Genomic DNA, 72089 nt, shown 5'->3' on the forward strand with positions numbered 1-72089 from the left:
ACATGCCATATTGAATAACAATGATACAACCTGGGCTGGAATGTTTCCAATACATTACAAAAAGGTGAAAAACAATAACAAGGAAGGGAGAAGGAGGAGAAAAAGGGGGGCGGGAGGGAAAAGATATGACATTTATCATGACCTGCGGTTAGACGAAAAAGAAGATCCCCGCCACCCTGATCAATCAAATAAATGGTATTCCGACATGAGTGCCACGGCGAAGCAAGCAACAAATGAAAGCTGCTACGTCTGTTCACTCATTCCGCCTGCATGAGGAACACCGAAAATGTAAGTACCGCAGGAAGTGTCCTTGTCGGAGGCCCAATGTTTAATTCATCTGGCTTTGTGCAGAATAAAGAGCACGTTCCAAGCACACACCGTCACATTGAAAAAACTGGAAAATGAGAGAACATGCACAAGCAGACGCAAAGGAGTAATTTGCCTTAAGGAACCATTTCTTGTCATCAAGGGGACGCAATATGCAGAAAATAAGTGGCACGAAGAAACTATCGAATGCAAAGCAGAAGCACTTCGAGGCCTATCCAATGACACTTTCCAATGGATAAAGGAGGTATGTGACCCCATCTGGTCGCAGCATGTCACAAAGCTAACGTGGGTCACACCATTAGAAAAACCTATCAAAATACAGAAAGAAGTGCCACATGAACTGTGTTTCCATGGGGAAGGAAGAGTGAATATGGGGGAAACAAAGAAATGTAACAAGACGGTAATCATACCTGACATGAAGAAAGGCACTGCTGCACTAATGGATATGTACTGGATTTGCGGCAAACAAGCTTACCTGCACCTCCCCGCATCGTGGAAAGGAACTTGTGCTCTAGCCACCCTCCACACAGCCCCGATGGTAATACCAGAGAGCCATATCCAAGGGACAGCAGGGCAATCGACTGGCATATCGGCAGCAGGGCAATCAGCTGGCATATCGGCAGCAGGGCAATCGGCTGAACCATCGACAGTGCCCCAACTAATGATAACAGAAGCTCCAGCGTATGAACTATTATCAGAATATGAACTAAAGAGAAAATTGACACGAGGTAAAAGGTCCTCCAATTTTATCTCGTCCGAATCATCGAAGCTCCGTGCTCAGATCCCGCAGAAATACAAGCTCTTTTCGTCTGCAGAGACATTTTTCGCATCACTCCTTGCTCCTGGACTCCAAGCATGAGCAAACGCCAAATGGTTGCAGATAGTGCGCTGGGAGCTCATCCAACTGGCTAACGACACTGAAGAAGGGTTCAACGTGATAAAAATAGAGCTCCGCCCCTGTGCCTAATGACAATGCAAAACAGATATGTCCTAGATCTCCTCACGGCGATGGATGGTGGTGTTTGCCGAAAAATTAGGGGGGCGTGTTGTACATTCGTGCCAACTGAAGATGTGGATAATGGGACACTCTCACATGTGATAACAGCAGTACACAATCTAGGAGAGAGGATGAGAACAGAAGGAGGCGCAGAAGAAAGCATGTGGTTCGACAACCTGTTCAGTTGGATACCATCATGGGTAAATGTGGCAATGAAAATACTGGTCCCCATCATCGTCTTTGTGCTCCTGTTCTTCTGTGTGTGCCAACTGGGACTCCGGTGTTGTGAGAAAAGTATGCCAACCTCAGCTATGATGATGGTAACAATGGGCCGACCGACAACGGTAGCTACTATGATAGATGCAGAAATACAAACAGGGGAGTACACTACACCACAATACAGGATGACAGCAATTTACAGACAATATGGGATATAGTTGATAATTTACACCACACAACAATAAAGAAACCAACTGAGTTGCAATGGTACAGAGACGTATGGGTGGACTTAGATGGAGATGGTGGGATTTACTTAATGTGTACACAAGACGAATATGCCAGAAGAGGAAATAGCTTAAGAAGTGTATGCAGAGCGCGAATGCCAATAAAAGGCACCCCTGCGTGGGACGAGGCTGTGGCGGAGGCTGAGTACTACCGAAGGGAGAATGAAAAGAATAAAAAATAAAAAATATTTGTTACTTTAGATGTAACGAAAGGGGGGAATGTGTGGGAGCGAGGGGCCAATCGGCCCCTCCCTGCCATTACTTCTCAGTACAAAACTCGGACCAAGTGCCTCCAGTGGTGGGTATGCCCCTCGCCGTTATGCGATGTTAACTTTGGGTTACATTCGCGTAGATGGGACCACTGAGCAGGACACAGGGCATCCATTTTTGTACCCCCTTTCGACTCCATCTTGGTGACCAGGCCTCACTGCAAAAGTACAAAATGCCTCTCTCCCTTTCTCCGCCACAGCAGCTCGGAGCACATGGCCCCCACCCTCATTCCCACTCTGACTGGAAAACTCTGCAGCTCCATTCTCACGCTGAAGCCGGAGATGCTTGCAACAAATAATAAATGTAACACATCTCTTTTCCTCTGAGATCACTGTCCTGCATGTGAACCAACATGAGCTAAGCACATAGCTTGTCCATCTCCACAAAAGTGTCCTTGCCCTCTGACCCTAACCAGTTGAAACTTATTGTCTTTCTAACCCTGTGTCCCTGCAAGATATTCTTTTCATGTGCCAGTCCGCTGACCATGCTATGAAGCCCACCAAACATACCCCCAATTAACATTAGACCCCTGCTGCAGTATATCGTGCCCAATACTAACAAATGCCACATACCTGAGATTCTTGTGAGACTAACCCCACAGTTCAATGAGAGTATTATAGTGGTCAAGACCTGTAAACCTGTGACCTGTATAACCCAAATGTTATAGATGATATAGATACCTGTGTGATTTGTATAATGACATGATAAACTACTGAGAGTCTTTTTGATCAACCATTATTTAGTACATGCATTATTTAGAATGTATTTTCTTAGATTAGATAGTGACCGCCATGTTTCACAGCGACCTTACCTTCATCCATCCGGAGCACAGATGTCTGATGTCAATCCTCCCGCCAACCAAGCAACCAACCCGGAGGAAGAGATGATGCCCACACCTAAGACACCACCCTGGCTGACCAATCCGGGTCCAACGTAGCATCATATGTTAGATATGGCAATGTGCTTATATAATGTGTTGTAACCTTGATGTGGTCAGAGCGCTCTCAGAGATCTAGATAAACTTTTCCTTGAACTCTTGCAGCCTGCTCTTTTGTGCCTTATTCCCTGTTTAGGGAGTGTCTGTTATATTCATTTTACACTTGTAAGTCAGGGAGGGAACAAACATTTGGTGACCCCCTGTGACGTGATCGGAGAAGTGCCTCGAGGCCGGCGCTGTGCGGCGAGATCCGGGACGCCCCCCAGCAAAACCATCGCCTCCACGGCCGACCAGCCTTTGCGCACTACGAAGAAGGGTCAAGGGTTCCCGGGTGACGAATACCCGACTGAAAAGCTGCTGGCCGAGGCGGGCCACGGCTTGGTTGGGGTGCGGACCTAACTGGGGTCGGACTGCAAGCGGCGACCCTCGGGTCACCTGACTGAACACGTGAGTGCCGGTTGAGAAGGAAGGGTAAGGGGGAAACAAGAGGGAACAGGTGGTAATGGGTTATAGGGAAGAGTAGGGCCTGTGTGAGTGATGATGAGGCTTTTCTGATCTGTCCTTTATATGGCCATTAGGTTTTTGTGAGAAGTAAAGAGAAGAAGAGAAGAGGTTTCCTAGCCCGAACGGGGTAGAAGGCGGCGCCACGTAGCATTGTCTCGTCCAGTGCAGTCTAGAGAGTGTCTGTTTTATTCATTTTACACATGTAAGTCAGGGAGGGCACAAACAGTATGTAGGTGCACTCAATGTGTTCTATAAACGCTGTCAGGGGCGCGCTGTCACTCAAGCACTGGAAGTCTATCGAGCTAAGGCCGAATCTGCTGTATTTAATGGTGCTCACATCTGGATGCATGATGATTTGGCATCCCTCGAGAGAAGATAGCATAGGCTTTTAAAAAAGAAAAAAACTTCATCTTCCAATGAGCAAAGCGAACCTGCCTCTCTTGCTTGAACGAGAGGTGGATGGAATCGTTTATGAAGCCAAATGAAGGCCCCTATTTTACTGGAGAGAATGATGGGCCAGAGATGAGCGGCGGCCATAAAGAAATGCATGGTTCCATTTACCATCTCTGCAGGGTCCGGGCAGGGTTAAAACAATCTCCCTTGCTCCATATAGCTCTGCAAACTGGCAAAAGAAGTAGCTATAGGCCATCTCTGGGATTATCAAAACCTATACCATCCTTAAAGAGAGCAGTAAAGCAAGTATTTCAAGAACCGTTTCAAGCATGCAAACATGTAAACTAGCAGCAGTGCCTCGGTCATGTATAATGAATGGGTACCTACAGAGGAAACTCAGTTTGGGCTTAGATCAGTATTAATCTCCGATAGAGGACATTGAGACTAGACTGCTCTTTCTAAAACTATGCATAGGGATTTAACCCTGCCAAGCTCATGAAGAAATGACCCACATTTTGTCTTCTTTTCCCCACTTTACGCTTCACTGAGGGTCAAATATATTTTCCCAATGCTCAGAAACAATAATATTCGAACAGTGGGGCAGGCAATGTGGTTTTGCTATCAATCCCAATCAGTGTTGTCAGTGTGGAGGGCATTCAAATAATTGAGGGGAGCTAGAACTAGAACAAGAATGCCCCTCAACAAATAACCCCATGATACTAAGGCAGAACACATTGAGTATTATTTTACCTAAAAAGAATTTGATGTTTTATCTTTTTTAACTAGATTGCACTTAATCTTGGATTTTCATATTTTTCATTTTTCAATATTGCCCTTGTTGTACTTCTACACGTGATGAATTGAATGTATGAGATTGCATGGCATTTATTTTTACAGCAATAAATTAATGTAATGGGGATGATGATGATATGATACTGGTACAGAGAAGAGGAACGTGGAGCTAATGGAGCAAACAGGATCTGTCACAATCCCTTTACAAAATTTGCTTTCATGTTATACAGAAAACATTGTAAATAATGCATCATACTTCATTTTTGCTATAGTGCAATCATTTTTAGGTAATATGGATTGGGTCTGGACCTGGTTGCTCCATTTGGTATCATCTAAGCAGCACAATTGGTTCTAAAATCACGTGTCTCATTTTTATACAAGTGTTGACAATCTGCCCCAGTTTGGACATACGTACATTATTCGTACATAGTATATGCCTCAATGTGACACCATACTTGCCAACATTCTGTGACCAAAAAGATGTATGATTTTTCAAGTTAATTATTCCCATAACGATGACATCACAGGAAAATACAAAACATACATTGTTGGCACCATTTAACCATTCTAAAATACACAACCCGTCAAACAGCACAACATGGAAAGATGTTGAACTGTTAAAAATGTATAATTGTGAATGGTAACTTTACACCAAATTCAATTACCTAACTTCACAGAAGGTAATCACACAGAGCTGGTAGGCAGTGTTGGCCACTGCCCTGTAGCAGTAGCCCAGGCAGTACATATTTATTGCAAATTGAACACTGAAGGACATGGTGACTGATACCCCCCTCAGTCTGATATGCAGATGCTGTGTGATGGTGTGTTACACCTTCCCTGGTGGTTCATCTAAGGGTTGTCTCGGCAAGAGTGCAGGACAGAGTCACGCAGCTGTCAGTTCAGTGAATTGGTCTGAGCCCAATCAAAGTATTCACCTACCAGCCCACTGTACAGACACGCTAATTAATGTGTTGCATGCTTTGTCCTGCAGCCTGCCTTAGAGTCACATACATTACCTGTCACTGTAAAAAGCAGTAGGATATGTCACTGAAATCTGGAGGCAGTAGGACTGCTTAAAAAGCAGTAGCCTACTGCCCAAATCTTTAGGGTTGGCAAGTATGTGCTTCCATTGCTTTCCCTCTTGTGTATCTACTCATGTATCCTCTTGGAAGCAAGACAACACTGAGTAACCATACCTGCCTAACCTCTGGAATTTTTCCAGAGACTCTGGAATTTCAGGCATTTCTCCGGGTCTCCCGAAAAGTTCCTTGAATCTTAGGAATTTTGAGATTCTTTCCAGTGCCATCATATTCTCCACCTGATTGGCTGCTGCCGTTAGCCAATCAGGTGGAGAATATGACGGGACCCGGAAATGGCGCGAAAAGTTCGTGCCCACTGGCTGCACCACTAGAATAATAGTGTTTTCAATCCATATCATTGGATTGAAAGCACTATTATTACGGCGGCGGTGCCACTTTCATTTTGCTTACCATAGCACTGAAAATAATTCATTCAATGCTATATTAAGCAAAATGGAGTCGGCGCCGCAGCCGAAATAATGCTGCTTTCAATCCATGTCATTGGATTGAAAGCAGCATTATTTCTGCTGCGGTGCCGCCTTCATTTTGCTTACTATAGCATTGAATTATTTATTTTCAATGCTATAGTAAGCAAACTGAAGGCTACAACAACCGAGTTTACCTTTTTGACAGGTGCGCGGCACGTGTGGGCGGAGCCGTGTGCAAATGGACGTAATCTTGTGTGGCTGTGGGCGGGGCATACATCTCGGGGATTTTTATTTTCAAATGTAGTGGGTAGCAGGTATGGGAGTAACACAGGTTCGATCCCCGGGTCCGTGCTTAGAAACCTCTGGGTATTTAGCGTGTTATAAATAACCAATAATTTCATCAATAGAAGTTTAAGTCCCTTCTGTTTGCAATGCAGGGAGCACATCTGCCCGTCCCATAAATCCGCGCAAGCAGTTTTGCATAATTCTGCGCGAGCAGGTTTGCCTAAGTCTGCATGAGAAGTTTTGCATAACTCTGCGCGAGCAGTTTTGCGCGGACATTATCAGCTCTCTGCCGTGGCCTCGGCACTGGCCTTCGAACTAAATCTGCCCAGGCCTGGCATTAAAGGGCAGCCCAGATTTAGTGTGTAGAGAAAGCTCACGTCTTAATACATCACCATCTATTTGAGTAGAGCCATTGCACATAATTGGTCACAATTGAACTCCGTTGTTAACCTTTCCTGTGATTTATGTGATTAGGTCATGGCGGAAAACGGTTTCCCAAAGTATGATTGAAAACACTTAAAGAAAATAATTCCGGTCTTCCGGCGCCTTTTGCAGCCACAGCTCTCGAAGTTAGTCCTTCATCATTGGAAAGAATGAGGTGGCGCTCGCTCTTAACGCTTCGATTGCAGGTTTTTCCATTTCCTTGTATATTATGATGAAACAATCCCGGGGCTGGAGTGGTCTCGAGCTACATGCCGCAGCAGAAGGACCCCCAGGATTGGTCATCCCATTTGTCTGCCGACTCCCTTCAGCTTTTTCAGTTCTATTGCAGATTGTCTTGGCCCACTTCACAATGGATGCCAGCAGGCGCCTTCACTAAGGCATGCCACCACGGAACTCCTGTACATCATCCAGGTTACCATTTCAGGCTAAGGTCGTGAACACACAGAAACAGAAATAAAGAAATAAAATGCCGTGTTTTGGTTTCACTGACTAATGACACACAGGGTCGTTTTGGAGGGATACATTTCATGTTCTTAAAGTCATTTCTGAAAGTAACCCGGATGGCCAATCAAGTAACAGAACTAAAGGCTCGCCCAAGGCTGATCCCTTTTACTGAAGGGAATCAGTTTGCTGTGCAATAGGGCTGAAAGGATAGCAATCATAGACCAGCATTTGCTGAAAGGACGTTAGCCTGACCCACAGTGCTAGTCTTCTTGGGTCTGAAAATATGTGCTCGCATTGCAGATGGGTGCAATCAAATCAGAGCAAACCTACTAGCCAGGCCATAATGTGTTGAATACCCAGGGCTGAATGTCTGCACAATGTAGTATTGAGTTGATCACGTGGGAGAAAGGGCGTAACAGATGTTGCCAATCTGGTAACCCTGGGTGCTAAGACAAATGTATTTTCTTTCAATGAACGGGTCGCATTGCAGCGTCCCGTTTATTGGAAGTAAATACTTACACAAGATGGCCGCCAAGGAGCTGGAAGACGGGGCTCCAAGTAAACAGTAAACAGCTTAGTGTGCCAGGAGGTTTGGAGGGACAGGAAAATTAATAGGAAGAGAGGGTGGGGGGAAGATGGTGGAGCGGGTGGGGGAAGCAGCCGTCAGGTGGCTTGGAATGCAGTCTTGGATCCTGCGATTCAGCCCACGATCCCAGCAACCTGATTGGTTGTTCCTTACATCCCGAATACTAATGTCAGTTAACATTTTCGTCACCCACATAACATACGCATATCGTGCTGCTTACTAATCACAACAGAAATCTCAACGTGGGTGCTGTTCAGCCCTAACTTGTAAATACAAGGGGAAAGAGAACCCAATGGAGGAAGCAACGTTTGGTGCCGGGGGTCAGAGGGTATGTGTAGCTTGTGAAGGGGCACCTCTATTCTGAATGATTCCAGGTCAAGTGGTTTGTGATATTTTTCAGTGGAGATGCCTTAATATTTTCCCTGAATTACTGCAAGCAACTGACTAAGCATTGTGAGGAAACTGGGAAGAACATGGAAGGATTTAGTGTGTGTGGTTCTCCCCTAGGAAAAGTTTTCAAAATAATGGGTTTTAATGTTACGTCTTGCAGTGCAATCTTTGATTTTAAGCCAGAATTTCCACTATAAATACATTTCCATGGTTACTCTGGCCACAGTATAGGTCATCATTTCTTTGTAAAACACTTCCATAATACTCTGCTAACAATATGTGAAAGCACTGCCACTGTAAGAACGATTTCCTGCTGGTAATGCCCAATAAATCTCAGTATTGTCTCTGTAAGAACACATGTTCATGCTGGATGTGCCCAAGGTTTGTCAGTGTGCCACTGTACGAACATTTTCATGATGGATGTGCCCAATTTGTGAGAACACTGCCCTGTAAAAAACATCTTGAAGCTTCTCCAATTCATTGCATTCGATGGATGCCATATTGCCACTGTATAACACATTCATGACTTCCGTATGTCCAACTCTTCCACCAAACACACGCACATGCATTCTTTACACCCGTACACCTCTCCCTATGCTGGACTTCTATCACCACTGAGGTGCAAAGGGACCCCCTCACAACTCCACTGAAAGTTGCAAGGACGTACTCAACCCTATGTTGATACTCTGTCACAAGTTTGCAATTGTAGGGGAAGACGTTTGAGCTGCTCCCCCAGCACATTGTGGGTGGACAATCCATTCAAATCGAGTAGGATCCAGGGAAATTTCTTAATCAGAAAGATCAGAACTGTTGCACATCGAACGTGGCATTCATTCTCCCATAAGGTTGTCTAGGAAGAGTCACACTACAAAGATCATCAGATAAAGAACCAGTGATTTACAACTTGTGCTAGCTGTCAGTGTTGACGTGTGATGCAATAACAAATGTCAATTACATGCTACTGTCATCAAACTCAGCAGTCCTCGTTCTGTCGATGGAGGCAGACGAAAAGGCTGAATCTACAGGGAGTGGAACCTTTGGTGTGCAGGTTATTTGCATATGTTTTCAGAGGATTATTGCAGTAACCTCCAGACTTGGAAGCTGTGATAGGAGTGGGCACAGGGTTGAAGCATTTTTTGTACTCAGGGAGGTGAGGTTTTAAGATGAATTCTAAACCTTCCAGCCATCAACTCTTTCTTTTGCTTTTTCACCCCTAGTGGGACGGATATGCCCTGGCATTGGCCCCTGTGCCTGCTGGGCCAAGAGACCCAAGCTACACCTCACTGATGATGCCCAGTGAGGCTGACGCATGTCTGGGGGTGCTTGTGGTGTTGTGCAGAATAGATGTGACCTAACAGTACATTTTGTCAGGTTAGTGTATTCTGTGATTTTTTTTTTTGATTTTTTTTATTTATTGCTTTTAACCTAAAGAGGTCTTTGCAAAAGAAGCTGAGAGTGATGAAAGAACAAAGGAGGCAAGTTCCTCTATGGTCTCTGTCATTCGGAGACGTTCAAAGATACAGTCCAAGATTTTTGCTGTGGCCGTTACCCAAGGTGTTTTCTTTCTTCCTATCAGACGAGACCACCAAAGATCTTCGTCATGTATGTACGATGAGGCGAAGATTTTTTCCAAGTAAGGTCTTCTGATATGATGAGGCGAAGATTTTTTCCAAGTAAGGTCTTCTGATATGAATGAGGCGAAGATTTTTTCCAAGTAAGGTCTTCTGATATGATGAGGCGAAGATTTTTTCCATGTAAGGTCTTCTGATATGATCTGTGATTTTTGAATTTTCTAAGTCATGCCTGTAAAGCAGAATATTGTTTTTGCCTTGGGGAGCCAACTAGAGCTGGAAAGATGTGTTGTCAAGTTCCTAAACTCCAGACCTAAATCTTGATTTTACCTGGAGGGTAAATCATTTAATTTCACTATTCGTCATCTGCCAAAATTGGGTGTCACTAGAAATGATTCAGGTTGCAGTGTACATTGCTAAAAGAGCCCCATACATGATTTATCAGACTATAGTGTAGCACTGACACAGCCAACAAATGTGGCTAGTGGATAGTGATCATGTTTTCCTTGTTGCAACATATTATGCAGTAGCAGTGCATGCTTTTGCGAAAGCAAACAACTTGTTGAGTGCGCAATAGAAAATGAACAAATACGTAACATAAACACAATACTTATAATAAGTATTTTAATTATAAGTTAATAAAACCAACTTTGGTTTATATTGCAATCATTGTATATTGTTGGGGCATGGTTGCAGTGTACAATATGCGGCATGGCAATGCATTTGAGCCTTTTGCCCTGGAAGCTATGTTGTCTACGCAGTGCAAAGGAACCGAGACGCAGGCTTTGGCCTCACCAAGGGAGAGAGAGAGGGCTGCATCATGGAAGAATGTATAAAGCGTTTAAGGGAGTCCCCAAAAAACATATGCTCTGAAAACCTAGGGCCAGCTGAAAAGTTGCAAAAGTCTCTAAACAAGCATCGTGAACATCCTTGCCCTTAGTGGCACTGAGGACGAACAGCATTTGATCAGCCGGTATATGATCAAGTATCCTAGTTTGATCATTGTTGGCTGGCGAAATCAAACTGGCCTGTCTTTAATTTGGATGGCATACATTATTGCCGGCGAAGTTGAATTGGCATCATTACATAGAAGGCTTTTTTATTTCAAGAGACTGGCTTACCTATATCCTTCATTAGCACCAGGCTAGCCTGTTACAGCAAATCAGAAAGCTCGTAAATGGGGCTTTATGTGGTGATGCAAGCCTGCTTTATGACCTCTCTTTTGGCTACACTACCAGGCCCGGCAGAATATTTGAGGGAACACGTTTTGGAAAAGAAGTTTTTGAGGCTCTCATGCCAGGAGCTGGGAAAGCCTGCCTCCATTTGTTGACAGCAAACATGCATTGAGCTGGTCTAGTTTGAAGTTTTCGAATGTAAAAAGGCAGTATCCAAATGCAAACAGGTTTTTAGGGCACTTTTGTTGCAGCTTTGCATCCCAGGAGCACATATAGTATCACACACTCAATATATAATATTTGGAATGGGAAGAATGAATTCAGTGCAACATAGGTAAAGGACTTCTGTTGGGGAGGAAGCTGTGTAGTGCATACATTCTATGACAAGACCGGAGGCGATCATTATGCTTATTCTTCTTTAATACTGCTTAAACACAGCCTTTCAAATCATGTTCATTTTCTTATTTTTTTTTTAAACTTAAAGAAACTCGAAACTTTATCCAACATGGATCTTCTAACCAGATCAAGCTCTGTCTCTACTACATGTCCCATGAGGCTCCAGGTAAACTGTAGTCCCAGCCTCAGTGTGAACCACCAATAGGGCTCCCCCTCACAGTATAAGTCCTCCTTTGCCTAGGTGGTTTCCTCTTCTTTTTGCTGCTCACAGAGCTAAGTGGATTTTCAGCTATTTTAACGTTTTTCTCGTTAGAAATGTAACTTTTGTGGTGTGTTTCTGTCAGAGCTTCATGCTAATGGTCAGCCGCACGCATACCTAGTTTAAATCTAATAACTTTTATCGCAAGCGTATTCACATTAGTACCACATTAGTATTACTTTAGCAGCGCTCACAATATGCGCGTCTTTGAGAGAGTTTGCGTTCATTGAAAGTTAGCGGGAGGAAGGAGGAGCCCGCGAGCGTTCTCGCTCGCCCTAGGGGCCCACCCGCCTCCTCATCGATCGATTATCTCGCACTCTCCTGGAAGGCCGCGGAAGCCCGGGCCCTGAATACGGCAGTGGCGCCGTAAGCTTGCCAGTGCGTTGGAGTCACGCATGCGCGTTGAGGAGTTTCGATCATCAACGGTCGAATTTCTTTGCGAGCGTTCGCCGGCAACATTCCTCCCTCCTAGAATCTCTGCGTCCGCGGAAATCCCGCGCCGCTTAATACCTCAGCCACGTTCCAGAGGCACACTTTATAATCAGTTTTACCGGTGGCTATATTTATACAGGAGATACACTCCTGCAGACTCCCAGACCACGAGAAGATTCCAGACACCCTTTTTTGCCCTGCAAGACTCCAGCTATGGCAAGTGATAAAGGGGAAGTATATTGGGTGGAATTCTATGACCAGGAGGAGGAAGTGCAAGAAGAAGAGAGAGATCTCTCACTTAGTTTCAAAAGAGTGCTGGGAGACTCTTTGGTCAGAGCAGTAGCTCAAGGGGTACAACCGATACAGGACAGACTCCAGGTCCTGGAGAGTCTATTAGGCACTAAAGCTGGCGGGCATGAAGATCCAGGGGAAGGTACCTCCACAAGACCTCTGGAAGATATTAATAGGGGGTGTAAGGGGGCCCGGAAGAGGAAACACTCTTCTACCCCCCCGGCTCTATCAGGGGACTAGATGAACAGCCCCAGGAGGCATCTGATGCTTTTTATAGACTTAAAGAGGCTTTCTTAGCCAAATCAGCAGTGCCATGCCTCGTACCCCCGACCCCAGGGGCAGATAATGTGGGGATCGAAGGCTCCTTGTCTGAGGAAAGTGAAGATGAAGTGGAAGATGACAAGAACCTTCTAGGTGCAGAAAGACCTCTGAAACGCCCAAAGCAGACAAAAGTAAAGCCAGCGCAGTGGAGGCTACCCCTGACGAATACATATCTGATATGTTCGAGCCGGAGTCTATAAGGCACCCACGCTCCACCGAATGGACCCCCTCACCAAGAGTGGCGGTTTACATGGCTCAGAAGATATGTAAACCACTAGAAAAAGACACAAGGTTCATACTCAGAGCAGAATGCCCAAGACCAGACTTGAGCGGGAAAGTCGCAGAGACCCCGGAATTAGACCAGAAAATGCTCACATTCATTTCCAAAGCGAATAAGGATATAAGAAAGGGCATGGACCAGGCCTGGCATTCATGCCAGGATAAAGTGCTAGCTAGACCTGACTGGGCCCTTAGCGAACATCATGGACCTCGCTGAGAGGGCCAAAGACACTGGGGAGCCAGTGGATCCTTATATCCTGGCTAATTGGGCACAATGCACCGTTTGCCTGTTAGGAAACGCACATTCGGCAATCTCTGTGGAAAGAAGGAGATCTACATTACTCAAGATAGACAACAAATTGGGCGATTTAGCCTCATACGAAGCTAGCGAGGGAGCGCAAGGTCTACTCTTTGGGGAGACCTTCGTTAAAGAAATGAGCAGGGTCGTTGGGACATATACTGCACTCGAGAAGGCTCAGTCAGCTATCAAGATGGTTTTCCCAGGGCGAGTTTTTGCCGGGGCCGGTCGATTCAGGGGCCGCTCGACCGGCCGGTTTAACTCCAACAGAAGGCCACAGGGGCCGAGAGCCCAATACTGGGAATCGCGGCAGCAAGACGCCTTCTTCCCTAATAGAGGTTGAGGATTTAGAGGAAGAAGAGGAAGATGTTACTCCAGATACCAGTCGAACAACGCAGGTAAGAGTGCGCGCAGCAAACTACCCTCCAGTAGGGGGCAGAACCGCGCTTTTTATGCACAATTGGCGAAAGCTTTCCACAGATGCCTGGGTGCTTCAGGCTGCGCAGGGATACAGGTTAGACTTTGTGAGTTACCCCAAACAGAGAAGACCCCCTCTGCGCTTGCATTGTTCAGCGACGGAAGCGTCATTGCTAGACAAGGAGTTGCGAGAGTTAGCACAGGAACAAGCCATAGAGAGAGCACAACCGCATTCCTCAGGTTTCTTGAACAACATGTTTTTAGTGCACAGGAAGGGCAAAGTTCAACCTGTCATAAATTTGAAGGAGCTCAACTGCTGGCTAGTCTACAAGCACTTCAAGATGGAAGGGGTCCATCTGCTGGCAGATCTGCTCAGGAAAGGCGACTGGTTAGCGCGGCTAGATCTGAAGGATGCATACCTGACAGTACCGGTAGCCATCCAGGATCGCAAGTTCCTCCAATTTCTCTGGAAGGGCCAGAAGTGGCAGTTCAAGACACTACCTTTCGGGCTAGCGTCAGCCCCGTGGGCCTTTACGAAACTAATGAGACCTCTGGCAGCAGCCCTCAGGGACGAAGGCATACGAATGATCATCTATTTGGACGACATTCTTTTTATGTCAGAGGACAGAGAGAGACTAATAAGTCAAATCAAATGGGCAAGCAACCTGATTCAAGAGTTAGGGTTTCTCATCAATATAGAAAAGTCGGAACTAGTACCCAGCAGGAGAATAGAATTTCTGGGTTTTGTGATAGACACAAGGAAAGCTTCTCTAGAGCTTCCTGTCACCAAGATCAGATCAATAAAGAAGGATCTGATAACGGCTCTGAAGAAGCCGATTATATCGCTTTGCAATCTAGCCAGGATAGTGGGTCTCCTAGCAGCTTCGATACAAGTGATATTTCCAGGGCCCTTGCACTACCAGGCCCTTCAAAGGCTCAAGATTCAATTCCTGCAGAAAGGATGGAGGTACTATCACCTAGTTCCTTTAGACGTAGACAGCAAGTTCGAAATTCAATGGTGGCTAAGCAACATGGAGGCCTGGAATGGCAGAGCCATCTTCGGAGACACTCCAGGGATGGTCATAGAATCCAACGCCAGCAGAACAGGCTGGGGGGCGAGATGCGGTCTTGTCGAGACCGGCGGGAAATGGTCAAAAGAAGAGTTAGATATGCACATAAATTGCCTAGAACTATTGGCAGGGTCGTTCGCAGTCAAAGCATTCACCAAGGAGCAGGCGAGATGCTGTATCCTCCTGCGCATGGACAATATCTCCGCAGTGAGGTACATCAACAAGCTGGGAGGCACGAAATCCAAGATGCTAGCCGAATTAGCGAAGGATTTCTGGCATGCTTGCTTGGAAAAGGAGATAGCAGTGAAAGCAGAGTATCTTCCGGAAGCAAAGAATACAGTCGCAGACTGGAACTCCCGTTACCTGACAGACTCCAGCGACTGGAAGCAGCACGAATCATTCTTCGAGAAATTGCAGCAGAGATGGGGCCCTTTCGTTATAGATCTGTTTGCATCGAGACTGAATGCCCACCTGCCAAAATATTTCAGCTGAAGGCTGGACCCGGGAGCATCCGGGACAGACGCGTTCATGCACAGCTGGAGGGGACCCATTCACTATGCCTTTCCCCCGTTCGTGATGCTGGCGAGGGTCCTAGCAAAGACTCGCAGAGAAGGAGCAGAGCTAGTGATAGTGACGCCAGAATGGAAATCGCAAGCATGGTTTCCAGTTCTGATGGAACTTTCTATGGATTTCCCGCAGAGGATTGCCCACAGGATGGATCTCCTAGTCAGTCCGAGGGGCGAAGCACACCCGTTGATTCAGAACGAGACGCTGCACCTCTTGGCGTGCAATATTTCAGGCGTAGATGGTGCCTGCCAGGCCTTTCACAACAAGCTACAGAGCTTATCAAGGTATCGTGGGCTCCATCCACGATCAGGAGCTATGATTCCGCTTGGCAGGCCTGGGACAGATGGTGCAGGGGGAGGGGTGTTTCTCCCGTTTCAGCTCCTATAGAGCATATTCTAAACTTCTTAGCAGAATTGACATTCAGCGGTACAGCTTTCAGAACCGTAAATGTTTACAGGTCAGCCATTTCAGCAGGGCAAGACCATATAGACGGAAAACCACTGGGGGAACACCCAACAATAACTAGACTCATTAAGGGAGTGAAGCTTACCAAACCACCTTTACCTAGATATTCAACACTATGGGACATTAACAAAGTTTTGCAATTATTTGAACAATGGCCTCGCAATGACCAGTTATCGAATCGGCAGCTGTCAGGCAAGCTCGCCACATTACTCTGTTTGATTTCCTGCAGGAGAGTTTCTGATGTTAAAGCTCTAGAGATAGATAGAAAGATCTTTTATCCAGAGGGCATAGCGTTTAACCTGGCGCAGCGTACCAAGACTAATTCTAAGGTAATTAATTACCCTTATTTCCCAGACAACAGTAAACTTTGCGTAGCGAGATGCATTAAATGCTATGAAGCAGCAACAGCGGCAGTTAGACCCCACGGAGTCACTCAGCTCCTTATTGCGCGAAGAAAGCTTTATAAAGCCGTGGCTCCAGCTACCATTGCTAGATGGGTGAAAGAAATTATGGAACTCGCTAGCATTGACATTTCTGTATTTGGGGCTCATTCGACCAGGGGATCCTTGGCTTCCGCAGCTTTCGCAGCCGGAGTTCCGCTGCAGGAGATCCTGAAGGCTGCAGACTGGTCTAGTGACTCGGTTTTCAGAGCTTTCTATTTTAAGCCGCTAGCGAACATTGCATCTGCGGTGATTGAAAGCTTTGAACACGCATAATGATCGCCTCCGGTCTTGTCATAGAATGAAGATTGCCAAAGCGCATAGCGCAGGAAGTCTTGATTCTATTAAAGACACAGAGACGATCATTATCCCTCCCAAAGGGAATGTCGCTCTGTAAAGTATAGAAGTCTGTTCGTTAACATGAGGTTTTTTCCTTTGGAATAGGGAGCGAATTCCCCACCCGAATATATGTATTTTTGATTTTCCTTTAAGGAGAGGAGATGAAGAATTCAAGAGAGTGATGCAATGTTCTTCCCGAGTCAGGAGAACCCCGTTAAGGAAAGACAGGAAGAAAGTTACCGTTCATTAAGGAGCAGTTTTAAGACAAGATCAGGCTGAGCAACAGAAAAGAAGAGGAAAGCACCTAGGCAGAGGAGGACCTATACTGTGAGGGGGAGCCCTATTGGTGGTTCACACTGAGGCTGGGACTAAAGGTTACCTGGAGCCTCATGGGACATGTAGTAGAGACAGAGTTTGATCTGGTTAGAAGATCCATGTTGGATAAAGTTTCGAGTTTGTTTAAGTTTAAAAAAAAAAGAAAAAAAAAGAAAATGAACATGATTTGAAAGGCTGTGTTTAAGCAGTATTAAAGAAGAATAAGCATAATGATCGCCTCCGTGTCTTTAATAGATTCAAGACTTCCTGCGCTATGCGCTTTGGCAATCTTCATTATAATGGAGGACAGGATTCCTAAAGCAAATTCCAATGGGTGAGTTGCTTGGTTTTATCATTAAGGTTGCCTAACACGAATCTCACCTTACATTTCATTCACTTCCTCACCCCCAAGAGCTGAAAACCGGGTACAACAAATCTGTGATCATTGAATGGCTTTCAGAGGGAACTGTCTTTGGGCAGCAAATGCACGTTTAAAGCAACACAGCCTTCAGTTTGTGAAGACTGATGCCTCCTTATAAAATATGTGCATACGAACTGCCTCAGTGGCTTAATTCTACAGCAAAATCCTATATAAACTAATATAGGGAGAGGGAGGGGGCTGCTACAGATTATCACAGGACAGGTGCCAGTCCGCGGGGAAGTCAAACCCCTGGATGACCACAGAGTCAAAGAGCCTCCCATGTATTTATTTTTTTATTTATTTATGGCATTTGTTATACGCCCAAACCCTTGGGTATCACGGCGTAGGTTACAGTGAGATTTACATTTCTGGTTGGATTGGAGGCAAATTTACACGCATAAAGTCAAACTACAGATATGGATATTCAACATCAGTTTACAAAACTAGGCAGGGATGCATGTGCACTAATCAAGAGCCGTGATCTACCCATGGTGTGGGGGTGCCATTTATATTGCAAGGGATGAAAGGTGCCTTTCCCTTTATTTAAAAAATAAAATAAACATACTTTCATGCAGTCTCCTCTCCCGCTGCACCCTGGCTGAGTGACAACTGGAAAAGGGGCCTCTTTCTATTGCAAAGCGCTTTCTATTTTTCTTGATGCCAACACTGTTTTTCACATTTGTGGAGAACTGTCTGTGCTCCGTGCATGGAATTATTAGAGTGATTTAAATAATGAAGTGGCCCATTGCCATTAGCACAGTGGTTCTCGCTTCAACAGGCTGTTTGACTTCTGTCATCAAATAATTCTAACCCTTTACCTGGGGGTTAGGATACTCCATAGTGAGTGTTCCTCACCTGCGCCAAAAGGTGTGCTTTATTCACCTGCTAGTGGTTGCAAGTTACCTGCCTGGACTTCATTTGTAGGCCTCTTGCTCATGCCGTTCCTTGGACGAGTTGGCCTGCATGGTATTTCACAATCACGGACAGCCACCCCAATGCTCAGGTTTGGGACCAGACTGTGCTCATGTCACCACATTGCTAGGGCCTATTAGGCGCTACCTGCGCCTTGGATGAATATTGAAACCAGGACGTTGCACTAATGCTCCCAGTCTCAGAAAGTTGAAGAGAAACAGCAGCTAGCGATTGCCACAGTGCAGTCATATAATGTATGTAATGTATGTTTTCTGAGCAACCCGGCTCTTACAATGACAGCATTAACTTGTGAAACCGACTATTCAACAGCAGATTAACCTTTGTTGCCAATAGACCTTTGAAATGAGTCCCTGGTTTAGTAACTGTATGGAGAATCTGCCATTTAATGTATTGAGCCATTTATTTTTATTTAATGAACATTACAATCAAAACAATGCATTTTGGCACAAAAATGCCTACAAAACGCTTTAACATTGATTTACAGAGCAGAGGACCAGTGTCCTTATCAATGGGCGAGAGGATGTGGGAATAAGAACAGATGATGCAAGTGGTGGGTAGAAACATGAACCACGGACAAGAACAGAAGAGCATGATATAGGAATGGGATAGTGGCAGAAGTGCTAAGTTTTAGGATTTAGGATGAAGGTGTGAGGGATAATTGCTGAGGGGTAGTCGTAGAGAGGTAGGGGAGAAGATAACAGGGACATGTGGTGAGGTAGAATGCTATGCAAGTGGTTCTTCAGAAAGGAGGAGAGCTAAGAGGTTGGATTTAAATAGAGCTAGATTTGGAGTAGTGCAGAGAGGAAGAGGTGCAAAGAGGGAGAGGCAGAGCATTCCAGAGTAAGGGAGCAAAGAGAAGAAGAAAGCTGAAATGAGAGGGAGCGCATGGGACATCAGAGGTGAGAAGGATCTGAGCAGAGGATGATAGTAGGGAGCAAGGGGGAGAGTAGGGCATGAGATGGGCCAATACGCAGGGTGAGGAAAGTCCAAACACAACTGTCCGCAACCATCTCCCAAAATACACATGTAACAAGTTAATGTTAAAGTGAGACCCTGCTGACCATGTGACAATATCATGTCACAAATCCCCAGGTACAAATAGTCCTACAATGACAGAATAAAAAGCAGCCTCAATGTGTGCCACATGAACATACACTGGCCAGGCGTCTCACAGCCTGAGCCTCAATGAGCTGCTATTTCTAGAATAGATTTCCTAATAAACACATCACTGTTCCTCTCATGTGTGAAGGATATGATATGAAATCATATGAAATTATATGGCAATTATAACGTGCCTATGCACAGTGTTTGAAGGCGCAACGAGGCATGGGAGGGGGCACAGATGGAAGACAGAGACAACTATCTCACTAGGCCAGGTGACATTAAGATGGCACAAGTGCAGGGGAAGTGGGGAAGGGGAAAAGCGCAGGGGGAAGGGCGAAGGGGCAGGGCAGTACACAGGAAGGACATTAAAATAAATACTATAACAAAGCAATTAATTAAAGTGCGGCCAGCTGGTGGCAAGTGCAAGGGTAAGTGCAGACATCAGGTGTCAAATGCTGGTAAGGGGCTGTAGGAATACAGAAAAACAGCTGGTGAAGGGAAAAGCACTACATGTGTCTTACACAGCATCGCTCAAATCATGTGCCAATATCCTGAGCATGTAAATCTCCCACAGTTATCCCCACCTCCCTCACAAACACAGTGAGGGCTAATACACAGTAATGCTGCACATGTGAAAGCAAATGCCATTTTACCATGCACAGCCAAACTCCCACTTTACACTCCACCACCGGTCAACCACATTTGTATACTCACCCCGCAAATGGAACCAAAATATGGCGCATGCATGCAAGTAACCACACACATGACCAACGATGGTCAGAACCAGGCCCACTAAATGGACTACCAAACTGGTACACTGCAAAAATAACTGTGAGAAACAATGACTGTGAGATAAGAAAATAAATTATATTAAACAGTTGTATTGTGTTCAAAATCTGTCCATGGAAAAAAATTATTTACAATACCACCAAAAAGAAAAAGATTACCACATGGTGAACACTAAAACACACACTAATAAAACTATGTACAAAATAAGCATGGAGTAATGTCCAAAGTCCATCCAAATAATAAAATCAATAAAAGGAAAACCACACATGAAGAACTATGTACAAAAAATGGACTAATGTCCAAAAGCTCCAAATAATAAATAAAATCAAGGGAAACTTATATCTAAAAATCTATGTACAAAGGCAGCGGGCTAGTCCTCCTCACCAATGTCGCTCAATGTTTGGGCCAGGGTATCATCGAGCACTGCGTCCACTTCCACAATGCAAGCCTCCTCGAGGTCCTCGAGGTCTTGCAGGTCCACCAGCATGGCCCTCTCCCTCACCTCAAAGTCCCTGCAAGCCTCCTCGAGGATGAGGCGATGCTGCCTTGCCCAATGCAGTTCAATCTCTGCCCTGGCCATGGTGAGTCTCACCACCAGAGCCCTCGGCCTCGCTGCCGTGGAGTTGCCACTTGCCTCCAGAGGTGTTTGCTCAGACATGGCAGCCCCCAGGCAGGTGTGGGTGGGAAGGGTGGTCCTGGGGCTGGGTTGTGGAGCGGTGGTGATGGTCTGGCACGTTAAGAGTCTTCTGAATCAGCTGAGGTGGTCACAGGGCTGAGGACAGGAGCACTGGCGATGGCTTAACAGAAAGCACTCAAATTGAAGGGCAGGTGGGCAGCAGGCACACAAAGTGGGAAGGCAGCAGCAGATGGCTCGTTGGAGGCAGCTTAGGGCAGCAGGAGGCAGGTAAAACGGCTCGTAGGCAGGAGCATGTGGGTCTTCCGTGTTACTCGTGTGGGCAGCCAGAAACAGAGTGACGGTTACTTTGCGCGTGCAAAATGAGCATATACACGTGATATCAGAGGAAAGGGCCTAATTGCGTAAGTTATGTGACATGTGCTGGCAGTTGGGCGATGGTACGCCGTGGCTGTTGGGCATTGGCGCTCAGATTCTGGATAAAGGAGTGCGTAGGATAACATCACACAGCTTGTGCGAGTTGGAGCGGACAGACGTGTAGACTTCTGAGATTTTTGGGGTGCCATGCATTTTGTTCACTACTGTGACAGTGCGAACTTCTTATTTTGGTGGAGGATTTGCCTCCATGCACACGTGTGTGTTTTTTTCTTTTTATGAGGCTAATGGTGAGTCACGTACACAGTATTCATACTCTGGGTGCCCCTGTGTATCACATACTCCCATTGTTAACATCAAAGTGGCTTTCGTGAGTTTTGCGTATGCATTTTATGTGTTGCTGGGTGCCACAGCATACTGCGTAATACTTTTTCTTTCGTGAGCTACCGAGGGGGCGCGTAAATGCTTTGTTGATATTTGGGGTGCCTGTGCTTTACATGCCCCATTCATTTTTTCACCAGGGGTAATATTGAACCTTGCTGAACTACACAAGTATGTTTTACATCATGTCCCATGCCCCCTCACTCCTATTGCCGAGGACAATTTCTTGTTGGGCCTCCCATTGTACAAATCCATCTGTACCATGATTGGGAAGGCCCCAAGAGGAAAAGGTGGTAGAGGTGGCTGAGGTGGCCAGGGTCAGGGTCGTGCAGCGAGAGCTGTGCACCACCCCCAACTGGGTCAGGGGGCTACAGGTGATGCTGATGTCCCCACCAACCAGGGTTAGGGGGGTTTAGGTGATGCTGATATCCCCACCAACCAGGGTCAGGGAGCTACAGCAGTATCTGTTGTGGTCCCCCACACAGGTACACAAAGACGCAGGGGCAGATGCTGTCTCTGCCTCCAAGGTGAAGAGATGTTCAGGCAAAAACCCTGTCCCCAAAACCCAGCCTCAGGGATCTGTAGCGACGCCTGTAGTGGTCACTGCCCAAGTACACAGAGGCGCAGGGGCAGCTGATGGCTGTGCATACAACGTGAAGGGCTGTCCATGCCAAAGACCTGGCACCAGCTCCCTGGGTCAGGGATCAGCAGGGTCATCTGCTCTCCCAAGCACCCAGGTGGAGGCACCTGCAGAGGTAGCTTCTGTCCATAGCCGGCAGGGCCAGGGAGCTACAGCAGTTTCTGTTGCCCCTGCCCAGGTACACAGACACGCAGGGCAGATGCTGTCTGTGCGTCCAAGGGGAAGGGACATCCATGCAAAACAACTGGCGGCAACTCCCTGGGTCAGGGATCTGCAGGGTCATCTGCTCTCCCAAGCAACCAGGGTGAGGCACCTGCAGAGGCAGCTGCTGCCCACAGCCACCTGGGTCAGGGAGCTAGAACAGGATCTGTCGCCCCGCATCCCTCGGTTCACGTACACGCAGGGGCAGTTGCTGCCTGTGCATCCAAGGGGAAGGGACGTGCAGTCAAAGCACCCTGGCTGCAGCTCCCAGGTTGAGGGACCTGGAGGGCCAGATACTGACCCAACATCAGTGGGTAATGGTATGTCCCAGGCCACTATTGGTCCAGCCCCTACTGCCCTGAGTGGTCACAGCCACACAGGGTCTGCACCACCTTCCAAGAGGCAAAAGCGTGCAGAACAGGGAAAGGCTCAATTGCAAAGCATGGCAAAAGAGGCTGCCATGTCAAGGAAGAGGAACTTCAATAAAGATGAACTCAACATCTTCGTGGACTACGTGCGCAAACACTACCGTGACATGTGCACACATGCCAGGGAGCACACATACGCCTGCTCAGTGAATGGTCCACTGGCAGCAAGTCACAGAACGCATCAACGCCTTGGGGAATGAGAGGCACACCACTTGTGAGGTCATTACCTCCACCGCCGAACCAAAGGGAAGCTGGGTGCCAACCTCGCTTCTGCTCTGGTGAATGGAGGTGGGTCACCACAGGAGCAGGATTTTGCACCACATGAAGAGTCCATGAGCGAGTTTATTGGTGTGGATCAGTTGCAAGGTGTGGGAGGACTGGAAAATTACGAGGAAACATCCGATGAGTGATTAAGTGGGTGCATCCTAATTATGTGTATGTAGATTAAATAAATGTGTATGATTATGTACCACTTCTTCCTGCATGTGTATGACGGACATGGGTGAACCATGTCATGGTGCATGGACCCGTGCTTAGTGTACTTACTGCAGAGTGCATACAACCCATGTGCTGCACATCAGTCGTAGATGTCTTTGGGACAGGAGTCATACACAACCGTCAGATATTGAAAGACATTCCCGACATGCCAACACAATGTGACATCTGCTATGTACATCAGTGTTGTCGGTGACTCAGCTATGCCAGTCATGTGCGTGTCTCTGAAACACGTGCTACGCATCATGCACTGCATGTTGTCCAACTTCCACCCACACGTCTCCATAGGTGGTTTCATGCTACCCATACCTTCCAAGCACACGGGAGGCGGGCGTGACATTGTGCCATGAGTGACATAGCATTTACTACACTGTGTAAATCCCTGCCGCAGCTATGGCACTGACCCCATTGTAAGAAATGTGTCTGGCATCATCCATGTTGACCTGCCACACTCAGCACACCCCCAATGGGTGCATGGTCCTGTCCCTCTTGTGTGTCACTGCCCCCACTTCCTATCTCCCAGCACATGTCATCACTCTCTCCACATCACACATGTAGGACACCACACATGTCTGTTGGCAAAGTCTGCAGTGCTTACATGTTCAGGGACATGGGATGTGGTGGCAAGTCTGCAGACGCCATGATTTCAGGGATTTTTGTACATAGTGTATGAATTCAAATTATGTCATGTTAACATGCATGTAAATGGGTTGCAGGACAGCATTGTGATGACATGATACTTCATGTCTTTGTGTGTCCATGTGCAGGTGATGAGACACAAGATTCAGGGGAGGAGGTAGAGGAGGAACGGGAAGCTGAGCCCCAACAGAGCACCAGTGGAGGATGTGTTGTGGCAGCCCATGAGAATCCACTGGTGCTACAGTGCATCCGGGGCATGACTCAGTATGAGTCCACCTCCAATGATACCAGTGGCTCTGGTGGTGAGCCGGACGTCCATTCCTCTATGCTGTTGGAGGTGAATGCATCAAGTGATGGTGCTGATGTAGCCCGTGCATCTGCAGGGGGTAACGTCCCCTCACAGGGCCAGTCATTGTTGTCACATCCATCTGTGGTGGTTACGGCTGCAAGGCCACTATTGGCTTCTGGTACTGGGACAGATGACCAAGGGAGGGATGCAGTCCTGCAGCCACAGACAGTGGCTTCATGTCAAGGGCCATGCTCCCTTGGGTCCGGCAGGGGTGGGGAACCAAACGTGGTGGACGTGTCACGGCTGGGGAGACAGTGTGGGAGCAGTCAATGTTGCATACTGCACAGCAACAGGGTGCTTCCCATTAGATGTTGGCTCAGGGCATGGATAGGGTGGCCAATTCCATGCTCTCCTGACAAACACAGGTAGAGCACCAGCTGCAGGCATCGCGGTCCAAATGCCGCTCACACAGGCTGCGCAGGGAGGCCAGCAACAGGAGCCGACGGGCCGACCTCTGTTCTCTGCAGGCATCCATGCTTGCAGAGGGTCAGACCCACAGAGCAGCCCTGAGACAAGAGTTACTGGCCCTCAGAGCTTCAATGGAAGTGTGAGAGGCAGCCCGCAGTACACACTGCCAACAGCAGATGGAACTGTTGACTCATACCATCTCGGAGGAACTATCTGCATCCCATGAGATGTTGCATGCGGACCTCTGAGGCTTCATGTTCCAGATGCATTCATCTGGGTCCCGTCTGGCTGCTGCCATGGAGTTCCAGGCCAGGGCCATGCGTGCTGAACCTCCCTTACCATTACCACTTTCCCATTCTACACGGGAAGGTAATGACAACAGCGACAGCCCTCCCAATCCATGATAGCCGTGCAGTCCATGTACCCATGGAAGGGGTTGTTTTTTCAACTTTCATACATGTGGGTGTTGACGTGCACCCTGTCCCTCCCCCCTCCTGGTTCGACCCCCTCTCTCCCAGTCCAAGATGGACATTTATTTTCTTTTTTTTCACCATCCCCTGACCAGATGTTGGCATGTCATATTTTGTTTTGCCCTTTCCTGGTTGTGGTCTTGGTTATTATTTGCATTGATTGCCCATGAGTTGTGCCATTAACTCCTTAGGGACTATGCAAATGCAGTTGTCTATGTGCAGGCATACCTAGTAAACCCATCTAGCATGTTTGCATGGGGGTGCACCGGGTGGAATGTGCAGCTAATCATAGCTTTGTTTTTCCATGGCACGTGTGTGCTGTGTCAATTATACTGCACAATGTCTTTTTTAATATGTTCGCACATGTTGTTCCAGTAATCCATGATGTGGCACTGACTGCTGTCCCAGCTAGGGCATCCTGCACCATTCTAAGTCCACACTCCTCATGCCCTCCACCAGACAATGTTGTTCCTTTAACAAATTAGGAAACACACTTACTGGTGAAAGTCATGTGGGATTGACAGCATTCAGACACAGTTATTCGGTAAGCATTTACACTGTCTTGCATGATGTGCATGCTTCATTGTTGGTCATCTTTCCTGCATGTGTCGGTTCTCTTATATGTCCTTTGCATGCTCACATGGCGTTGTGGTAATTTGGTAGGTGCTCATGTCACTGTGTAAGCTACCTATGTGGATACCTCAATGGGCGCACTGACTGTGCTCTGCAGCATGTCATTGTACATCGAAAAACCAGGCCATCGACTCCCTGATCTGTCATTTCCTTGTTATTCATTCTCTGTGCCACTCTCTCTCCCTCTCTCTCTGGTGTGGTACACTGTACTCCTGTACATATCAATGGACATTCACCCTGTGTTGAGCATGCACTCTGTGTTGTATGCATATTTTCTTTCTAGTATTAACTCTGATCATGTATGTGCATGTATGTTGTGCTGTTACTCTGCATTTCATTCCATGTAGTTAGAGAGTATCCCTATTGGGGTGCTTCATATGCAAGGCAGGTGAGTTCCACAGACAGGTGAGTGCATGGCATTTGCTGACACTTCGGTGGTGTTTGCATGGGAATGGGGAACCCCATTTGCCCCCTTGATGGCTGTGTGTGTGTCCCTCACCCCCCTTGTCACCTGTGATGGCTGTGGTATGTCCCCCACCCTCCCCCCTGGTCAACCTGTGATGTTGTGTATGCCTCCCACCCCCCCTGGTCGCATGTGATGTTGAGTGTACCCCCACCCACCCATGGTCGCCTGTGATGTTGTGTGTGCCCCCCACCTCCCCCATTGTTGCCTGTGATGTTGTGAGTGCCCCCCACATCCCCTATGGCACCGCATGTGAAGTTGTGTGTACCCCCTACCCCCCGGTCTCATGTGATGTTGTGTGTACCCCCATCCCACCATGGTCACTTGGATGTTGTGTGTACCCCCACACCCCCGCTGGTTACATGTAATATTGTGTGTACCCCCACCCCATTGTCACCTGCAATGTTGTATGTACCCCACACTCCCCCTGGTTGCATGTGATGTTGTGTGTACCCCCAAGCCCCCTGGTCGCCTGTGATGTTGTGTGTACCCCCCATGGTTGCCTGTCCCCCTCATTCTCCTCCCCCTCCCCTCTTCCCTCTCCCCCTAGCCACGGCCTCCTAAAATGACTTCCTGCATTTGTATGCTGCTGACACCTTGCAAAATGGGGCTAGGCAACAAGCACTTATGTAACTAAGTAATCCTCCTGTAACAGTGCAGCGATGGCCAAGGCCTGTTGTGCACTTTATGAATCCAAATGTTTTAAAAAAGAAATTATGGGAGGCTTTATGTGTCACAGAGGCAATTGGATGTCTAGTTTGGCATGGTGGTAGTGTTTCATTTGGAAACCCAAATTGAAATTAGTTTTAGTTCTAAGGGATGCACACAATGTAGGCTGATGTAACACTTCCAAGGACACATTCTCAGGGTGGGTTGGTGGGCACAGATGATTGGCCCTCTGTCATCATTGAATGGCACCTGGAATGTGCCAGGGCTGTGTGCACTCCACAGTGGCTGGAATTTAGGTGAAAAATGTGGCCACAAGCTGGGTACAGGCAGCCTCGCCACGTGCCCTTTGACCTGCCATGCACAATTGGCGTGCATGTGGTTATGGGTGTGGGGGCACAACCATATCCTCCGGTACCCCACGCCGCGTTGCAACATTGATCAGAACACATGCTGCCACAATGATCCTGCACACTAGTGGTGCATATAGCAACTCACCACCAGAGTGATCAAGGGAGCGGAAACTTGACTTGAACACTCTGAATGTATGCTCCACTATGCCCTGAGTTGCAATATGGGCAGTGTTGTATCTTACCTGGTGTGCCAGGGTTCCGTATTGGCGTCATCATGTAGGTGCTCAGGGGGTAGGCACTGTCCCCTGTAGAGGCAACGATGTTTGTCATTGGTGTGTATTTGTGTGTGTGTGACATGCATGCATGTGCACAGGCATTTGTACTCACCAATGAGCCATGTGTGTCCATGCGTCCCAGATTCCATGGTCCGATGTAGGGGTGACATTCTGAATATGGAATTATCATAGGTGGACCCCGAATAGTTTGCATATACACTCCACCCTCAAGTCACCCAGCTACCTCACGGAGAAATGTTGCATCTCGGGCAGACAGTGCACCACCAGAAGCCAAGACATATGCAGATTTGAAATGCACTGCTGCAAAAAGAAAAGGACCAGAAAACAAACCTTCTCTGGCTATGCCCTAGGACTATGGAACCTCCTCCCCATCAGTATCAGACTTGCCCCCACACTCCTAAAATTCATAAAAGAACTCAAGACTCCCCTTATCAAGGAGTCTGTCCTCCTCAACACCTAGGCCATAAAGTCATCCCTCACGCCACCTGACTCACTAGACGCCTCTAACCCATCTTGTCCCTGTGACCCGGTACAGCTGTACCCCTCCTCTGTACCCCTCTGTATCCTACCCACTGCTGTATATCTGTTCTGTTGTTAACAATGAAAAGTGCTCGGTTATGCATCTGTAATGTTTTACACATCTGTATAGTTCTGTATTATGTGACTGTGTTGGTGTATACCTGTGTAATGCACTCTGCTGCTTCTTGAAACTAGATCCACGCTCAATAAATACCATGATAATAATAATAAACTGAGTGTCATCGCAAAGAGTTGATAAGAGAAGACATAACAGGAGATCAAGGTGCCAAAAGCAGATGTATAAAGAGTGAAGAGAAGTGGACCCAAGCCTGACCCTTGGGGAACACCAACATTAAGGGGCATAAGTGGGGTGTAAGGCCATTCCAGGACACCTGGAAGTGTCTCAGGGCAGAATATAAAGCAAACCAAGCAAGGGCCTTGTCCCTGATGCCTCAGAGAAATAGTGTTGAGAGAAGGTACGAATGGTTGACGGTATCGAATGGCAGCAGAATTTGTGATACAGAAGAATGAGAGTAGATGAATGGTTAGCATGATGAACAGAAGGGATGTAGTTGTTAACATTGGGGAGAGCTGACTCATGAGTGCAGTGGTCAGAAGCCAGATTGAAGAGGATCCTGGGGGTAGTGTGTGTCAAGGAACTCAGTGATATTAGAATAGAATCAGAAATGCAATTTTGAAGTGTATGTTTTTTTAATTTATTATTAAAGTGCCATGAAAAAATGACAAGCACAGTGCAACCCACAAAATCAGCCACTCAAGCTCAAATTGTCGCTTTACGACTCAAAAACCCTTATTGTGCAAAAATATCTTGGGACCCAACAAAGTCAGCACTGAGTGGCCATTCAATTCAAGTGGACTGTTAAATGGCACTTCATTTGTAAAGTCTAGGCTTACATTATTGGAGTCTTTGGAGGTTTGGACAAAAAATAGCTCAGGAGCATCATTATTGTAGATCGTTAGCGGAGGAAACGTTTAAACATCTCATCACAGCCTGCCCTGCCATAGAGAGGCAAAGAATCGTTACACTGGGGAAATTTGTGATTAACAAAGAGTTTTTAACATCCGAATGTTTTTGGGCTAAATGCACATACGGCACGCAGATGTCTTTATGCTATGGAAAGATATAGAAAAGATGTTGGAGCAATCAGTCTCTTTTTTTAAATGAACTAAGACACTGATTTTATGTTGTAGTTTTTTGCTGTTTGGAACTATTTTGTACATACTATTGTTTTGACTATCGTTTTGACTATTTTTCTGTGTAAGAGGTGTATTTGCAAACCGTATAGGCACCTAAATACATAGTTTTTAACAATGACGATTTACTGCTAGGCAAGGTACAGATTACTCCATGGGGCATGCAACTCAGAACCACAACTTCAGTCAAGACATTTCTCTGAACTGCCTCTAACCAATTGTTGGTAGATGCATTACTCATCTCCTGGGGAAATGCAGCATTCTTCAAGACACTGTGAATCCCACAGGCGGGGCAATGACAGCAATATTAGGTGACATCACACACTACACTCAGATACTATAGAGAAGGTTGTTCTTTCCCTTTAAAGTGTAAAATCCGCCTGCCATTTTTAGTTCAGACTCATGTGTGGTGCTTTCACACCGACCAAAGGATGCAGTCGATGTAAGTGTTGTAGAGTAGGCAGTGCATCGTTTGTTCTGTTCTGTGTCCCCCACTACAAGACTTTGATAGTACTGCGCAAACACTGTTACTTTAAAGAACAAACCCTTGCAGCCTGTCGTCTATTATATAATTTAATGAAAAGAGAGGACCAATTGCTGCTCCCTCTCCACGAAAGGGGATGCTTGTGGAGAGTTTTATATGGCCTTTTCCGAGAAATGGGGGCTGGGGAATGTGTGATCCACAGGCAGGTCTATAAAGGAAGATGTACATCCATATTTCTGCATCTCCCACCTTTACCATTGCATCGCACTGACTGAGTCACCAGAGAGGGATTGTTTCAAGGGACCTAGGAAATGTACACTGCCCATCTTCGAATTTCCTGGATAAGATGGAGTACAGGGAGAGGTACAGAAAACACACAGCCTAAACTCCCCTTCATAAAGAGCATAAAGGAGCCCATATACAGATGATGATGGGAGGTTAGGTTCTCCTATTCTAGTCTCTTCAGTGGAGAGTTGACTGCCCTGATCGCATTCTGGGAATTTTCATTACTCCTAGTCCTACTCTTCCTTATCACAGTACTTATGAGGTAGACGATCATAGGGCAATCATCCCTATTCAAGGTAGTGTGAGGCAGGTCATAAGTACCGTAACAAGGAAAAGTACCGATTTGAGTAATGAAGATTATCGGTAAGTGATTGGGGAATTACCTCTGCGTCCCTCTTCCTCATCCCACTGAGGCATTCTTAAGCCTGTGCTGGATGAGCCTCTGACAAAATCACACACACCAAAGCGTATGCTACCTGTGCACCACATCATTATCCTACTCCCTTGTAACCTCTTTTAAGGGAATACCCATGCTCATAGGCAATACCCATTGTCTCGGAGGATAGCCCAGGGGCAACATGCTCACCTTGGAAGCAAGACGACACGGAGCACCACAGGTTCGATCCCTGGTCCGCGCTTAGAAACCTCTGGGTATTAAGTGCGTTATAAATAACCTATCATATCATAACACTTATTTCGATTAAATCAGCTCCCTGGCCATCAATAGTCATGCCATCGAGCCTGTGTTTTATGAACCGCCCAGGTCACTGCCATGGGAATATCTCGACCAAGCCCCTCTGTATATGTGCCATGCCCCTGTAAATCTCTCTTGCCCCACAAGGGGAGTGAAACCCCTTCCTGACAAAGCCATCCTGACAATGGAAGATCTGATCCATCGACTGATGGAGACCACCTCTGCTTTTCTGCCCAGTCCCTAGTCCCAAAGACGCCACAGGATATCCAAGTCCTGGTACCAGTAGGTCTAAGAGGCTAGGCAAGACGAGCTAAAGCATCTTTTATGGAGAGGATGTGCACTGAGAATCGAGGGCTGACCACAGCAGGATTGACCAGGACGTTTCTACAAAACAGAACCATTAGCACAGATCCGCACACCCGCAGAACACTACCTTCCTGACATTACCTCTCTGATTGCTTCCCGTAGTAGAGACTGAGAACGAAAATCTCAATCTAATTCCCCACATTGTCCACGCTCATTGTGCATCTTAAGTGAACGCTGGAAAACTTGCTTGAACTGGGGTAGCAACGTTTGCTGTATGTTCTCCTTCACAACCACCCTGTCGCTTTGGGAAGGATGGACGCAGATGCACAATCCCCGGAGGACTGCACATGAGGGGTACCCATTCGATATCCTCCACTAAAAAGATAGCACCTTGCACGTGTGATATTGCTGATGGGTATGTCCATCCTGAATAAACGAGTCTGTTAGCATCTTTTGCCTGGCAAGGTCTGAATTTCCTTGAATGCTGTTGCCTCTTCTGTACTGCTCCAGCCGTTGCTTGGTCTTCTGTTAATTCTATCCCCCACTGAAAAGAAGCTCCCCTGTGTTGCTCCCTTCATCCCACCTGCAGGAGGGTGAAGAACTCAGCAGTGGCTGACCGATCAAAAACTTCTCAGTAGGTGTTTTACTGACCTCGACAATAATTTGCGAACCCAGCCAACTCCAAATCTATGCAAGTATAGAAATTGCATAGCTCTGGAGTTGTCTGGGATCGCACCTTAAAAGACTGTGGTAGAATTTCCATAATGGTTGAGGAGGGATTCCAGGAGATATATGCAATGTCTTGTTCCGTCAACTCTGCCAAGCATGACGTCATGTGGGCCGGAGCATGACAAATGCTTTGCATCGAAGAGTAATCCATCACCAGCCTCCCATGCCCAGATTATTTCCTTTTTAAGAGACACCTAATTGACTCCAAGTACTAGCAGGTGATGACCTTATGCATTTTCTGTCATTATTGTTCGAGCAACCAGTTGACCAATAGGGAGAGACATGAACCCCCTCCAGAGTTGAGCTACCATCACTGATGTCAATCCTTCATAACCATTTTAGAGGCAGATTTCTGTCCATATGCAAGTCATCCGCCCTTAGAAGAACTCACTGCTACTACCAGCCTCCAGAATCATTTATTTATGTATTTATTGTGTTATGGTTTTACATTAAAACCTTTCACAAATTAATACATTTTCAAGCTACCCTCGCCCACCTCTTCTCCGTATTTCATCAATGACTGTCTGTCTGCCATCCAGGAGTGGTGTGCCGCCAATGACCTCTGCCTTAATGCCAGTAAGACTGAAATTCTCCTCATTGGCACCCCCACTCCCTCCTTTCCCGTCTCTCTCTGTCCAGCCTCTCGTGGCCCACTTCCTGCTCCCACCTGCGAGGCTAAAAACCTTGGGGTCATCTTCGACTCCACACTCTCCTTCTCTCCTCACATCTCTGATGTCTCTAAGAAGTCACACTACCAGATGCACCTCTTCAGAGGTATACTTCCTTTCCGCACCTTCCCCCAGAAGCTCACTGTCTCTAGGCTGGACTATTGCAACAGCCTCTTTCTAAATCTGCCTGCCTCTACTCTCCGCCCTCAGCAACTCATCCAGAACAGGACTGCAAGACTTGTCCTTGGCCTCAAGTCCAGGGATCGTATCTCTCCAGGACTGAAATCTCTGCACTGGCTCCCAGTGGCTGCAAGAATTAAGTTAAAAAAACCTCTGCATTGTCCACAATGCCTTCTGGGGCCTGGGGCCTCAATACCTTCAAATCTCTCTTCCTAAATATCTTCCTTCTCAAGCCCTGCGCTCATCCGCCTCCAACTGCCTCAAGGTCAGTCGCTTTTCAAGCAACGGGTTGTGGTAGAAATCTTTCCTCGGCTGGGGCCTCCATCTGGAACAGCCTCCATGCCTCCCTGAAACTTGAGGAGAACCATCTCCGGTTCCGGAAGCACCTCAAAACCTTCCTCTTTAATTCTGCTTTTTCTCCTCTTCTCCCCTGCTGACTTTCTGACCAAAACTGAAACTGCACTGGTTACCTGGCCACCTTCTGATCTCAGTCCCAGGTCCCCTCCCCCGCCAGTCGCACACCTGCACTGCCTTCCTGGCAACTCCTGTACTTGGGGACTGTTTCTGTACCCCTACAGTCCCACCACCAGCACTTGACACCTGTTATCTGCACTTACCCCTGCACTTGCCACCTGCTGGTCGTACTTTTACTTACTGTTATTTAATCTATTTATGTACTGCACTGTCCGCTCCCCACCCCCGCACTTTCCCACTTCCTCCTCCCATGCATTCGCGTGATCTGAATGACACCTGGCCAAGTAGGATCGATGTCTGTCTTCCCTCTGTTCCCCCTCCCTTGCCTCATCACGCCTTGAAACATTTGTGTATAGGCATGTTGTAAATGCCATATCATAACATATCATATCATAAAACACTTAAACAATGCTAACAGCATAACAATATTACACAACATATCATAAGACTTTCAAATAAGAACACACAATAGTTTTATTTAAGCAAAACTCTCATTCACAGGCATTTAGAAAACTGAATTCAGGCTGTTAAAACCTAAAACCATCACCAATCACCTATACTCAAAAGTGTGTGTGTTAGGGCAGAGATATCCTGATCCTGCCTTCTGCCAGTCTGCATACCTGATGTACCCCGTCATACCAGGAAGCATGGCTGTGTCATAGACTGTACACCTACCTGTTTTTGCCTTACCTGTCTGGATACCTGATGTAGCCTCCCTTACCATGAGGCGTGGCTTTGTCAGACTGTACACCCACTTGATTTTGCCTTACCTGTCTGTATACCTTAAGTATCCCTCGTACCATGAGGCGTGGTTTCGCCAGACTATGCTTTTCGAGAACCACTTGTATGTTGCAACTTGTATGAGTGGCCCTGCACTTTAAGACTGTTCGCTTCACTCTCACTGTAATTAGCATCCTGATGCCTGAGGGTTTAGTGCGCTGCTATAAATGTATAAATAAATACATAAATATCACCTAATAATTCTAAAATCTCCATCAATAAAGCTGCAGAGGAGGAGCCAAGTACCCCCACCTCATCCACTTCACCTATATCGCCTATGTTGCCTATGGAGTGGAAACAAGAGTATGAGACCTACACGGAGCAGTTGAATCGACAAAGGACAGAGTATGGACTCTGTGCTGGACCAGTGAGATTACCAATACCTAAGAGAATGTGGGGGACAAGGTTCCCATTGAGAAAGCCATACCTGCACACAAAGAAATATGACAGTTGTTTAAATGAGATTACTGAAGAAGCAAAGCAGATAAACGGCAAAGATGAATGGTGCCGTCACACAGAGTCGAGCTGACGTGTATAGAAGAGATGCAGAGACCAGAGAATGCAGATATTCTATAAGGCATCAAGAAAGTACCAAGGATAAGTGACATCTTGGGATCAAGATGAAGAAACTTATGCCACAGAACTGATGAAGATATTAAGTTAGTTTGCATGTGTACAGAAGCAAGAAACGCAAGCAGCAAAGTAATCATAAAGCTAGCCTTATGCTTTATAGTGAATAGATTGTGGCAAGTGCCAATATATACATATATGTAATCGATCAAGTAAAGGATGGATGTTTCCAGTACACATTATAACAGTGCTTAACAGTAACGAGAGGGCCCCATTTCAAGAGTGTCACAGCTAAAAAAGCAGTTGGATTAACAAAATGAATCTCAGAAGGCAGAGTTGAATGAGCCACAAAGCCAAGGTCTTATCAAACTGGAGCAAACTGACTTTGGATACACATTGTGTGAAAGAACAGAACTCCTGTTCTGAAGGCATGGACAAAACAAAAGATGTCAGAGGTCTATTAAGGATTAGTATTTTAAATGCACCAGAAGCTCGAGTTCATGGTCTCTAGTCACATGAAAGGATGAAGCTGGACGAACGAGGTGGTCACACCTACGCACGAGGGCAGACTGTGCCTTCACTCACAAAATTTATCAGGGCTATGAACACTCTCAAGGACGAATTTCAAAGCCCCAATTGACACTAAACCATTGAGGTGATGATTGATTAGTATGCTAATGAAGCTCAAAATTTAAAAAAGGAAGCACATGGGGGCATCCATTTTGTGAAATGGATGCCCGCCTGTGCTTGCTTTTGCGGCACTAATGAAGGAAAAGCCAGCCAGCTGTAGTAAGCAAAAGCTACCACTGGGTGGCTTTTCCTTCATTGGTGCCGGGACTCGGAGGACACAGACCGGAGACTACAGGCAGAAAAGCTGCAGCTGCATCTCGGCAAGTGCTATTTATTTTTAAAAAAATAAGCACTAGCTGCGTTTTTTTTTTCTAAGTTTTCCGGGCTGGAAGAGCCCGGAAAACTTAGAAATAAAACTGCAGCTTTAAAAGCGTTGTAATTATGTTTGCGGTAGCTTCTGAAGCTTCTGAAGCTACCGCAAACATAAATACAGCGTTATTCTTTTTGAAAACGCTGCGTTTTTTCTTTCCAAGTATCTCAGGCTCCTCCGTCTCAGAGGAGCCCGAGAAACTTGGAAAGAAAAACCGCAGCATTTTCAAACACAACCGCGTTGTGTTTCTGCCTAAAGCTGCTTTCCAATTTGGGGCTTTTGGGCTCCCCGGGGAGCCCGAAAGCCCCAAAAGGGAAAGCAGCTTTAGGCAGAAACACAATGCGGTTGTTTTCTGAAATGCTAAACGCTGCAGTGTTTCTGTCTAAAGCTGTTTTCCCCTTTGGGGCTTTCAGGCTCCCCAAATGGGAAAGCAGCTTTAGGCAGAAACACAACGCGGTTGTTTTCTGAAATGCTAAATGCGGCAGTGTTTCTGCCTAAAGCTGTTTTCCCATTTGGGGCTTTCGGGGTCCCCGTGGGGAGCCCGAGAGCCCCAAATGGGAAAACAGCTTTAGGCAGAAACACTGTGGCATGGAAACACAACCGCGTTGTGTTTCTGCTGACTTAGCTTTCACTTTGGGTCTCCGGTGCTCCCCTGGGGGAGCACCGGAGACCCAAAGTGATAGCCACGGCAGAAGAAACATAACGTGGTTGTGTTTCAAAAACGCTGTTGTTTTTCTTTCCAAGTTTCTCAGGCTCCTCTGAGCCGGAAGAGCCTGAGAAACTTGGAAAGAAAATCTGCAGCGTTTTCAAACACAATAACGTTGTATTTCTTTGCGGTAGCTTCAAAAGCTACCACAATCATAAATACAACGATGTAAAGCTGCGGTTTTATTTCTAAGTTTTCTGGGCTCCTCCAGCCCAGAAAACCTAGGAAAAAAAACACAGCTTGTGTTTATTTTTATTAAAAAAATAGCACTTACCGAGATGCAGCTGCAGCTTTTCTGCCCATAGTCTCCGGTCTCCGTCCTGAGCGTCCTCCGAGCCCCAGCACCAATGAAGGAAAAGCCACCCAGTGGTAGCTTTTGTTTACTACAGCTGGCTGGCTTTTCCTTCATTAGTGCCGCAAAAGCCAAAGCAAGCACAGCGGCAGGTATCCATTTCACAAAATGGATGCCCCCATGTGCTTCCCTTTGAGCTTCATTTTCTCAAATTTTTACATAGGGACTTAAAAACAAAAAGTGGCAATCGATTTTTTTTATTATTGGCCATCTTTTTTTGCAATAACATTTTTTGGGCGAACCATTCCTTCAAGGCAAGCTCACCAGCCCCTGGATGTTCAGCCTACCTGCTGCTAGACCTAGGTGGAAAGTACTGACGGAGGTTACAAGCCAACCAATTATAGAGGAACGCGTAATTAAGGGTCCTATAGTTTGTGTAGCCAATGGGATGTCGTATATTTAATGTTGTTCATTGGGGCCATTTTGAGGGGAGGGCTTAGTTGCCCCACCTGATGCTAAGTACCCTATCACTTTCATTCACTGATTTATGCTAGTATAGAACATATACTTAGATACTCACTGAGATCCTGTCATTACTGCGCATAGGTTTTGTAGTTTGCCACGTAGGATGATGTTGGTAGTAACGCAGGTTAAACATCATTGATGACTAATTTTGGGTACAAGAACCAGTTTTTTATAATATGCATTGAGTTAGAGGATTGAGCGAGTGCGCTGATGTTCGTTGTACTCCCTGTTTTACATAATTGAAAATAAAACAGTTTACCTTTTGCAAAATTACCTGAGTTGTTTCGATTATTGATGTATGAATAAAATCTGCATCCCCATCCATCTCCAGAGTATTGCTACTCATCTTAAAGAGCTGGGGAGCCACCCCGGTTCAAAGGCTATTAGGGTAAAGGAGTAGGATAAGTGCTTTGTGTGCATCAATCATCTCCACAGATTCTCAGTAAACACAACCGCGGATGAGTATATAAACTGCCTGATGTAAAATATATGTCTATACAAAAGAACATGACATTTTAAAAAGGGATGTTGCAAAGATTCCACCTCCTCCAATTTACTGCAGGTACCATTAACATATGCTAGGCCAATATGAGGCCCCAGTCCCTTGAGAGTATGGAAAAAATTTAACTTAAATCTTAATAACCTTGACCTAAACTGTCATGAAGGAGCCTTAACAACCTTAGGTTGTGACATATAGTCACTAAGTGAACCCTCCATACTATTTACATAATCCCTATACAGCTGTAGCTTGCTTAAATAACACAAGGTTTCAGTTCAATCCCAAACTCTTCCTTTTTTATTTATTGAGGATGGGTCCAGCTCATGAGAAATAACAGCCTGTTAGAAATTAATCACAAACCATCATAAAATCTATCAGCGTTTTGTCAGATTTTGCCCGAAGGGAATCCCCTAATTTTGAGAACAGATTCCGACCTTCTTCCTCTTTAATTTTAAAATATAAGCATAATTTCTTCCACTCATCTAGCAACCACCATATAAGTTGAGACCCAATGCCAAACAAAATGCTTCTATAAAAGCAGGAGGAAGGATTAAGCTCACGCCAAATGTTCTCTTCATAAACAGTTTAACCATTTTCTTATGAGGGGTGGCAGCAATTCAAGGCCATACAAGATTTCCGGAATCACTATGGCCTTATAAAATTGAACGACTGGCAATAGTGAATAGAAACAGAATTTGCTTTGAATTAAACTCATTTGAACAATATACACATCTATTTTCATGTCTAAATTGTTTTTGACGAAACCAAATACTTCTTAGAATCAAATTGATAGTCCAAGTAAACTGTATTATCAACCATATCAATTTCCTTTTCATTAATAAACCAGGTCTTTTTTGTTTCCTTTTTGCTTGCATTACAACACATGACATGGGATTTCGCTGGGTTTATTCTTAAGTTATTTTCCTTCACATATGCCTCATTCCGCACCAATCTCCTTTGCAGTCCAATGGGCATTATATCTATTAAAATAAGGTCATCAGCGTAGGCTAGCCAGCCTACTTCCGGCAACCGTTTTCGGGGAGGAAAACATGAAGTATGCTGGAAAGCCAATGGCAACTCCGAGACCTATACAATAAAATGAGTGGGGACCAGCACACAACCCTACCTTAATCCAATACCAAGTTAGACATTCCTTGATAACAAACCCTCCGAAATAAGCCTCACCCTTAATTTATTGTTGGTATAGAACAGGAGAAGCACATTCAGTAGACTCAAAGGGATGCCCCATTCTCTCAATGTACACCACAACCAACCTCTATCTACTTTGAAGTCCAAAGCCAAGTGCAATTCCTGGTATGACTCTGACCTAGCTACACTTAAACGTAAGTGTAGGGCGGCTGAGGGAAAATGGAGGGATTCCTGTTCACCCTCTGACAAACTGGCCTGTCGGCCTACTCCAAAGGCAATACTGACTATCCCTCAGTATCAAGAAGAGAGTCCACATTCAAGACCATGTCTCTGCGGCTTCTAACAATTCGGCAGAACTCTTTAAAATGTGCAAGGAGCTGGCCAACCTTGCTGCAGTCTCTACCCCTCCTCTTGTCTCCCAGGCTCTTTGCAATGCCCTTGCCTCTCACTTTATCTCAAAAACCCAGGACATCCTGTCTACCCTCTCCTCCACTCCCTCTCATCTCCCCTCGCCGGCTGTACTCGCTGACCCTCCTTCAGCCATCCCCCACCCTCCTTCTCATCCTTTGCTCTTTTCATCCCTGATGAGGTCGCTAGACATGTCCGATATATGTTTATGTTTATGTTTATTGACTTTATATAGCGCTTTAAGCCAAAGCACTTTACAGTATAACAACAAGGTACAATAATGAAAGAAGCATATTTACAAACATGAAACAAACCAGTGATAGAGCATGTAGAACAATTTACTTAAAAGGAGGGGAAGAAATGGGCGAGGGGAGAGGAGGTAGGTGATGTGTGTTTCAATGTCTGATTTGCGGTCAGTGGAGTGGGAGGAAGGGAGAAGGACGGAGGTTACAGGGAGGGGGTAGTCCCCTGGTGACCTCCTACGCCCCTAAGTGATTTCAGTATCCAATTTGAGGTCATCGGGAAAGCCTCATCAAAACAGGTCCAATCCTGTTCCTCTAAAGCTATCAAGGACCACATTGATACCCTCGCTCTGGCCCTTGCCTATTTTTGCAACCACTCCTTTGCCTCAGGATCCTTCCCCTCTACTCTTAAGCACTCCCTTGTGCATCCTCTTCTCAAGAAATCCTTCTTGTCCGGCCAACTATCGCCCAATTTCCATTACTCCCTTTCTTGGCAAACTCCTAGAAAAGCTGGCCATCTCTCAGCTAAACGTTCATTCTAATTCTGTTGGCTGTCTCCATGACCATCAGTCTGGCTTCAGATCTGGCAGAAGCACGGAAACTGCTCTCCTGAACATCCGTGAGGATCTGCTCTCCAACCTTGACTCTAGCATTCTCTCTGTACTCAGACTACTCAATCTCTCCTCTGCCTTCAACACGCTCAACCATACCATCCTGCTTAACTGTCTCCGTGATAACCTGGGTATCACAGATCAGGCTTTGGCCTGGCTGACCTCTTTCCTCTCTGATTGACCCTCCCAGGTCCAACATGGGTCCTTCCTATCATCTATCTTCCACTCCACCTGTGGTGTAGGCCAGGGGTCTGAAATCTCACTCTGGCTTTTCAACCAATACCTGGCAACTCTTGTCCACTAAATTGCCATTTTCTGCTCAAACTTCCAGTGCTATACGGATGACACTCAACTCATTTTCAGGCTGCCCTCGGCCACCTCCTCTACCTCTCTCATCTCTGATTGCCTAACTGCCATTCAAGATTGGTGTGCCGCCAACTCTCTTTGTCTGAATGCCAGCAAGATGGAGATCTTCCTCATCGGCACACCATCACCATCCTTTCCCCTCACTCTCTGGCCGCCCTCCCTTGGCCCTCCTCCTAGCCCCACTTGCGAGGCTAAGAACCTCATGGTCATCTTTGATTCCACACATTCCTTCTCCGCCCACATCGCTGATGTCCAAAAAAATCAAACTTCCTACTGAACCTCCTCAGAGGTACTCTGTCTTTCCTCTCCTTCCCCCAGAAGCTCACTGTTTCCCAAGCTCTGGTTCTCTCTAGGTTGGACAATTGCAACAGCTTCTTTCTAAATCTACCTGCCTCTACTCTCCGCCCTTTGCAACTTATCCAGAACACGTCTGCGAGACTTGTCCTAGGCCTCATGCCCTGGGATCGTATCTCTCCAGCTCTGAAATCTCTCCATTGGCTCCCAGTGGATGCAAGGTTTAATTCAAAACCCTCTGCATTGTCCACAAGGCTTTCTGGGGCCTGGTTCCAACATACCTTCAGCTATCCCTCCACAAATACCTCCCCTCTCGAGCGCTCAACTCCTCTACCTCTAACTCCCTCAGGGTCAGTCGTTTTTCAAAGAAACAAGCTGGGGGTAGATCTCTGTCTTCCACTGGGGCCTCTCTCTAGAACAGCCTCCCTGCCACTCGTAAATCTGAGGAGAACCATCTCTGGTTCCGGAAGCACCTCAAAACCTTCCTCTTGCTTATGGCTTCGCCCCCCCCCCCCTCCCCTGCTGATTCTGTTCTCTTTCGACACTGTGCACCTGGCCACCCTCTGTCCTCCGAGCCCAGGTACCTGCTCACCCTGCCACCCTCCTGCACTGCCTCTGGGCCACCCCTTGCACTGTGGTCTGTATCTGTACCCATACAGTCCCCCTGCTTTTTCTTCCTGCACTTATTCAGACCTACCAAGTCTGCTGCCTTAAACCCAGCACTTGCCACTTGCTGGCTGCACTGCCATTGTTTGTTGCCTTTATTATTCACTAATTTATTATTATTTATCTGTTTCTCCTTGCTCTGCACTCTGCCTTTTCTCCCCCCTTCCTTGCACTTGTCCCCCTCTCCCATGCACGTGCGCGTTCTCAATGTCACTGGGCCTAGTAAGATCGCTGTTTTGTTCTCCCCTGTTCCCCTTCCCTTGCCTTGTCGAGCTCTGAAACATTTGTGTATGAGCGCGATAGAAATAAAATATCAATTCAATTCAATACTTTGTCAAATGCTGAAGACATATCAAGACTAGCTAGGTAAAGCGGTTTCTTCCTATGGATGCTGGTATTTGAAGTAGGGATAAGATTAAACCATTCAGTGTGGTGCCCAAATCCTTCCAGCCATTGCATTAAGTCTTTTAAAAACAAAACTCACCAGCACCTTACAAGACGACTCAATTCAAGAAATTGGCCTGTAATTACTAGGGGCAGACCAATCTCCTTTTTTTTATAAATGGACACCACTATTGAAATAGACCACCATTCTGGCATTTTAAACTTCAAAGCCACCTGTGCAAAAAGACTCCAGAGGTTTGCTTCCCATGGGTCAACATTCCCCTTTAATACTACAACTGAGAGCCAGTCGGGGCCACAGGCCATGGCATGTTTTTTTATTTGGCTAAAAATACAGCCAAATCATCAAAATCAAACTTTAATTTCAAGGGCACTCTACATACAATTTTCAAAGGGTATTTTCAAATACACTGACTCTGGAAAATAATTTAGTATAAAATGCAAACCATTCTAATTCAAAAATATAACTCACCTTTGGGGATCTTTGACAATCATCCTTACCATTCGAGAAGCGCCAAATTCCCCTAGCATCATGTGTAATCAATGTTCAAATAACATTTTGATTCGCCTTTAAATATTTCTGAATTTTATATGAATTCAACCAATTTGCATAGGCCTGTTTCACTCTCCTACACGCTTGAAATTTTGCATCTTTCCCCCAATTAGAAACACCCATAATTCCTCTCATTACCCAATGCATTTCTCACTTCTAATTTCTAATCTGAATATCAAATGAATGTTCCTGAGATTCAAGAAAGAGCTTCTGCCTCTACACCATAACAACTTCAACTTCAACTTCTTCTTTCCAAGCCAATAGAATACTGGTTAATAACCTAGGTGCACATTTAGTACATTTTTCCCCCAGTGGCCAGTTGATCCAATCTTGTTTGGCCTTTGATTCGAACAAGGTAGGAGCTGCCTCCCCTAACACAAGTTTATAACCGGCATTGTTGAGGGTTACATTTTTACACTTGGAAAGGTGAACCTGGAAGAAAGCCCATTCAATTTTAAATATCAAGTTCGAAAACCTGCCAAACCATGTTGGTTGAATTAATTTGGACGTCTCCACTAACATTCCCATTCAAACTAAAAAAGGCCCATTTCTCCATAAATCAGGACACCCCAAACCTCTCAACTCACTACCCTTATGACCAGGCAAGACAGGGAGCACGTTGCCTCTGAGTGCTGGCCTGCATCTGACCGACGCAGCACAGCCCATGTAAAGACCTTTGGGGCCCCCATGTACTGTTGCTGTTGACGCTGCTGCCTGCCACCACCTACTGCCAGACCTTTAAAGACTTTAGGGATCCGCACACACCCCTCGCTACCTTAGAATGTGCGGTTTCTGGGACATTTGCACTGCAATGCACCACAACAAACTGCACTACGCCAGGGTAAGGCAACAGGTGGGGAGGGAGCACAGTAGGTCCCAATGTGAATCAGCACACCAACTCTTACCTCCCCCAACGTCTGCTCCGGGATATGTCAGCCAGCCACACATGCCCATTTATAAAGCAGTTTACTTCAGAGTGTAAGGCACATCAAGTGATAGGAAAATCAGAACAGCGACCTACAGGATCATTGATTTCCATCAATTTATGAGAGTGTTGTCATGTCCGTACACAGAACCCATTCTGAGAGCATATACCTTTTGCTAGTATTTAAAATTTGAAGGATACTTTTATTTTTTTTGTGTTTTACTTTTAGTGCCACAGGTGCTTATGAGTAACTTAAGTTGTATATGGTGTCTTTTGTTTGCCCCTTTTATACAAAAAGTCACAAAACCCTGCTGGTGTACCCGAAAAGTATATAAGTATGTTTTTACCATTTAAAAAGAACCATACACCAGAATTCCTTTTGTCTGACTTTCCATTTGTGCTCCAGTTACTCTAACGTTGTGTTTTCTCTTTGGGGTATTTGGGACTCTGCCCTAACTTGCTACCACTCCCTACCCTCACCACCTTCATAGCGAGGTACACTGGGGTGATCTGGAACCCAGGAGAGTGGGGTTTGGAGACAGGTAAGAGGTGGGTCAAGTTATTTCAGTAAGGGGTTAAGCTGTCTATTGTGTGCCGGCCTACACAGGTCTCCAAATAAGGTGCAATAGAAGATCACCCTGCTACATAAGGACAAGCTCAAATCAGTACTAACAGCCACTAAAAGATCACCCATCGGATTTGCCTTTGGTCCCTTCTTCACTCCTCTTTTACTTGGGATGTAAAGACATCAATGATTGAATGCTCCAGCAACCATGTTTCCTAAAGAAACACAAATCCACTGGCCTTAATCCTATTGAACATTTGTGTTCTTAAAAATTATTTGAAACCCTGAGTATTCCGACTAACTAGAGAGCCTTCTTGAAAATTAGGAACTGCATCTATGGCCTCTGAAATTGGATAAAGTGATGGGTAACCAGCCCCAATCCTCTTTTTATTCATGTGACTCACTCGGAGCAAACAAGAATTCTAGCTCTATTCATTCTAGCTTCATCCCTAAAAATAGAAGTACATCTAATAAACAAATGATTCAATGCTCTATATACATCATCATACCTTTGTATTTTAAACTTAAAGTTACTGAGAGAATCCCTCATTCTCGGTATCTACACCTGAGACCTCAATGAATGCCTCTTAGTCATACTCACACACTTGGGTCCCAAGTCCCCTGTGGTGACATCCTGTATTGCTATACAAATATATTTGGCCCCCCACTTACGAACCCTACCAACATTAACCACCCCTTGATCCTCAGTTACCCCCACACAGATCTACATCCATCGGTGACAGAAATAACCTTTGTATGTCTTTAATTTTAATTGTGAATTCCTTCTTTTTCGCCCCTAATAACACTTTTTTAGAGTTTCCAAGTTTAGCCTGAACTGCCTCACATTTCTCCAAGGTATTGAGCTGTAAAGACTCCAGGACATTCTGGGTATCAGGAACACAACAGCATCACCAGAGTCCTTTGGTTGAGAATCAAACATTTCCATAGGGGTGTTCGGAATAACAGGACTATCCTCGAAATGTGTCAATGTTCACATTCTCAGATGTTCTCTGTGCAGGAGACAAGGATATTTTCTTAGACTTATTTGATGTAAATAAAACATGGTATAGAGGGGGACAACTATCTGAGACAACCTCTACATCCTTCTCCACATGCATCGGCTCATGTGGATGTTCCAGATTATATTATTTCTGATAATCAAGGATTACCTTTAGTGACTCCTTTATGTCTGATAACACAAGAGAATATGTCCTCACTTCATAACTTACACTGTTATAAATCCTGACCAATCCTTGCAATAATAGATTTAAGGCAGAGAGAGAATGGCCACCCAATGTGGAGGAGTCAATTATTTGAGAATCCCCCCTTACCAAATGATACAGGCCACAAGCTTGGATGAGAATCATCTGCAGATAATTCCATCCAAGGCACATCATGAGCGCCAGATGTTTTTTAAGAGCTCATAAAAAGACAGCGAGAGGCACTGAAATTCGTTGGAGGAAGATTGATTTCCTCCTCTAGGCTTTAGCAAGCATTTAGTAATGCGATATTAGAGTTATTCTGGGAGGCGTTATCCAATACGCCCTCAGCCAATAATTCTCCTGGCTTACTCGGAGGAGAGACTAATTCAATAGTAGTCACCCGCTACTCCACCTGCTTCTCCATAGGTTGCTTCTGTATGACCTGGCTGTAAAGTTTAGGTGGAGTCTGTGGGGAAAAGGCTGTCATTTTTTTGCGAGATATTGAATTATCAGACTAGGATCAATAAGCTTCCTCCAATTCGCGTGTGACTTCTTTGTCCAGAGGAGTTGTTTCCTGGCTCCTCAAATTATATCTCTTTCTCTTGGTCCTGATTATTTGCCAACTTAAGGGGGTATACCTCCTCCCCTAATGCTCCAACTTCCAGACAGCACCAAAAGAGCACTTAGCTGAAAAACAAACTCTACAGTACCAGCCTAAGGGACTGGGAGGACCAGACCCTGATTACAGCCTATGCGCTAACCTAGTGTTCCGCATTCTGACAGGGGAGACTCGCCAAATTCATATACACCACAAGTTAAGATGAAATGGCCCTACCTTCCTCGTTCAGTTAAGTCAACGCACTGAAGGAACGCGCTGGCCGAATGCATATTCTAAATACTAATAGCCTCCAATGTACTAGTGTTCCAATAGCGGCTTGAACAGCAGCCTCAACTGCACTTGCCTTGCACTTTTGCACCAGCGCTTCATGCTGCGTTGCTGTTTTTAAAGTGTAGCTCTGCCCTTCCTCCAAGCATGAGAGCAGCAGGGAAACCAATGGGGAGACCAACCAACACAGAGTTCTCAGCAGGAACTGCAGCCTCAACTGCACTTGCCTTGCACTTTTGCACCAGCGCTTTACACCGCGTTGCTGTTTTTAAAGTGTTCCTCTGCCCTTTCTCCAAGCATGAGAGCAGCGGGAAAACCAATGCTAGGCTAGCCAACACAGAGTTCTCAGCAGGTACTGCAGTCTCAAGGCACTTATGCACACCCACATTTACTCCTGGGATGAGGCATCTTGTATCTTGATGAGGCCAGTGGAACTCCTAACATACTTGACAGGGATTTTACAGGTGCTCCTTTGAAGAATCTGTCACAGTACACATGTACAATCCCTTGTAGGCCAATCCTGCTTGCATAACCCTGCAGGCCTGGGTACCACATCACCCTACACTCAAAATTGAAATATTTGCTGTGCCAGAGGAGTGGAATTTCACACATTTATTCAGTCAGGTGATGGCAGAGCTAAGGAACTAAATATACTACCATAGTCCAAGTTTAACAACCACAGAGACTGGTATTAGGAATAAAGTGTCCTCCTTTAAGTGTAAGACACACAGACGTTCTGAGTGTCCACGCTCATAAATTGAAGGCAATGTCCAGATATATAGGATCCCTGACCATAGCTTGAGGTGCTTGCTCCATCACCAACTGCTTCTGCTTTTGTACCATCCAAGTGGTAGAGCAAACCAACCCGTCTTGATGGCTCCAACACATGCAGAATCCCCCTGGGCCGATCAGCAGCCATTTGTATAAGGAATCAACTTTTAGCAATGCCCCTAGTTCTTGCATAGTTTCCTCAAAAATCCTCAAGAAAACCACTGGGCTGAGGAAGATGTGTGGATAAGGAGGGCCGAGATAAAGTGAAATTGTTGTTTCATTCAATACTCAGTCGGTGTGCCAAGAATGCATCAAGTATGCAGGCTTTTCTAGCATTCCTATTCTTGCTCTCCATGAGAAAGTGCTCTAATGTTCCTTTTGGAGGGAATAAACACTGAATAGTTGAACCCCTGCTGATGGAAACAACGGAAGCCATGCTCCCATTCCCGCAAAGTAAAGTGCACAGATGTCCCCAACTGGCTCCCTAAATCACATGTGACCTAAAGGCAACCATGCATTTTTCTTCTAAACAAAACTGCGAGTCCACTTTTGGGACACCACAACTATCTTTTCGTCTCCTATATCTATGGGGGCATTGAGTATAATTCTCTTACCTGACCCAGGCACTAGAAAATTCAGTGTCCAGGAGCAGAGATATTCTGTAAGAATGTCAACCCTCACTCAGCAATGGCTGTCAGGAGAATATTCATTGAAGCCAAAAGCTAATGCCCTGTCCTTGATAATGAGGTCTCTTTTCCTCGTAATGATAGTCCATTGCGCAAGACCCTGTGATCGGCTTTAGGCATATTCCCTAAAACATAATGCCCCCATTTTTAAATGTCTGCCTCACTGCCCAATGCTACTTGTTTGTTAAGAGAAATGACAACAGCTACGTATGGCTGGACATTTGCCAGTGTTTCATATGAAAATGCTTCCTCGTTGGACCATGCCAAATACACTAATCATGATGATCATGGGGGAAAGGGCATTGACATAATAATAAAAGCCATCAGTGGGCCTGAAGGGGGCGGTTCATTTAGTCAGAAAGAGTTCTGGGAGCACATTCTTGCAGCTCATGGAGAGTCTTGCGTCTCCTCTGAGACCAGCGAAGTCAGACACTTTCTTCTGACCACTGAACTGTGATTCCCTATGAGGGATGTATCATACTTTTCCTGTTTTGTGGCATTTCATACAGCATCCAGAAGAATTGTACCAGTGACGAAGTGCTGTCCTGGGCTCCTACCTATCATTCCATCTGCATTATCTCATTTCTGTGGGGTACCAAATAAAATCTTTCCTCCACAACCAGAACCCTTGACTCAGCAGGGGCCCCAGGAGAACCTTAATGTATTAATTGGGCCTCATTACGGGTCTGGCAGTAACCGGGCCAGTGCTCCCAGAGGGTTGCCGCCGGACCCGTGAATATTTACCAGCGTCTGATTTCCTAGTGCCACTAGGAGATTACAACCCCGGTGGCCCGGAAAGTCAGGCGCCGGTAAAATGAGTCCCATAAAACTCTATGGGAATGGGGACACGGAAGCACCAGCACCATTCTTAACGGTGCTGGTGCTTCCATTACGGGTCTACCTACTGTGGCCACTGTGCCTGGCAGGGTCAGAACTGTCGGGCACAGTGGCTCTGGCAGGCAGACTTGTAATATGCCGGTCCAGAAACAATGGTGCCGGTGTGCTGCCAATGATCTCTGTCTTAATGCCAGTAAGACTGAGATGCCCCTCATCGGTACCCCCACTCCCTCCTTTGCTGTCACTCTCTGGCCATCCTCTCCTGGCCCTCTTCCTGCTCCCAATTGTGAGGCTAAAAACCTGGGGGTCATCTTCAATTCCAAACTCTCCTTCTCTCCTCACATCTCTGACATCTCTAAGAAGTCACACTACCAGCTGCACCTCATCAGAGGTAGTCTTCCTTTCCTCTCCTTCCCCCAGAAGCTCACAGTCTCCAGAGCTCTGGTTCACTGTAGGCTAGACTATTGCAACAGCCTCTTTCTAAATCTGCCTGCCTCTATACTCTGCCCTCTGCAACTTATCTAGAACAGGACTGCGAGACTTGTCCTTGGCCTCAAGCCCATGTACTGTATCTCTCCAGGACTGCAATCTCTGCACTGGCTCCCAGTGGCTGCGAGGATTAAGTTCAAAACCCTCTGCATTGTCCACAAGGCCTTCTGGGGCCTACAGCCTAAATACCTTCAACTCTCTCTTCCTAATTATCTTCCTTCCGAGCTCTTCGCTCATCTGCCTCCAACTTTCTCAGCGTCAGTCGCTACTCCAAGCAACAAGTGGGTGGTAGATCTCTTTTCTGGGCTGGAGCCTCCCTCTGTAACAGCCTCCCTGCCTCACTGAAACTTGAGGCAAACCATCTCCGGTTCTGGAAGTACCTCAAAACCTTTCTCTTTGCTTCTGCCTTTTCTCCTCTTCTCCCTTGCTGAACCTGCACTGGTTACCGGGCCACCCTCTGTCCTCGGGCCCAGGTCTCGTCCACCGCCAGTCGGACTCCTGCACTGCCTTCCTGGCAACCCGCTGCACTCGGGACTGTCTCTGTATCCCTACAGTCCCACTACCAGCACTTGACACCTGATGTCTGCATTTACCCCCGCACTTGCCACCAGCTGGCTGTACTTTACTTACTGTTATTATTCTTATCCCATGTACTGCACTCCCCCCTCTCCCTCACACTTCCCCCTTCCACATGCACATGCACAATCTGAATGACACCTAGCCTAGTACGATCGATGTCTGTCTTCCCTCTGTCTTCCCTCTGCTACCCTTCCCTTGCCTCATCGCGCCTTGAAACACTTGTGTATAGGCGCATTATAAATGCCATATCATATCATATCACCCTTGTTTCCGGACCGGCAGGGTCAGAATGAGGCCCATTGTCCTGTAAAAAGAACCGTGTGCTGCCATTGGAAAGAGCGGGGAGCTGATTCTGGGCCCAGCTACCCTCTTAGCATACCTTGCCACCTCATCTGTACCCAGGCGCAGAGTGATTCAAAGTAATGGCCTCATCGTAGATGAATATCTGCTCTGCCTCTGGAGCAGGGCTGTTCAGCAGATTCTTGAACACTCTCCACCAAAGCCCCTCGCTCTGTAGGGTCTGTGGAAGAGCCCCTCTCCTTCCTGGCCCACCCATTTTCCCTGCAGGGAGTGTCTGGAGAAGGGGGTCACATACTATTGCCTCTCAAAGCCCAGCAGCGAGATGGTTCCAGTGGCAGCATGTATCACGACTACACAACTGAGTTCCTGTCAACAAGGCAGGACAACATGGAACTGAGGTATTATGGGATAATGGATGTTTTATACATCCAGAGGGAGGGGGTGAGGCCAAATAGATAGAGAAAATGGATTCATTTCATGGAGTTTAGTACATCACAAGTAATTACTCGGATGAGGAGGAGGAACGCAGGTGTAATTGTTATCTATGCTTTCTCCTCTGCTTGGGAGAGTGATATGGTTTCCACTTATTTTTTCTGGGCTGGGAAAATTAGAATGCTTTTCACTGTTCTAAAAAGTAGGACGCCCCCCACTTTAACAAGGGGTGCTGGAACAATTTTCAGACCGAAGGTGCTGGTCAGTGCTCCAAAATCAGACGCAAATAATCCTGGTGCTTCCAAACTTGCAGGTATTTCAAATTAGTAACCCCGTTTTGGCAGAAATATGTGGTTTCAAGTTAATATGCTTTTGAAAATAATTGCAACCACTTGTTGATTTTAATGCTGATTTCTAAATTCACGTGAGGGAGTATGGCCACTTGTGGATAGCAATGTCTCAGCTAGAATGGTCTTTTGGTGTAGAGAAATTACCAGAGGCAATAGCTGGGGAACTGATTCATCTTGGAAGTGAGGGAAGAGTCGATTCATAATCGCTTTCTGACACTTATACTAGCTGGTTTTAAAGGAAGATGATGAGAGGCACTTCATCGGTGATGGCCAATTCATTTGCCAAGAAGCGGGGTGTAAATGCCAGGAGCAAATGGCAGTGTGTGAATGAGTCTAATGACTTCCCGCCACTACGATCCCTCTGAGTTGATGCGGGGAGGGTGGGTGTTCTCCTCCCAGGAATGCTTTGAGGGAAATGGTGTTTTGATGAGCATTTCATAGCACAACTATCCATAGCGCTCACAAGCAGTTTCAACGGTAACCACAAAAGACATTCCCCATAAACACAGCTTTAATAATGATGTAATACATATAGACGTGGGTATCTGTTGTTGTTAGCTACCCGCGATTGTTGGGAAAAATGCCAGAAAATAAATGCTTTTCTGCCCTCGCAGTCACTCACCAAGTGCCCCCCTCATCTGTGCCTGCTCTCCCTTCTCCGCCCAAGGTCACCTTACCCCCCCAGCCCTCTTCCAATCCACAAACAATCGTTTTTTGTGTGTGATGCACTTTCATTACGCTCACATTTCCTTCGGTATCTGTGGTTATCCTGCCGAGTAACCACAGCTATGGGAAATCATTCATACTCTTAACTTGGTCTCTGGCCCCTCCTACAACTCCCAAATTTCACATAGTGGCCTCTCCCCCACCACCCCACCTCTAGTCTGTTGCAATTTTGTCACATTTCCTGCTCCAAATGGCCTTTTTCTGCTTTTTTTGTTTTCGGGTAGCCACGGGTATGGTTATCTCTTGCATCAGAAATAAATTGCAGTTTTTTCATTTCTGAAAAACCTCTATTCTGCAAAGCACCATGAGAGATATCTCTATAATTTTGGGAGAAAGGGGCACCCCCTTCTCCATCAAATATTTTAAAAAGTACTGGACGCAATAACCCCAGACCCACAAACGATAGTGAGTCAACGCTATGTGCCCAAGTTGTTTTGGACCTGGTCCAATTCCATCCAGCTGTTTTCGCTGCATGGTCTGGCATAAATTAACCTTTTTTGTCAATGGGAAAATGAATGAGGACTACGCTGAAACTGCTTTTTTTGTTTCTTTGATAACTTTTTTATTTTTCAACAAATCTTTCCCAGAATTTGCAGTTGGGTATCAAGTTCCATAGAAACCCAAAAATTGAACTGCTAATAACTTTTGACTCGCATGACGGATTTGGCTGATATGTTGCAAACAAAACATTTGGGTTATAGGTGTGGCGGAAAATTATGGCTAGTGGACCCCAACGAAACCTATTGGGGAAACATGCCAAGGGACCATGGCAAAGGCCAGTGGCCACTGGCCATGGCCAAAGGACATGGCTAGTGTCCCCAAATGAAACCTGGTGGTGTGGCCATGGATACTGGCTGGGGCCACTTGTCATTTCTGTTTAGGAAACCTATTGGCGCAATATGTAGAGTGTCCACAGCCATAGGCCATGGGCACTGACCATGGCCAAAGGCCATGTCTAGTGGGACTGGAAGAAAGCTATTGGGGGAACGTATAAAGGGGCCAGGGCCAGTGGTCTTGGGCAAAGGCCATGACTAGTGAGTGGTAAGGAAAGGTGGTGTTTTAAACGGTACAGTGGACACAGTGGCCAATGGACCCGAATGAGATGTAGAGTGGTCACGTGCATGACCACATAGTGGGTCCAAAAGAAACATATTTGTGGAACATGTACAATGAACATAGCTGAAGGCTTGCGGCCTGTAAAAAACTATGGTATAACAAAACCCTTGAAATTCATTTGAAAACCTTAGTTAAGGTGCAGTTAATTTGTGCGGATTCAACACAACAAAACCCTTGAAATTCTGTAGATGTGGGAAGTTATGACCAACTTAACCCAGCGCATTCCCGTTGAAAAGCCCATGAGCTCACACATATTATAAGAGAAGGGATTCACAATGACATACAAATTGCCATAATGGGGCACATCAACGGGAGTGCGACGAGTTGTGCTGGTCATGACTTCCCACATCTGCTGAATTTCAAGGGTTTTGTTGCAATACACCTGCACAACTTAATTGCACTTTAACTAAAGTTTTTTCAGTAAGAATATATATAAAGGTGTGTGTATGTTGTAGCAGGGACCATCATATCTTCTGCACAGATGGGGTAGAGAAGAATTTAAAATATAATCTCAATCAATCATCGGCCTTTAATGAGTTTGAAACAAATTGCCAGTACTGTACAAGTAAATATAAAGCAGCTCTACGAAGAAGTCATGTCCTGTTCATGTAAAAGTACAGAAGTCCGACTGAGATGTACTCACACTGTTCATGATTGAGGCATTGAGATATACTGTATTTCTTGGTATAAGTAAAGTACGCATGCTGAGAAGTGCTAATAGAGTACAGCAGCCTTGTTGAGAGGTGCCGGTACGGTCCCATTAAAATATTGCAGCATTATGAAATGTGTAATAAAATAACCTAAGCTAAATTACTTTCCACACTGGAGTCCAGAGGCTGTGCTGAAAACTGCCAGTACCGTCTCACTGAAAGTATTTCAGCTCTATTAAAAGTGGAAGACTCACTAAGATTAGTTGGAATTCAGATCTGTGACTTTCAGCTTTCAGGCATCTTTGCACCAGGCACATTAACCTAGTGAGCCATTTCACTAGGATGTGTATCTGGGACCTGTATTTGAAACATAGATCTTTAGAGCATTCACACTAGAACCATTTCATTCTTGAGACTTACCTGTAGTGTACCATTAAAAAAAGGTTGATGTCATGCAAAGAAATGCTGTTGTTGTTCCATTAAAGTTCTATCTGTGTGTGAAATTCTAAAATATAGTGGCCCGCCAAAGAGTTATTAGTACTGGTCCATTAAAAATATAGCTGAACTTCCATGCATGCAAACATTTCCCAGTTTACCTCAAGGCAGTCTTGGGTTTTCCCTTTGCATGCTGGGAATTTGAGTTTATTTTTCCCCATTGTAACAAATGGGACTACAAGTCCCAGCATGCAATGGGGAAAGGCATGACTGGCTCGAGGTGTCACACATGGAATAGTGAAACTTTCATCTATGCAATTCTAAGAAATGCTGATACTATGCCATTACAAATATAGCCCTTTTCCAAAGTGGAACTGCTAGGCTTGTATTGTCCAGCTGCTTTGGGCTTCTCAAAGTGCTGTAAGTACCAATTGAGGGGCTGTGGGATAAAGTGAGTATGTTCCTCTTCATTCCCAATCCAGGGAGATTAGCTCGCACCTTCAGGAGCCCTTCACCTCAAGTGAGGAGCATAGGTACCGGTGCAGCTGGCAGAGTGCAGGCCTTGGTCCATCAGCAAAACACCCCAAAATGCTTCCTGGTAATGGTTAGGGAACAGAGCTGTCATGGAATCACTCTCTCTTCACCACAAAACGAAAGGACTTTGGAATGGACTGTATTCCCAGTAGAGGTCCAACAAATTATTCTGTTCTTTTTGAAAGTACAAAATGAAAGGAATGGGAGAACCAGTCCTAAAAAAGGTAAAAGGTTGTGGGGTAGTTTACAAAAGCAAGCCTGCTGTAAGGGTTCCAATCCCTGCTGCTGTGATAAGTGAACCTTGCTTTCTTGTACTTTGTTCTGCGGCAAGTGTAGGGGATAGGAAGGAAAGTGGAGCCCCAAAGACAAGCAAGACAGTGAAGCCTTTTCTTAATTCCCTTCTCCCCTTTCTGACTCTTCTAACACCACCACCCCCAAGCCTGCAGATTCAAGGGCCCTCTGGTATGACACACATTGGTATGAGGATGGCCTTTTTTATGGGTCTGCCTCTTTCAAATGTGTTTTTTAGGAACTCTCCAGCTGAGAATTCCTGTGCTGAGGGGAGGTGTTACCCATTCTCCCAGGGGATAAAAAGAGACAGCATATCTCCCTTTAGTCTCTCGTGCTATAGCAAAGATAGGAAGTCTGGTCATGTACTGGTCATGTATCCACATAGCCTTTCCACAGCTGGTCTTTCCATGGTTAACAAGAGTATGGGCCTCATTACAACTCACCCGGTATGGAAACAATGGTGGCGGTAAACCCGCCGCCACCGTTGTTTCCATACCGGGTGATCACGACTCCTGCAGGCGGAGGCGTCAATCCCGTCAGGTCTGACCTGGCGGGTTTAACACCGCCCGCCTGCAGGCGGACGAGAAAACACCGGCACCATCAGAAGATGGTGCTGGTGTTTCCATGATCCCCATTCCCATTGAGTCCTACAGGACCCAATGGGAATGGGGATTTACACCATTCCGCCTCTGGAATTCCCGGGTCACCGGGGTTGTAATGCCCCGGTAATTCCGGGAATCACGGAGGCGGAATGGTAATACGTGTCTGGCGGTAACCAGGCGGTTTTACTGCCTCGGTTACCGCCGGACTCGTAATGAGGCCCCATGATACTAATTTGATGTGGTTTTTATAACTGTGTGTATTGTCAATCACCATACAAAACCAGGGATGGCTTACTCTTAGTGATTCCCCAGCCACCATATGGATAGAGCCACTATTATAATTTGTTTTCGATCAGAGGTGCAGAGTTAAATGCAACCTCTATAGAGACCTTGTGTCACTGCACTGGTCAAAAACGGCACATGCAAACATTTAACCTGCACCATGCCACTGAAGGGCAGGTGCTGAAGTTTGGGAGACTGGTGCAGTGGGGAACATGTGTGCATTTGACATGGAGCTTTAGGAAAGGGGATCTAATTAGCAGATCAGCATTTCTAAGATGGATTACCAACATCAAGGTATTATTTTTGATGTCATTTGTGATTTCATCTTTGATGTCCTGGGTGTTAGTCTTATCAGTGCATGGCGGTGGCACGAATTATGGTTGCATAGCTTACCATAAATTGTACATTTCTTTGGTTTTTCGATTTTACCTTGCAACCATAAAGTCCCTTTTACAAAGTTTTTTTTCAATGAATTTCATAGGTTTTTATTAGTGCAACTTAAACATAACATCCCTTTAACAACGTTTGTTTTGGTAATTTCATAGGGCTTTATTAGTGCAACTTAATCATGAAGTCCCTTTAAGAAATGTGCTCAGTGAATCTGAATATATATACATATTGCTATCGTTGTGCTAGCGTATGACATGGTTAAGGTTAAGATTAATTGTCAATGGAGTTTCAGAAAATAACTTTTCTTAATAACTCTTGTACCCTTCCATGAAAAATTATGAACATATTCGAGGTAACTGCTGCTCATGGAACATTTATGAATGTTTCATGTAGGCCTTCATATTTTTAGAAAATGTTACTTTAATCGTGTATTGAACAGCTGTTAATATGGAGTTTTCCCATAGGGAAACAAATATTTTTGCCACAAATATCTTAAAATTGTCCAGAGTTTTGTAATTATTGCCATGCACCCAAATCTCATGAAAAATTGGTGCACTTAAAAACATTTTTGATAATCAACTTGGCCAATTTTTAGATATTATCATTTTATGATGTGTTGATGTGGGATGCATTAAGTGGCAAACATGCTTCCATTAAAAGAATATATCCTTACAATGATACCATAGCTCAAAAACATAAAAGTTGTGCACAGAAACATACTCTGGCTACTGTACATTTGATACGTACTGTAGAATTTGACCTTGTTTCTGTCCTCTGCTGCACTGCTGCTGCGCTGGCCTGCTCACCAGCAAGAATATCCTAATGATGTCTGTGTCCAAGTGAAGGTACGCTGGGAACAGCTTTTATACAAAATGTACATGAACATTTAAAATATGTACATTGCACATACTGAGAATAAATGTACATATAACAGTCATCATAATGGATATTTGATTACAATGATAGGTATCATAGTTCAATAATATAAATGTTGTACAAAGAAACACACACTGTGTGCTATATATTTGTTATGAACTGTGAAATCTGATCTTTCCTTGATCCTCTGCTGCACTGCTGCTCTGGCCTACTCACAATCGTACTATATAATTAAAGGCCAGATGTATGTTTGTCCCAAGCCGTCCTGCCCGCTTCGCTTGTTATCACCGTTAGAGGGAGCAATTGCCTTACATATCCAAAAATAAGAATTTGTCAAGTTCATCTTCCAGGCAGATACAATTTGCATTTCATCAATGATAACATACAATTAACTGCAGAACTGGCCCAAGACAGGGATAACACGTTAACAGCATACTTCAAGTTGCATACACTAAAAAAATATGCATTTAAAAAAACATAAACAGAAATTCATTTGATTAAGCACTATTTATCTAACAAAATTAATTACTTTTTTAATGTACTTATGTATTGTGTAATTATTCTTTGTAATATGTCTTGGTATGTATTATATCAATAATATCCTTCATGTATAATTTAAACTTCATTTGACATCAATGTACTTTATTTTATGATCTCATGTCTACTTCGAATCATGCTGCACGTGAATTGTATTACTCTGAAATCCCTCACCATTATATATTTTAGTCCAAAACCTGTAAGTGGAATCCAAGAAAATATGGAGCAGATGCAACAATTGGCCATATGTACTATGTTAAACTTTCAACAGATTCTGTGAGATTTTGCTTGCGGTTACTACTCCTCCATGTAAAAGGAGCAAGCTCCTTTACACATTTTTTGTTTTTCTATTAACATAAATTACATTAAAATACATCACATACTATATTTACACTCTGAACATTTCTTCCTTAATGAACACAAGATTTTCCACTAGTTGGTAATAGCCAAACAGTGTCCCTGTCTAAACACAGTTGTTCTGGGAACAGCTTCTATAGAAAATGTACATGTACATTTAGAATATGTACATTAAACATGCTGAGAATCTATGAACGCATAACAGTCATCCTAAGTGAAATTAGATTACAATGATACTGATGTTCAATATCATAAACGGTGTATGCAGAAACATTTACTGCTTATTGAATATCGGTTAGGAACTGCAGAATATGATGTTGTCTCGGTCATCCGTTTCACTGCTGATGCTCTACCTGCTCAGCAGCAGGAATATCTAAATGGTGTCCCTGTCCAAGCACACTATACAAAGGGCCTCATTACAACCCAGGCGTTAAGGGTTTAACGGCGCCGTCGGCGCCGTTAAACCCTTAATGCCTGATTACCATTTTAACGCCTGCTTTTAGCAGGCGTTAAAATGCAAGGCGCTAACCCGCCTTGGTGCTAATTACGGCACCGTAATTTACGGTGCCGTAATTAGCGCCTTCCCCACTCCAATTATTCCCTATGGGGCAAAAATGGGAATGGGGAAGGGTAAATGGGGAATGGGGATTTACCGCCCCACTCACCTTGGAATGGGGCGGTAAATCTGCCATCCACCATGGTGTAAACAGAGTTTACACCATGGTGGCAAAGTAGGGAACTTACCGCCTGGGTTGTAATGAGTACCAAAATGTACATGCACATTTAGACTATCTACATTGCACATGCTGAGAATAAATGTAGGTAAATGTATACACAGAAACATTCACTGCTTATTGCAAAGGACAATGAAGAATAAGGAGGACTATTATGAAGGACTATGACAAAGAAGGACTATGTCCAAGCACTAAATTGAATGATTAAGATTATTACGAAGTACTATGATGATTTGAAACGACTATGAGAAAGGCTTAAAATTAAGAAACTGATTATGATGATGGAGAGGGACTGGACAAAGGGAAAGTATTCTGAAGAACGATTATAGCAAAGGATTATGGGATGGTGCTCGGACAAATTAGAAGGACTAGAACAAAGGACTATTGTGAAGAGGAAAGACTATAAGGAAGGGCTTTGACAAAGGAGAAGGAACATATTGAAAGATTATTAAGAAGCACCTTGATGAAGGACTGACAAAGGAATGTGATGGGGAAGAAGTAGGACTCAGGGCTATGATGAAGGAGAAGGACACAGATGAAGACTATAACAAAGGGAAGGACTGTAATGAAGAGCTTCAATTTCTTTCAAAGAGGGCCCTCTCCATCAGTCTGAATACAAATATTGCCAAAGAAAATCTATATTATACAATGAACTATGGAGGCGATAAACAAGAGCAGAAAGTAGAGATCACAATCAATAAATAATGCAGATAGCTAGAAAATGTACAAGAAAAGATTGAACATCAAGAAATGTGTGACGCAGTGTAAGGAGTATAAATACACAAAGATGAGTTCCAAAAGAAAAGCAATTAAGAATTAAAGCAGAAAGGTGGAGCAACCTATCAAGGGAGGCAGAAAGAATATTAACAGTCAGAAGGAAACATGCATAATAATGTCCAACCATATTGAAACAGGCTGAAGGCCTGAATTAACCATATTGTCCAACAACCCATACATGGCCCCTCTCCCCCTCATCATTGCTCGACCAACCAGCTTGAAGGATACATGTCCACAGTGCACCCATTCGGAAAGCCTATACTACCTGGAATGTATGCACCAAACCATATAACATAAAAATTGTACAAACAGAATAATCAGGGGCACTCTCTCTCCTTGACCTCAAACAATCCCCAACTCGCTCTAGGAAGATGTCAGAGTCATCAAGTTCTGCAAAGACATATTTTTTATTTTGATATGGAATTCTTAGCTTTGCAGGAGAGTATACTGAAGCCAGAAATTGCAGTGCTGCTAGTTTCTCATGAACAATGAAGATTCTACATGTTCTAATCATCCTCACTTCTGGAGAAAAGAAAACACAGTTCCCCTAAGAATCCAGAGTAGAAAGCCCTGCAGCTTTCTGCAAAAGCACTTCATGGGATTTCTACGTAATATACTATCCAGGGGGAACCATAACAGGCAGTGTCCCACATGTGCTTCTTTCAAAGTGTCCATTCAGAATGTCGGCCAGCTTCGAAAGGAGGGAGAGGCCTAGCAGAGCTTCGGTGCATAATGCTCCCGGGCATCATTGATTGGCTGTGGTGAACAGTATGCAACAGTTGGACCCTTACTGCTAAGTCTTGAGGAACAGAATGTGCTGGTGGTCCACTGCTGGCAGATGCACCAAGCCTATGACATTTTCTTGATTTCAGTATTTTGCCTAACACCCTGTCATTCTAAAAACAATTATCCCAAATGTTCAACACCCCATTCATTCTTGCTTATTTGCACGTTTAGTAAAACAAACGTACACCGATGTATAATCCTTACGGGGCACAAGACTGTATCCAGAACATGGAGGCTGTTCCCACTAGGAACAGTGAGGGTGGGGTTGAACAGAAAGGGTGGAAAGATCATGGGAAGGAGAGAGAGCGGAATGGGAACGGGAAATGCCAAGTGGTTATGTCGCTGAAACATGCAATACTAGACTAACTCCTGAATTGTTCGTTGCTTGCCCAAATGTGATTGTTTCATCCTGGATTGCTAATCCCTCCAAGCCAGGTAACCCATTGACATCTGATAACCATGTCTCCCCTTCTGGCCTTCTACCTCTTTCTACACCTTTAGTCTCAACCTATCAACCATAACAGTTTTGACCTTTTCCATGTTTTTATACTTATGCACTGATTGCAACACCACCCCAGGATGATCAAACTGCAGATATTCTCCCATTACAAGTGCAATCCTACTGCCTCGCCAGTGTATGTTTTCTTATGTTTTGCTACTGGGCATTTTTATAGTGCCTTTTACCATTGGTATGCTTCCAAAGCGCTGTGGGTTGAACACCCTTGGGGACCGTAGTCAAGGTCAGTGGAAGAAGTAGTGTAGTAATGTGCTTGGGTGCTCTTGATGTGTGTGCAGCCAGGGTGGATTAAGTGGTGTGTAGCTGCATTCTAGTGCTAGGTGCCATGCAGTGTGTGAGATCAGTAAAATGTGTGCAGCAAGGCCAGTTGGACTTGGGTAGCTGCATTCTGGTGACGGCGGAGTTTGTGAATGGGATTATGTGTGTAGCTAGGCCGATTTTCTTGGGGTATAACTACATTCTTAAGACTGTTGAGGTGATCATGGAGGTGCATAAGTATGTTTGCAGCTAGGCCGAATTAATCAGGGGGTATAGCTATATTCTATCGTGTGTTGGTGCAGAGGGAAGAGTTAGCATATTGTTGTGTTTGAGTGTTTGTGTGGATTCGAGGGGGACCCTGTTCCTGATGAGTTTCCAGTGCCTGTCGAGGGAATGTTATCTCCCTTTGGGTTGGGCTGTTAGGCTAAGGTCCTCCCTGTGTCTTGTTGGGTCTGCAAATGCTTATTAACGTTGTCTGTTGGATGATGACAGCCAGATCTGTCCCAATCATATTGTTTCAATATAGATGCTGGAGAGGCCCTCGGTTGGTACTTCTGCTAGATACATTCCCAGGTAGATAGGATTAGCAAAGATATAAGTGCTAGTAGGCCCTCGGTATGAAATTTTGCTCAAATGATTTCCAGATGAGTATGATGAGCGCCGATGGGTCTCTCCTGGCCGGATAGCATAGTGCATATCTGGAGGGATTAATGGCCAAGCTCAGTCATCGCATTGGTGCATAAGTTCTATTAGTACTTGGGTTACGAGTCTAGTACAGTCGGTCCAGATAAATATCTCTTGGCCTCATGGCGTAGTGCCTTCCTGGTGGAGGAAGGCAATGAATCAACTCTGTCATGGCGAAGGTACATAAATGCTACTACGATTTGGGTTTTGCATCTAGGGGAATGGCTCCAGATAGTTGGAGGTAGATATCTCCTGGCCTGGGCACCTATTGAGGAGCCCATATTGAAAGGGTTACCAAGCCATTTCTTGGATGTGGTGGTAAGTAAGGTGGTCAGGGTAGTTCTATATGAGTTTTTAGAGGAAGAGGCAGGTTTTCAGTGTCTATCGAAAAATGTAATCTTGGCTGTGTTTAATGCGTGGAGGCTGTGAGTTTCACAAAGTTGGCACTAGAGTTGAGTAGGCGGACCCTCCGATCCAAGCTGAGTTGGAGGCAGGGATCACTAGGAGGAGGGCTGTGCTTGATCTTAGGATGGGAGTTGGGTGGTAAGGTGTAATCTTTTCTTGTAGGTATTTGGGGCCTGCTTTGTGCACTGCTCGATGAATAATACAGAGGATTTTGACGGTGGCCCTATGTCCATTGGCAGCCAGTATAGGGTGCGGAGAGCAGGTGAGGTGTGGTCCCTTTGTCCCAGTGTAAGAAGCAGTCTGGCAGCCGAGTTTTGGACTCTTTAGAGTTTGTTTAGTTGGTAGGCCGGTGCGCCCAGGTAGAGTGAGTTTGCAATATCAAGTCTGGACATGACAATGGACATAATTGCAGCCAGTCTATTGGGATAGATGAGGTAAGGGAAGATGTGCTTCAAAAGTCGATGGTGGAAATGACTGCATTTGGATTCATTGTTAACGTGATGAGACAGAGTTAGGTCAGAGTCCATTGTGCAGCTGAAGTTTTTGACAGTGGTGGTGGTCAGGGGGAGGGCTGAGTGAGGGTGGCCAGGGAGTCAGTTGGGGAAACAGAGTAGTTTTTCTGCATACCATGATATCCATGTTCCTTGGATTCAGAAGGAGATGGTTAGTTGTCATCCAGCAGTCAATGTCAGTAAGACATGCTGCTAGGTCAGGGCGAGGGTCAGAAGTTGAGTTAGGAATCCTCAAGATGATTTGTGGGTCATCCGTATAGTTATAGCAGGTGAGATTGTGTGAGCGGATGATCCTGGGCAGTGGACTCATGTAAAGGTTGAAGAGAAGGGGTGAGAGGCAGGCGCTGTGGGGTACTCCAGTGTTCACTGGGAGTGCAGTCGAGTGGAAAGGGGAGAGAAGGGTGATTTGCTGTCTATTAGTGAGCAATGAGGCGATGCTGGTGAGCGCTGAATCTCGTATTCCATGGGAGTACAGTCTGTCAAGGAGGATCATGTGGTTAATGGTGTCAAACGCTGCCAAGAGGTCAAGAAGGACAAGTGATGCGCATCCTTCTGAGTCTGCTGTGACTTTGAGGTCATCCCAGATAGAGATCAGTGTGGTTTCTGGACTGTGGCACAGATGTAAACCTGATTGCGCTGTGTCTAGGAGATTGTTCGATTCCACAAACCATTGAGCTCTGAGTACGTTGTGCTAGTGATGAGCTTTGGCAAGAATCTGGTGTTGGAAATGGGCCTGTAGTTGATTGGTAGGAGAGGGTCGAGGGATGCTTTAATGAGAAAAGGTTTTACATGTGCGGTTTTGAAGGGTTCTGGAAGTTGCCGGAGAGGAGGGAGTCATTAAGAATAGACCTCACCATTTCTCCTGCAAAAGTGGAGGTGAAGATTTCTTTAAGGAGAGAGGCAGGACAAGGGTTGAGGGGGAGCCGGAGGGACGACTGTCGGATAGTAGTTTGATTAACTCCTCACTCGAGATAGGGTTTAAAGAGCAGAACGAAGGGCTCTCAGAGGGGAGGAGGGTTGATTCTTGTAGAGCGGGTGTTTTTGGTGGGCAGACAAGTTGGAGAGTTTGGCTTGAGGGTGGCGATCCCCTCTAGGGCTGTTTTGAGGAAATGTTTAGAGAGGGAGTTGCAAAGCGTTTGTGAGGAGGCAGTCAAGGCTGCAATACAGGAAGGGTTTAGGAATTCTGTGATGCTCCTGTGGAGCTCTTTGCTCCTGCCACCGCAGTTCAGGATTCTTTTATTATTATAGGCTGTTATGGCCTTTCGGATCTCCGATTTGTAATTTTGGTGGTGGGCAAATGCTGATTTGATTTGCTGTGTTCTGGAGGCTTGCCATTTGCGCTCAAGTGAGCGGTTATAGGTTTTTAGAGTTTTCGGGTGGGAGTGAACTATTTGGGGGCAGGTTGTATGCAGGAGGGAGCAGGCATGGAAGGGGTTAGGGGAATGAGTGAGTCATTTAGCCAGGAGTCAAAGAGCTCTATGGGTAAGAGTCTATCTCTGGTATGGAGTGAGGGCAGGGCGCGTAGCAGCGCTTCAGCCAGGTCTGGTAGTACCTTGACCATGTTCCTGCACTTGAACTGAGATGTAGGGGTAGAGGAGGCATTGGGGGGAGGCGGCAGTGTGAGGAGAGAGACATGTTCAGAAATCTGACGCCTTCCTGCAGGACACAAGTATGTGCACAATGCCCGCTCCTTTGATGTTTTTTTTTTTTTAACACTCTGGCAAGTGCCCGGTAGGCCCTGAAGATGGTCTGTGGCTTCAATAGGTGAACCATTGAATCTCTTGGGTTCTCTGAAATCTGTTTCACCATCGTCTTAGAAAACAAGCGCATGAATAAAGTGGTTGGGTGAGGAAAGAGGGCAGTGGTTAATCCCCATTATACGCTTTGGAGTTTTTACACTGAGTATGATATTATATATGATGAAATGATATGGAATTTATAATGCGCCTATACACAAGTGTTTCAAGGCGTGCATTTTGCGTGATGTTTACTGCTGTGTAGAAGAGGAAACATTTACCTGTGCATGCATGTAGGGGATTTATCTAGCACAAACATAGCTACCACGCAACAAAGCCCTATGCAAAAAAAAATGGAGAACACAGAGAGAGCTTGTGGGGGAGAACAGGGAGTGGGAAGACACATTAAAGAGGGCTCGCTAGCAAGATGATTAAATTAGGATTTAAAAAACAAAATGCACACCTGTGTTTATAAACAGAGGCGTACGTGGCATAGGGAAACAGAACTAGCACACACGTAACGCAGAGCTTGCCTTTTAAGTGGTGTCCGGTCAAAGTTTCGAATCAAAAGGACCGAATGTCCTTTTTTTCATTGAAACCAAAAGGATCGAAAATAAAAGGGTCGAATTTTTTTATTTATTTATATATTTTTTTTGTTTGGTATGTGAAAAAAAAATGTTAAACGAGAAAACAGGGTGTTGGGGGGGAACCCCCCATAAAAAAAGTGACCCTTTTTTTCGGTCCTTTTGGTGTTGGAAAAAAAGGCATTTGAGTCTTTTGTTTTCGAACCTTTAACCTAGAACCCCTTTATGTCTGTGCTACTGAGCAGTTCTGGAAATGAGCTGGATTTCCTTGGATTTGGAATCCGGCAACAATGATCTCCATGGATACCGAATCCTGTGCAATAAAGAAGCCCATGCCTGAGCCACCGTCATACTCTGCACCGGCAGGCATCAGCTGTCCCCAGCACTCTGCGCTTGGCCTTTATTTTATTTTGGTTTGAATTTAGACGAATTAAAGTGCAATTAAGGTAAAAAGGCTGCAGAGCCAGCGGCCAGTGGAGAATTCATAGTGGCTCCTGGCTCTTGGGGTGTGTGAATGGCAGGTAATTAAAAATGGCAGAGAGCATAAAGCTGCATGTTGTGTAACACACTGGGCCTCATTACGACCCAGGCGGACTTCGCGGTGCTAAATGCACCGCGAAGCATGGCGGAAAGCCGCCGATAGCGCCATGGGGGTTGGCGGATTTACCGCCCCATTCCGACCTCGGCGGAGCGGTAAATCCCCAATCCCCATTCTGCCCTTCCCCATTCCCATTTTCGCCCCATAGGGTATAATGGGAGTGGGGAAGGAGTTAATTACGCCACCGTAAAATACGGTGGCGTAATTAACAACGAGGTCCCGTAGCGCCATGGTTTTCTCCGGCTGGTAAAACCAGGCGGAGAAAACCTCCATGGCGCTACGGGAACTCGTAGTATGGCGGAGAGGTACGCCATGCACTACGCTGGCGTAACACCCTCTCCGCCAGGGTCCTAATGAGGCCCACTGACTAGTATAAGGTGCATTTTCCATCAGTGGGCTTGAGTCACGGAATGTTTAGCCTGGTGCAAAGTGACTTTGCACTGCCAACAAGCACCCTGGTTCACTGAGCGGTGCAAAGTGTATTTGTGCAGAGCAAAGTGACTTTGTACTAGTAAATACTGGTGAAAAGCCACTTTGCACTGCAAAAATACACTTTGCACCACTCTGTGAATCAGGATGTTTGTTGGCAGTGGTAAGTCACTTTGCACCACCCAAAAAATTCCATGAATCAGGCCCACTATGTTTCTCCCAAGGAACAGTGGCCCTTATTCACAGAGCATTTTCCAATGGGGTTTTCCCATTATAAAACGCTTCTGTGAATCAGGCACACAGTTTATTTAGGCTAGCATTAGTCTGCGTGCTGGTTTCTTTAGGCTAGCATTAGTCTGCGTGCTGGCAATTGTGCGCTTTCATTCAGGATGGAGAAAAGAAAGATACACTTGCATGCTTGTTGCTCAACTATATTGACAGCGTAGTAAATGATCTTATTTTTGCACGTTGTAAGTCATCTTTCTAAAATGTAATTTTATTTTGTGTCCTTTAGTCCTCTCTTTTTTGCACTTTTTAACAGCCTGTCACATGCCTGCCTGGACTTCACCCCCATGTTCGCCATCATCATCACCTCACTCACTCCCCTCCCCCACCATATTCGTGTTCCCATTACCAGCAGTGATATTGAGCATACAGAAAAACACAGGCCAGAATTTGATGTGAAAAATTAGGTTTCAAAAAGCAAAACGTGTCAGTTTCAGCACAGTGCGCATGTGCGTCTGGGTGCCTTTCAAACACAATTTGAACCCTCACAGTTTGTTTCTTTAAAACGAGTATGTTGCTTCCCCATTGTGCCTCTCTTTGCCACAGGTATTTTATTTCCTTGCATCTTTCCTTCACCCTTCATCTCTGACATTCCATGATAGGTCCATGTTCCATTTCTTTTCCTTGCTCCCTCTCTGTCCCCGTGCTCCTCAGCCTGATGTACATGCCGCGTGTCGCATCTAAGCGAGAAGGACCTGGTTGCTTCCTCTGCCGTCTACACGGCCGCACAGGTAATGGTGCATAGAGACGCCTGACATCTTAAGTCGCTGGATTCCATTATGCCGCATTTTTTTAATTTTTTTTGTTAGGATTTAAGCCATAAATATAATTGTATTTGAATAAGCCGTGGGTTGTCTCTGCAATCTAGTTAGGTCATTAAATATTCATAGTGACCTTCTCTAATCCCGCATATATTCAGAAATGACTTCATTATTATGCAGTGTGAAATGCGCGCATATAGGTAAAGGGATAAGAGTTTTGCATCAGTCGTTAACTGCCCATTATTACCAGATCACAGTACGAATGTGTCCTGCGCTCCGAACATAAATTCTTTTATGTCCCCGTCGAAAAAGCAGAGCGTTACCATAGAAACTACAAAGCAATTTAATGCGTTCCTGACAGTGCCGCAGTCGTTCAGGTTCAAACTACAGTTCCATTTTACAACCCCGCTTCTAACTTGTTGAATTCAAAAGAGCGCCGACAGATTTTGGCAACCACCCGTGCATAGTTTTTCAAAGGAGTGGTTTCCGCTATTAAGGGCCTAATTCACAGAACGTTTTCCAATGGAGTTTTGACAGTAGTGAATTAGTGTTTTAAATACAGAAGACATGTGTAGGAAGGAACTAATTTTGAAGCTTGGGAAGGGGAATACTCCACCTAAAGTGGGAAGCTGGATAATAGAGATGCTTTACCACTGGCTCATGAACAGGTGATGTTTGAGAGAAAGAAAGTGGGGAGAAAGTATGACAAGATTTGGAGAGATTTGCTAGGTGGCAGGAGGAGAACGAATGATTGTGGTACTGTGCACCTTAAACTAGATGCCGAGGCCCTCAAGTATCTAATCTAGGAGTGTTGGCTGTGCGCTCTTAGAGCTTCTCGCTTACTCCTTCCACCTCTACCTCCCCCCTATCTTTTCTTTTGTTTTTTGCTTGGCCTTGTCGTATATGTAGTACTGGCCTGGTCTGTTAATGTGTCCTTCTTTGTTTCAGTGGTATCTTTCTTTTTTCCACTTCCGTAACTCATTGGTATTATGGGCGATTCCTACAGTCTTGTGTTGGATATGGTAAACCTGTACCTCTAGCCCACTATACTGCATGGACAATTCCTTGTTTTGAAAATGCAATTAAAAAAATGACACTCAGACATTTGCTCATCCTAAAGCATTGTGTATATCTGGAGGCCGGATTGCACGTTTTTTTTAATGCAAATAATGTTTAATGCCAAGTATAGTTGTTGGCTATGCTGCTGCTTGTAACGGTTTATTGAGAGGCCACCCTCGACACAGGGAGTTCCTTCCCTCCCCAAACTAAAGATCCCTGCCCCTGAGCTACCAATGAGCCAGGAACCAGGCCGGTGTACAGGAAATATATTTATATTTATTTGAATTAAATATTAAGAAAAATGTCACTAAAATGTCAAACACCACTTTATCCATGGCACAACACAATAAACTTCTCTTAACATAGAAAAATCACAAGTGGGTTGAAAAGAACACAAATCACAATTCTTTACTTTCTACAAATTTCACTTCAAGAAACAATTACACTGATGAATAAACAAAAACAATTATATATGCAATGCTGTGAAATTTCGATTTTCCTGTGCGGTTAAAAGGCTAGCAGTTTAGTTTTACAAATGTGTGCAAAGGCAGGTGGCAATTATTATTTCACCCACACCTTCACTTGAATATAGACACAGGGTGATTTAGCAGTGTGTTTTCTAGACCTCCCTACTGTGGTCTGTGTTGGGGAAGTCGGACAGAAAAATTGCAATGATTTGGGAATTTTGGATTTCAGAGTCCCTCTCCACTTAAAGGCTTTTGTTGGGGAAGCTGGATAGCAACAATTGGGATTATTGGAGAATTTTGGATTGCAGACCCTGCTCCGTTTAAAGGCCTGTGTTGAGGAGGCCTACATTTACCCAAACCTGAGTGGGCTTTAGCGCCTAGGACCACAACCATCTTCACCATCAACCGGAGCTCGAACCTCAAACCAACTCTAGTTGCCTTATCAACTGCATAATTTGAATGCTATATCAAACTGCAATGAGCTTCATCTCAATGCAACAATCTTCATCTCAAAACCAACTTGAAACCTGCCCCCATCTTGATCTCCACAACTTACTGCATCCAAACCTGTTTCAACCACCTCACACAATGTTAAGAAGCATTGTTCGATGCTGTTGTACCACCCAAAGCCTAGAAGGTTCTATTGCAAGGCCTCAGCCCCCTTAGTCCACTTTTGGTCCCTAGAGACTGCTAACCCACCCATTTTAACCTTTTCTCGACCAGGCCATATCCTTTTGGTAACATTGTTGTGATTTATTTGCCTTTCACCCCTGTTCCATTACCTAGAGTGTTTGCATCATCTTCATACATCATTTTCCGTGGATTTGTGTTAGCGCTTTACAGTACATTTATTGCATATGGTGTGTGTAATAACATATATATATCCTCTTTTTATGTTTAATCACATGTCACATGGGGTTTTTTAACCCACAACAATGTTCGGGTCACTAGTTGTGAACAAGCGGACAGAAGACCGCGAAATGCGTAGACTCCATCTACTATGCGCCAGTCACCTGTCATGATGCCTACCTCCAAGGAGCCAGGTCCGACCCAGCAACCCCAGAGGCAGGCATCATTCCCCCCAGGGAAGTGCCAGCGGGCCCAAGCTGGGGCCCTTTGGACACAGTCCTGGCGCCTTAGGCGCCAGGCTCATGTTGGACCCCTGTCCTGGCGCCTTAGGCGCCAGGCTCATAAAGCTAGACATGTGTTCAAGTGTTTTAATGTGCACTTACCTGATGCAGACCATGCTGCTACATCCAGGCCCTCTTGAGGCCTGAATGGAACTACTTTACCTGTGGGACTACTTTCCACCTGGGTGTAGTTGGGGAAAAAAGGTACACCTGATCGGTGGAAGGATACATACCCGGACTTCTACCAAAGCTATTTAAACCACGCCCGATCAGCAACTCACGCTTCGCGTTGTTCTGCTTCTCGCAGCTGGACGCTCACTGTGTCAGCTCCTGCATCTGGACTTCAGCCACGCCTGTCAGCATCCTGGGTCACCTGCTTGGAGAGAAAGAAGACCTTACCTGCTAAAGCTGCATCACGGAGACTTCACACCGACGATCCTGAAAGGGAAGACATAATTTTTAAAAGCATTTTGCTTCGATCGCTGCAGCGCTGCATTTCACTCACCTTTCCTGGGCACCTCCATCTTCAGCAGCGATCATCCGGATCCGCAGCCACTCCTAGACCCTAGAGAGAAAAAGACAAGAACACAAGGTGAGGGAAGGAAGGGAATAGGAAAAGCTCAGTTTCCTTCTAAGACTTACCTGTTGGGTCCTTCCCATTTCATTTCGGGTCCTGCCGCTTCCTGGCATTCCGAACCCCGGCCCCTATGGGGAAAAAAGACTAAGACATTGAATGAGCGAATGCAAAGACATTACCCGAACGCTCATCCAGAACTTACCTGTCATTTACTGGAACTGCATGTTTCACTTCGGGTCGGCGCCATATCTCCAGCATTCCGACCCCGGCCCCTAAGGGGAAAAAGACATAAGCGTTAGCGCTTGCTGCAATAAGACATTATTATTAAGTTTGAACTTTTGAACTTGCTACAGAACTCTTACAGCGCCTTACCTGAACAGTCAAGCTTATCTGAACTCCCATCAAACCTCAATCCAGTGAAGTAACTGGGTTTCAATGTGCCCCTGTACCAGAAGCAGGATGGAGAACTCATCCTTCCAGACCCTAAGGTGAGACTTCACGGGGAATCGTGGAAGGGAGCGGGAGGCTTGAGCATTATTCCGTCAGTAGGTAATACTTCCTTTTCATGCACAGGGGAATATTCCTGCGAGCCAGAGAAGCCAGAGTAGAGGGGCCCTACCTGTCCATCCTCAGAGTCCTGCGCTTCACCATTGAAGAAGCATCAGCACTCGAAGCCAGACCTGCGCCTCCGTGGGAATCAGGTGAGCGTGACAGAACGCGAAGACTACCCACAATTTCCCACCCGGGCGCTATTGGACTTCCGAGACAGATCAGCTGGCCCAGCTTTTGGGGGAATTACGGGCAGAAGTGTACTCAGCCCGCCAGGAGACTAACGCTCTCAAAAGAGAACTGATCCTATCCAAGGAAAGGACAGATGACCTGGCCAAAAGGTTATTGCAGGCCCAGGCAGGGCACACTCCTTTATCTGATTCCGGAGGTACTTCCACATCAATGGGTTTGAATAACCCGGTACAAATCAATCTACCTGGACACATGCCTTTGGCCCCGCCTGAACATTTTGCGGGGGATCCCAAGAAATATGCCGTCTTTATGAACCAATGTCGTTTACACTTTCTATGCAGACCCGGGGCCTTCCCCAACGACCAGACCAAGGTAGCCTTTATACTACCTTACCTCAGTGGCAGTGCTGCCGATTGGTCTATTCCATTGGTAAATCAGGATGATCCCATTCTCCAGAATTTTCAGGGTTTCCAGGCCAGCATGGAAAGATTGTTTGCTCGACACTCTCAAGGACAGGCCCTTGATAACAAACTGCTATCCTTACGACAAGGTAATCAGGATCTCCTGTCCTACGTTGCCACCTTTAATAGACTGGTTGTGGAAACTGGATGGCCAGAAAACAAAAGGATCACATTGTTTGATCGAGGCCTGCGCGGAGAGCTTAAGGTCGTTCTAGCTCAGATAGTAGATCCACCCCAGGTCTGCGCAGACTACATAGACTTGGTGGTTCAACTTGATCACAGACTTCAAAATAGAAAAGCAGATCGGTTCAAGTACGAAACCCGAGTACCGATCAAAACCCACGCTAGCTCCAAGAGTACCGACGTATCCGAACCTATGCAAATCGGCGGTGTTAAAGGACCATTAACGCAGAAGGAACGAGAGAGAAGGCGGCAAATACAACTTTGTCTGTATTGCGGGACTTCCGGTCACTTTGTTCGAAATTGTCCGGTTAAACCACCTAAGAAGGTGGTTGGAGCCACTGATAACGATTTATTGACACCTGATTCGGGAAACGACCTAGCCCGACAAGCGTAGGGGTCCGCTTGCCGAGCTTGAAAACAAACTCTTTGACCTCGCATTTTGTCATGCCAATGGTACTCGTGGACCCAAAACTGCCTCAGCAGTTGCATGCTATAAAAGCATACATCGACAGTGGAGCTATTGGAAATTACATAGACCGTGAATTGGCTTCCAGGATTAAGCTCCCTCTCCGCCCGAAAGTAACCCAAGATGTCATTACTACAGTAGATGGAACCGAAATAGCCTCAGGGCCTGTAACGCATTCCACTGTTGAAATGACACTGGTGGGTCAGGAGTGACATCGGGAAGCAATCGTGTTTGATGTGATCAAGGCCCCACAATTTCAAGTAATTCTTGGAATCCCTTGGTCAGAAACACATAATCCCAGAATTGACTGGCGAGCAAAGAAGATAAGTTTTCCTGATTGTGAACCAACTTGTTATCCAAGAAATTCAGTTATGGGTCTAGCCTCAGCAACTTCCACCCCTGTACAGCTACCGTCAGAATACCAAGAATTCCAAGACATTTTTCAGAAGGAACAGGCTAACACGTTACCTCCCCATCGGTCTTATGATTGCCAAATCGATCTGGTACCCAATGCCCAACTACCTTGTAGTACGATTTATGCTCTTACGGAACCTGAGAACCTGCATTTGGGTCAGTATTTAGATCAGTACCTAGCCAATGGTTTTATTCGCCCGTCCAAGTCTCCTGTCTCCTCAGCTCTGTTCTTCGTGCCGAAAAAAGAGGGCGACCTTAGAACATGTATAGACTATCGCGCCCTAAATCAAATAACGATTAAGAATCGTTATCCTCTGCCCCTGATCCCTGAGCTTATCGACCAGGTGAAAGACGCTTGTGTGTACACCAAGTTCGATCTCCGAGGAGCTTATCACCTGGTGCGTATAAAAGAAGGCGACGAATGGAAGACTGCATCCAGCACCAAATTTGGGCTCTTC

This window comes from Ambystoma mexicanum, chromosome 6q (assembly GCF_040938575.1).
Source record: "Ambystoma mexicanum isolate Mex_15411 chromosome 6q, UKY_AmexF1_1, whole genome shotgun sequence".
Classification (NCBI taxonomy): domain Eukaryota; kingdom Metazoa; phylum Chordata; class Amphibia; order Caudata; family Ambystomatidae; genus Ambystoma; species Ambystoma mexicanum.